A 71540-nucleotide genomic window follows, 5' to 3' on the forward strand; every position below is an offset into this window, starting at 1 on the left:
GGCTGTGCATTATTCAAAACAGAGGAGAGAAAGGCTTTTACCTCACAGTTTCTTGAATTTCACAAAATCTTCAACTGAAATTCATTCCCTGGACATTGGTCAAGTAGGTGGCAAAGGTGTGTATTCTTTCTGTAGGGCATATAATACAGCTTTGGGCTGTACATATAATTATCATGTTCAAGGAATTCGCCACTGCTCATATTAAAAATGAAGCAACTTCATGGTCTTCTGAAGACAGAAAACACCATGCATTTTGTTTGTTTGTTTTGAATATGCAGAATATTTGCAGTTGACACTTGCTTACCTGGCTTCTCTAACTTTGTTATTTGCTTTTTCTCCTAAGCCTTATGAAATGTTTAAGGTAACAGTCTGGTAGAGATATTTCTGTAATGCCTTAATGAGGGTGGGCAGCAAGTTACTATAATCAGTCATCAGGCTAGGGCTGCTGGCTCTCCCATCACCTGAGCAGGTAGCACGGAAATAGCAGAAGCAAATACAGAGCTACAAACTGCAGGCTGCAAGAACTCTCCAAGCTGTAATTGCAGAAAGCTAAAAAAAAAAAAAAAAAAAAAATGTTAGAGCTAATCCGGGGAGGTAACATTCTTCTTTTAATATTTCAAGTTCAGAATCCATCAAGACTATGTGACAACAAGCTGTGAAAGGAACCACAGTTGGTCTAGATTTGACAAAAAGAATCTTTTTAAGGAAAGGTATTTTGTATTGAGAAGGGTAGGAGAATGATAGTGTGGGAGACAAGGAGGGATTCTTACCATTCAGAGAGCTCACCTCCACAGAACAGAAGACCTCCTGAGCTTCCTTTTCCTGTTTAAAATAGCAAGGCAAGCTTGCTGCCCTGCCTTCCCTACATGTCTGTGTGTGACTGCTACTGGAGATGTACGAAGGAGACGTCCCCAGACCACCCCACTCGCCAGTGCAGCAGCTTGCTTTCTTTAAAGCCCAAAATAACCCGCCCTGCAAGCAAAGAGATGCTGAACTCAGCCACACACCGCATGTATTGCAACTGTCCTTTCTCCTCTGCAATAAGAGGTATGCTGCACACATCTCAACAGCATCCTAAGATTTCAGTAGGCAGATAGTGCCTTTAAGAAATTTTAAACCAGAAATGGACAACTATCTTGACTCTGCTGTCAACAGCTTGAAAATCCAATGATAGTAACATTAGAAGATGAGAATCATGGCTTTATTCTTTTATTTTCATGTACATAAAGGGCAAAATAAAATCATGTATTAAGAACTACTGTCATGATTCATCCAATTAAGCAGTCAGCAGCAAAATTACCAGGACATAAATAAATCCCATTATACACATTTATATATATGACCCTGTCCCTAATGATCACAGGCTTTTCTTGATGGGAATGTTTACTGAAACATGTACAGTCAAGAGGATCCAATATACTGTTGTGATTAAGGTTAGATAAGAAAACAAAACAAAAACACCCACCTTACAAACTGAAACAACACAATGTTCCAAGCAGATTTGGGTCTCTACTACAAAAAAAATACACTAAAGGAATATGGCATTTTAAATTTCTGTTTATCTGGGAGAGGGGGGAAAAAATGCTTGCTGCTGTTTGGCTACTAAGGCTCTGTTCTAAGAGGGAGAAAAAAAAAAGGAAAAAGAAAAAGAAGCTTCTTCAACTTTGCATCACTGCCAATGCAGCTAATATTGTCTTCTCTATGCGCGACCAAGCAGGAATAAAGACAAGGACTTCCCATTGCAATAGCACTGCATTTTCAGCAGGGAATAAAAAATGGTAGTGCCCATGTCAATGAGTAAACAACCTGCTTTTGTTAGAGAAAAAAAAAAAAAAGCAATTGATATAGAGACAAAAAACACAAAGAAATTAAAAAATACTCAAGCTACATAAGCTTCTGGAGGATGGCCTAATTAAATGGTGTAAATTTTGTACTTGAAACAGTCCATACTAGGCACTTGATGACAATTTCTCATTTAGTTCTAGAGCTCGAACATCTCCATTAGCTTTTGCATTTTCTACAAGTACCTGCAGAGAAAACAAACAGGAAATTGAGAACTTGATGTTTTTACTGCTAATATATTACCAGTTATTTCAAAAAAAAAAAAATCTGCTATGCACTTTCCCTAAAAATCTAAATAACCTGCAAGTCCCGACAGGAAAGATATTCAACACGACATGTAGCTCAAACATTAAGCTCCAAAGTCACAATCACTTGCAATGCAGCACGGCAGCATCATTTGCTGCTTGTGGCCGAGAAAACATTTGACAAGTTTCCTGCTGACACAGAAGCAAATACACAAATTGCTCTGCCAAAATGGAGCGAGTGTATCTGGTGCATCTACTTAAACAAAACTGTGTTTTTCTTCCTCCTCCCTCCATCCAATTTAAAAAGAAAATTAAGAAAGACTACATCTATCACTTGTATTTACAGCCTTTCTACTAGTTAAAATAGCTGCCATGTCAGTCTAACATTTACAGATGTGCCAGGGGCTTATGACATTTCTCATAATTTCAGTAGTATTATATATTTAAAAAAAAAAGTAAATCTTGACTCTGACCATTATTTTTATTGCACCTTGTACCTACTGGTAGAGAGTACGGATGGCTGCCCACAAGTAAACATAATGAGATTATACCAGGATCATCTGAACTCATTATTTCTAACTCTTTTACAGATCTTGATGATTGCACATGGATTTCTGTCAATGCTGAGTCTACTGGATATGTTTGAACTTGCAGAACTTAACTGAAACACAGTGGCTAATCAGGGCAAAAGAACTCAGGGTACCAGGGGCAGCAATCCAGAGAGCGGCAGAGTCTTCCTAGTAGAGAGTACTGAAGTTTAGGTGACAAAATGATTCCAATTACAAGACAAAAAGGAATAACCTTTGTTTGCAGTATGCAAAAGAGCTGTGTGGATTTGCAAGTTTGACCAAAATGTATTTGTCAAGTACTGTAAACCGAGAAATAAGGCACCATTATAGTATAGTAAATATGTAAAGTATAGAGGCATGGCAAGCTACTGTTCAGATCTTTCAGGTCAAGGAAACCACACTGTTCCCAGCCAATCTCAAAGGAATTAGCATCTTCATAAAGTATTAACATGTTCTGGCAAAATTCTGATAAATCTGTCCTCATATCTACTGGAAAGAAGCATGTAAAACTTTTTCCAATTTACGGTAGAGAAAGAAAAGTGTTGTTTTTCATCAGTATTGCATGGAGGAGGAGCAAACATCAAAGCAAACTCCATGCAGTTTTGAAAACTGAGGTGATTTTGCTTTTCCTCAAAATTTTGTGGAATCTTCAGACCTACAATCTGTAGAATAAGAGAGCTGCAATCTCCCAGGCCACCCTTCACTCCATTTTCAAGATAAAAGCACATTATTTCACAGAAGCAGATTTTCTGTATTAAAATGACTGTCTTACATCTATTAATTCATAATCATCTTTGGCATAGAGATGTTGTAGGAGGTACCAGCGTGCCACAGAAGCTATGTTTTCTGGAATTCCAGGCTGATATACCAATCTTTCCAACATTCGACGAGTCTCCCTAGAAGCACAGCAAAAGCATCATTCGATAAACTGCAAAACTTGGCTGACTAGATGGCATATAACTTTTAAGACCTTTAGATGCCTCTTTAGATTTTTAGAGCACATTATTATCCTGTTTAAGCAACACTAATCAAGAGCACCATAAAGGAATGTCCTTGTTTCCATACTACCCATGCAAGTGGGAAGTGAGCTGCTGGTTCCTTGATTTCCTATGTGACCACTGCTTTTCACCCAGAAGCCCCATTATGTTTAATATATGACATACAAAATTAGTGCTTTAGCTAGTAAATGCCCCAGAATTAGATGGAAATAGCTGATTTTGACTGCTATGACAACACGATAAACCTCATGCTGTCTCTGAACTCAGCCCAACATCCTATTTACATAGGTGATCTGCTTAACAATACAGCAGATATTCTGTCGTTTAGTAACTATAAAATAAATCCTTTAGGTAACGGATGTTTCCATAAGACAGAGCTATTAAAATAAGAGTCTTCTTAATCCCCAAGTATTTTAATATTACACACAAACATATTTAAATCCATGACTCATAAAACATACTGCATTTTAATATGCAATAGAAGAAAGATGTGAAATGGCAGAAGAGGAGGGAAATTTGAGAAGTATGAAGCAATTAAAATCCTATTTGGCTGAAACTTGCTGCCAACTCGTACCAAATCCGGACATATTCAAGCTCACTGCTGTGTTGATAGAAAGCTAGTAAAAACTGGCAGTTAAGTTTAAAGTTACGGTTTTCATTCACTGTTGCTCCATCAGCTTTGGCTGCTCTTTCAAGAATTCTGTCCTTTGTAACTAATGCAGTTTTCCATTGCAGGGTGATTTAATGGGCTGTTGAGAGATTACAGCTGTTTGAGTTCTTTTGTTTGTTTGTTTTTAGTTAAGACAAACTTGTTCCAGTATTTTGAAACATCTAGCAAGACCAAACAGATTTTGTGATATGTCTGTTTTTCAGGGAGCTGGACATGTTCAACTGTAATAAAACTGATTTAATTGATTTAGTTAATCAGCTCCCTCACTTTTTAAAAAAAAAAAAAAAAAAAAAAAATTAACAATGGCCACAATCACATTAGGATGCCTGTCACCTTTCTACAAGTCCACAGAAAAAGCAAGCAAGCTCAGACTCTTTAGAAGTTAGTTTCTAAGAAATATGTAACAAAAACAGTTAAAATATTGAAAAACAACAGAACACATGCTATATTCCATTTTTCCACGGCTAGATATGCAAAAGCTTCAGATGCAAATTAGGAGACTTAAAACCGAAGTAGAAAGACTCAAATCCTATTCAAAATAAGGTATCTTTCTCTCCTTCCTCGAAAAGCCCCAATGAGCACCTCCAGTTGAATAACCTTCTGTTATTCATGATTAGAAGTAATTGCAGCAAAGTCTAATTTGATACCAAGTTGGACCCAGCACTAGCTAGAATATTGATATTTGTTTCTACCATGCTAATTAGCACTGTCTTAGGCAAATGTATACTTACTGACTATAATTTTTTGCATTGCATGCCTTTGTTTACCAGAAAAGCTGTCTTTTCTCTTGGTATCTTGGTCATCTAAAAGCTTCTGGGAAGAGATGAAAATTCTGCTTCCTTATCCCTACACTGCCAGCCCCTAGCCCTTTTAAATGCCATGTCCCTTCAGTATTTCTTATTTTCAGTTTTCCTTCTCGAGTTAGATCCAGGCATACTGACCGCTCTTGCTTTTAAACATTGTGTTCCTTCCAAACATAATAGATTACACCTACCTGGCTCCAATTTTCTGATTATACTGTAGCAGGGCCTGCAGAAGAGCTGCCAGAGGGCAGGGAGAAAGCTTCAGGGCTTCAGTTGTTGCCTCCTGAACCAAGGCTGGCCAGTGCTCATCTGAGACCTTAGCCTATGTTTAAAACATACACAAGGATTAGGGCTTTATTGCTGCGAAAAATCAGAATTTGTTTACAGTTGCTTAGAGAGTAGGTTTAATCCAAGCTGTTCTGAATTGCATAAAATATTTGGCAGGTTAGAAAGATTTGTAAACAAACAAAACCAGAGAAACACACAGAAACTACATTGATTAGAGGAACCTGGAAAAAAATACACTAAGTATCCTTGAGAGCATTTATTTCCTCATTTGTGCAAGGAAGCATTTTATTTTTCCAAACATGTCTTAGAATTTTTTTGTTTTAATCACAATCTCGTCTGCTCTTCACTTTGCAAGTCTCATGCCAAATACCAGACTATTCCAGAAAGTGCAGCTATCCACAGAAGTGACTGAGGAATTCTAACGTCTTGCTTTGAAAAGTATATCCAGTTTCAAGATGGGCAATTTAATTACCTAATGGAACAATTATTCAGCAAATTTGTACATCTTCTGACTTACAGAAAACTTATCTTCCTTGTCAGAAGTAGTTGCCTGAATTAAAGGACAGAGACTTGAGGGGTGGGTCAGTTTGGATGATCAAACTGAACCTGAGCCATATGGAAATTGATCCATATGGATCAAACTAAGCCATATGGAAAGAATCAGCCTATATTAAAAAACCAAAACCAAACCAAACAAAACCACACACACATGCACATTGTGCAAAGGACTATCCCGGGAGCTATCCTTTTAAGTCTTATTTTGTTCTCAAGTTGTCATTCATAAAATGCGAAGTTGTTTAAATAATGGTTTCATTTGGAGATTACAGAAGCCCTGCCTTACACAAACTATTGTTAAACCACTAGTTACATAACTGTGATGATCTTACCATGCAGATTTCCAGTGCAAGCATGGCTAGCCTGAGCAGACTGGATAACTTCCCGCTCCAGTTGCCCTGCTGTGATGCCAGCTGCAGGCTCTTTCTGTAACACATCTCTGCTGCAACCATCATTCCTTGAGATTGATACACACTTGCCAGCCACTGAAAGTAAACAGCCAACACATCAGTTAGCAAGTCTTCAAAATGTGCATCGCATCAGGTAATACCATTTAGTTCAATTTAGGAGAGTGAGACAGCAAACTTAGCTAGAACACAGCCCCTCTCCTTCACTCCCCTATTCCCACAACATACTGAATACTTCCCTAGAGGAAGATGTAGCTTTCTGACTGCAGAGCTGCCAGTGCACCTCACTGCAGTAATTTATCCCACAGACACTTTTAACTATCCCTGTCAACTAATAGCTGTTCTCATCTGCAGACTGGCCATGGATGAACAAATAATGTGTTTGGCTTTGTCAAGCAAGGCACTGTGGGGTGCCTTGCTTGTCCTCAAAACTTCTGTAGAAATGAAAAGTTGGAGCTTCTCCCCTTGAAGGAAGGTTCCTCCAGGCTACGTGAGCAACGTTGAGAACATGAGGACATTAGAACTTGCCATCTGAGCACAGAAAACCAGGGTACCTCTTTGGTCTCACAGCTTTTGATGCAGCAGACTTGTGCTTGACTTGCTACATGGGGCAGAGGAAGCAACACATGCACAGATCTGTGGTTTCAGGCTTCTGCCAGCTTTCCTGGGATTGCTCCAAGAGGAGGAAAAGGGTTCTCACCCCTCCCTCATTAATCCTTTAGCCGTGCATGAAGATATTCCAAAATGCCTAAGACATTTAGAAATATTTTTTGCTGGGTCACCAGGCTAACAAAGAAGCTTAAAGATTCCCTCACTTTTAACAAAGATCCTTAGGCTTTCACTACCTAAAGACTGCTCAGTGTTGAGAGGCACAAGTCTAAGCTCTTTCTGATGCACGGCATTTATTAATCATTAAGCACTTTCTGGAGTTTCTCTTCTGTTAGTACTACTGTGTATTCCTGACTCCAAGCTGTAAGATGTCTTTGTGAAAGAAAGCATCCACTCGGGATGCTTTCGAGCCTTGGAAGGCTTCACTGGCCTCAGCATGCTGCAGCTGGAGATACCTACAACTCAAGACAGGAAGGAAAGCAGCAAGAGGATATTTAACAAATATGCAGTGGCAGCCCTAAAAGGTCAGCTTTTCACTATTGCCCTGTAAGTCACAGTGTAAAGGTGGAACAGCCATAAGAAAAGCAGTTTAGCAGCACTCCCAAATAACTACGAGAACTATTTTGACAAAAGCCAAAAATTTAGACAAAAAGCAAAGTTAATGACTCCTCTAACTTAATAGCACTGTAGGGGATATTTCCAAGTAAGGCAAAACATATATCAAACCATTAAGAAGCTTAGAGCTAGAAAATATGAAAGCATAGACTTATCCATTACAAACAGATGTAGCAGCCATGGAAGCTTTTTCAGGACACCATCCAAGCTCTGAGATTAAAGTATCTTCTTTAAGTAAATACCAGAAAGATCTTGCCCAAAGGTCTCTGTTTTTTAAAATCTGGGTCAAAAGTAAACCAACCTTCTTCCTCACAAAAACTCAACCTTCTCCCTCACAAAAACTCAAACTTTTTTTTCTTTTGCTGTTTGTGAGCAAGGTGGCACTTTACCATGCAAGGGATGCTTGAAGAATATGACCTAAACCCCTAACTCCATTTTCAAGATTGTTACTAAAATAACAGAGTATATCATGTCTCTCTCCCATGCCCCCATTTGTTACAAAGCCAGTTTAAGCAAGTACTGTAGCTAAGGTGCAATGACGTCTCACAAGCCATGGTCTGCAGTCTTATAACAAGGCAACTAATTTCTCCAGGATCTTCTCTCTGGTCTTTTGGCACTGAAATCACTTTAGTGAAACTAAATGCAAAAATGTTTTTACTTATTCAACAGGCAGGGGGAGTATCATCTATCCCAGAGCTATCCAGCTACACACAGCAGCGCAGCAGTTCACGGCATCTTTCTAACCCTGCTGCTAAGAGGAGCGGGTGAAGGGCGGCGGTTGGGAGAGCGTGGGCGCGCGCTCCGCGTGGCCGGGCCCCGCCGGTGCCTGCCGACGGCCCCTCGCAGCACCCGCAGGGGCGGCGGGAGCTGGATGACGAGAACTGATCACTTGGGATCCTGCGGAAGGCAGGCAGCAAATGCTGCTCCGAGTGTCTTTTCTCTTTCTTGCCCCCAGCCTCAACTGACTCAAGAGAAGCAGACACTCAACACAAGGAAATAAAGCAGAAAAATAAAAAGAGGTTTACCCCAAGTTTCCATACCTTGAAAAAGAAAGCACACATTAGCACACTAGGAAACCATTTACTTCTATCTGTTCTTACAGGTTATGAAATATTCTACTCATATCTGCTCAGCCTGCCATGTCACAGATTCCTAAAGGAAAAAGGGTCATATGTTTACTTGCAAGTTTTTCTTTCTCTTGTCTCTAAGTCAGCTTCTTATTAATCACAGTCCTTGTTATTTCAACCATTAAAGAAAATTCACCTCATGTTACAGTTATATGAAACATTGAATATGAGATGGCTTCCGTCTCGCTGGCTGTCAGTGGATGCCTAAAAGTAAAGAGAGAAACAAGCCCACTCTGCTCACAGAGCCCACTGAACAGGGTAGCGCTGAGGACTTACCTGCCATGCTGCAACTGTTGAGCTGCTCATGACCGTCTTGCGAAGCTCCTCCAGGACAGTGTCTGGAAGGTCTTTGTGAGACTGCAACAGCTGCTTACACTGAACTTGTCTCAACAGCAAGAACAGACCTGGGTGCTCTGGGCAGCTTTTCAATCCCTAAAACCAAACCAGAAGCATTTAAGACATCTGAAATAACATTTCCAAATATCAGAAAACGCTTAGCTTTTTCCATTTGGGTCTTCACAGAAAACAACACTGAAAATATTCTCAGAACATTTTCAAGAGAACATTCCCCCCTCATCCACTTCTCTGTACAAGGACTGGTCCAGAAAGTGATACTTGATTTTTTTTTTCCCCTCTCCTCCTGTTCCCAAAATACATATGAACTCTACGCTAAGTTTTATGCATGTCCCACTTTTAGAGGTTTCTGAAAGCTAGCTCTATCTTTCTAAGCAAGGAAAGGCAAACAAATCCTTTAATTATATTCTGCCTTCATGATCATTATGAGTTTCAGGGTAATAAAAGCAAAAACCAGTCATAAGGCCAGAAGTGATATTCAGTATTTTATAAGTAATTTTGGTTCTTTGAGAATAAAGTGTCTTATTCTCCCAGGATTAGAAACACCTTACTACACTCTGATCAGTAAAATCACATAGAGAGTTTATTTCTTAGAACAAACCCATCCAAAAGAACAAAGCAAGAAAAACAGCCACCTGCTGCTTTATTCTACTCAGGTGAAATATTTGATATTTCTGCAAATCATACAATATTTAGTTTACCTTTTCAAACCAGGAAACATCTGAGAATTTTAGAAAAAAAATTAAAATGGAGCTAAGACACAATGCCTACATTTTTCTTCTACTCTCTTGCCTCACCTTTAAGCAAAATATATTGCTTGGGGATTCTCAACAAGCTTCTTTTTTGCAGAACATGCGTATGTAAGATAATTTATGATGAAAAAATATTCCAGATGCTTAATTTTCCAGAGACAAGGCATGAAAGCCCATGTAGGAGGCAGGTGTTTGCTGCATTTTTCCTTCCTTTAGCATGTGTGAATTTTGCTTTGTGTGCCTCTGACTGAGGAAAGGGGATGCCCGACTCATCATCCCCAGTTACATTATTTTCTGCTAATGTCAAGGACAAAACTGTCTACAAGCGTTAACAGTGCCAGAGAGGCTGATTCCCTGTTTCTTCCTAAACTGCAGGCACTGACTGTCTTCACACCACACTAAGTATGTAAACAGATAGTAACTGTAACTAACCCACATCAACACCCTGAACTATCACTACATATATGTGGAGATTTGCAACTCTTGTAAATATAAAGCAGATCAGTAGACACGCTGGTCAGGCAAGTAAAACACCACCCATCAAAAAACGAGATAGCAAATTATTTCACTCTACAAAACCAGCATCTTTACTGAACTTCATCTTTAGGAATTAACTCATTTCCCAAGGAGTATTTTCCTTTGAGAAAATATGGGACCCGGGTGACTGAATTTTACTGTTACTTTGTTCATCTTTTGCAAAGTTTTTTTTTATTCACAGAAACATGAAACGGGATCACACGGATACTTCAAGCTTGCTAAGACAATAGTTGACAACTGGGCTGACTCAAGACTTCTCTTTTAATTATTAAACTTGGATATCTTTTTCTTTGGTGCTATCCTTAATGATGCAGGCAAGCCAATCTTTCTTCTCTTTGTAGTCAGGACTGAATTTAGTTTCTAAAGCAGAGAACCAATACAACTCAACAACAGTTTGCCTTTGTCAGTCTCATACACCTGGATAGGAAGCTTTGAAATTCTGTAATGTTTCACTTACTATTAGGTTACTGATAAAAGGAGATTAGGAAAGACCAAGTTTTGCTACAGCATGTCATATCTTACTTGCTTCAGCTATTTACACAGTTTTGGTACTGTAGGTATAATTATCATCTTGGGTGTGGAGCTGAGGGAGAGAGAAGCACCAGTAACCACTGCAGTTAGCAGCTCTTGTGGAACAGATGGACTAATTCAACGATCACATTTTGTAAAAGCACAGTCAGGCAAGGCATAATTTTAATGCAATTTACCACTTTCTGCCAGTATATTGGCATCATACCTTGGTACAAAGTGCTTCAGCTTCTGAGATCCTACCCGTCTCTTCTAGACTGGTAATAGCTTGACACAGAGACCAGTCTTCAAGAGTCTTGATGTAACTAGCTGGGAGGTTGTTTTCTCCAGCTGCAACTACAGATAAAAAGCCTTTACTGTACAAGCTGTAGTGCCATACCATGTCATACACTTTAGACATAGTAAGAGTGTACTAGTCTGATGAGGCTTCCTTCATTAGGAAGAATATCAACAGATGATGGAACTGAAAACCAAGATGGGACGGCGGAAACACCAATCATTATGAATTAATACTCTGAATAATCAAAAAAACATGGAATTTTAATTTATGTGAAAAATATTAAGGACCTCATGCAAGGGTGAGATTTATTAATATGGTTTCTCTACTAGAAAAGTTACACCACTTGCCCACTACTTGGGGCTTGTTTTGGTAAACTGTTCTTTTGGCCCAATACCTTCATCCATTCATTCAGGTATCAGTTCAGCAGTGTTTTCCAAAAAGTGTTTGAGGGGGCTGGAGGAGGTGGGGAGGGAAGGGTTCAGAGAAACTATAAGCATGTTAATTAAACCTAACTCTGACCCTGTCATTTAGTTGGCTTATGGGAAAAATACAGTTACAACTCAAATCACTACCAAGGGATTCTCAGATTATTTACAAACTTTTATAATTCAGAAGAATATTGCAAGCTTAGTTTATTTTCACTAAAAAAATGCCATAGATCTTACCTTGGGCTGAAATTGTAGATACAAGAGTCATCTCTAGATCTGTTCGCTTCGGCTCAGCGTTGTTTAGACAAGCAATAGTGTTTTCAGCATGACAGGCTGCCATTAGCACTGCCCAAGCAGCAGGACTATCTAGGAGAGAATCATTAAAAGAAACTTTTCTTAATACATTCCTGCCTTTTCTTAATACATTCGTATACCATGTAAAATTATCTTTACCACACAGAGAACATAGCTATTAATAGAGCCAGTATATATCATATGCAAGAGATAACAAAAACAAGGCAAATAAGTCAACCAGATGCTTACATCTGCTCAGCTCATGGCAGCAGGCACTGTAATTATTTTCCACTACTAGGCAAGATACTTCAAATCCTACCACAAGGATGGTGCTTCTAAAGCTATCTAATAGTTTTTACATGACCACTGCTATCCTTATCTGGAGCTGTTTTGTTTTTCTCCCTCGTCTGGTTTAATTCAACAAGCCAAAACTTAAAATGACAGCTAGAAGTTCAACTCCAAGTAATCTCCACAAAACACACGGGCGATCAATCCAAGAGAAGCACCTTCTTTGTTTGGGCAAGAGTTTTGTTTCTGGTAAGAGAGCAATCAAAAACCAAGGAAACAATCAAAAAACACTAGTAATGTTAGAGAACAAGAGTAACCTGGACAGAGATGGATTGCCTTTTGAATATTCTTCAGCGGGTTGTTTTTCTGGTCTTCTGATGAGTGACATCCTGCTGCCAACTGATTTACTGCAATGTTCAACAGATCTTTCTGCAGAGAACACAAAAGTGATTTTTAGCAGTCTAACGTAAGTGACCAGAAAAAAAATCTTTTTAGGATTTTTTATGGAATTCTAAGTCTGCATTTCAAGACCAAAGCTCAAACCTTTCCACGGTTTAAATCAAGCACTTGTGCAATGTTTCCTGCCACAGCTCCCCCCTGGAAGACAAAAAAAATATTGAACAGTTTAGATGACTGACAAATACAAAACTTTTACACAAAAATACACAGTCCAGAACTTTTGGCCTGTCTTAATCAAGAATACAAAGTAAGTTTAATATGAGATATATGTTTCCTTTTCCCACAGAACTATCTTGTTATAAAGAATTATGAAGAACTATTCAAGAATAAAGCTGTCTTGCTAGTTTCAGCCCCATACTTAAGAAGGGCTTCATTTTCAGGTGCTATTTCAGTTTGGGTAATTGCCATGATTAAAATAGTAAGTATCTATTTGCAAAAGAGTTAACAATGAGCATGAAAGCAAGAAAGAAACATATGTAATGTAACATGATCATTTCTGAGGATGATAGACAGATTTTGAGTTTACCATTTAACACGAAGGTATTAGCCAAAAATCAAAATTTTTTCAAAGTTTTTTGAAAAGAGAGAGAGAGTAAAAAGAAGCTAAGCTTCTGTATCTGCAGGCTTCTCTCAAGAGCTTTTGAGTCCACTGCAGCCCTCTATTATCATATACACAACAGGGCTACAAAGACAACAAATAATAGATCTGGTATAGCTTTCCTCTATTGGAATAATTAAGAGTCTTCTGTTTTTTTCTCCTATAAGTTTAAGTATATAAAGATCACTGCCTAATGAAAGACGAAAATAATTGTTTTTGTAACTTGTTCTGAATCTACTCTATATGTAAGGCTGAAATTTTTCCTATTCTGATGCACATGTACTCAGTACTGACACTTGTTTGTTGGTTTCTGGTTAAGAAACACACACTCAGCTTGTGCTCACCGCAGACGCATTAGAACAATGTACTTACTTCTGCATTCCGGGGTGTATATAGTGGAACTAGTTGAGACAGAAGAGACCAAAGGGCAGGATTATCAGGGTTACTGCAGATTAAAAAAGACAAGATAATTAGACTTTCCAAATTCCACATGAATCTTGGTCTTCTGTGACTCTGTAGACACCTGTTAAAGTGCCCAAATGGGCACTGCGGCAGCAAACAGACATAGACAGTAATTTAACACAGACAACCGAATACCCCCCAAATTATATCGCTACTTAAAGAAATGAAGTATACAATATGCATACCAATATTTACAGGAAGAAAACTGAGACAAAAGGTAGGATTAAAGATATTGTCTTCATCATCTAAAAAAAAAATAAGGATATTTAACTGTAGTTGGGGAAAAAACTGTCTAAAAATGGGACTGAAAACACACAGAGAATACAAAATGCTGCTTGCATAAAGGCCATAAATAAAATCCCCTGCTCCCTATAATGTTTTGGTTAATCAGAGCACATTTAAACAAAGACATTCAGCTAACAGAAAGAACAGCCTCCGAGGCCATTAAAAATAAAATAAAAGTTTTTTTAAAATTCTAGGTTGAAAGTTCTGCTAACTTTGGTAAGTATTAAGTAAGTTTGAGAAAAGCATTTTTTAAGAAGCATTGAAACTAGAAACAGAAAACCCTAAACAGGCCACAATACTTGAGAAACTTGACTCCATAAATCAATACAACTTCATTTTTCAAGCATGCTACAAATAAGCAGAGGTTTGCTTATTACTAACATTAAAAACACACACATTTATAAGAATTTTAAAAGACAGAATACAGACCTATGAATTGCTTTGGAGACTTGTCTCTGGACACCCACATTTCTACCTTGCAATGCATAAACAGCAGCAGTAAAAAGGCACTTCTCGTAAACGCTGTTTTCCCCTTTGACATGCTTCAGTAATTCCTTTAGTGCTGCTGTTGCAAGTGTAGCATCCTGCTGCACCAGTCCTAAAGTGCACAGAGCCTTCAGACTTTCTGCATTGGGTTCCTTTAATGAGCTGTGGAAACAGGGAAGAATGCAGATGGTCCATAGGGCAGCACAAATTAAACTCAATGTTACAGAATTTGCTACGTAGCCTGTATATTCTGCTTTATCAACAGCACCTTCCTGGATAGTAGTAGTTTCTCAAGGTTAGCATGGCCAAGAGGAGGAAATAGTTCCAGTAGACTTCAGGAGCCACTGGGATAAAAGTGAGCTGAGTCCTGCTGGCTGGGTGTCCACCCCGTGTTTCCAACCTGTGCCTGCAGCAGGCTCCCATCAGCAACCCCTCTACAAGGGTGCCAGGGTTCCCCATCAGGTAGATTATTATCCCCAAGATAATAAACTTATCCTGGATAGCCCTTTATAAAGTGTCTCTCTTCATTGGTGTCCCACCCTCTCTTGTCTGGCTTGCAGTCTGAGTGTGAAGTCCTAACTTACCAACAGTTAGGATATGCTGAATTAATGGTCTCTTAGCACAGGATGCTGGATCAAGCTAGGTTAGTATTCTTGAGGTCTTAAGTAAGAGAGCGAGCAACAGTTATGCAGCATTTCAGCACTCAAGCTTACAAACTACAAATATTTGAGAAGAATGACACACTAGCTGCCCTTAGGAAGTAATCATAGATAGAACAATCACAAAACATCTAATACCTTTCTTTCTTTTTTTTTTTTCTTAAAAAAAAAAAAAGAAGTCTGCAGTGCTAACTAAGGCCAAATTAGTTAGAATCATAGAATGCTTAAGGTTGGAAGGACCTCTAGAGGTCATCTAGTCCAACCCCCCTGCACACACAGGGTCACCTAGAGCACGTGGCACAGGACTGCGTCCAGGCGGGTTTTGAAGATCTCCAGAGAAGGAGACTCCACAACCTCTCTGGGCAGCCTGTTCCAGTGCTCTGGCACCCTCACTGGTAAGAAATTTTTCCTTAAGTTCCTGTGGAACTTTTGGTGCTTCGGTTTGTGGCCATTACCTCTAGTTCTGTTGGTGCTCACCAGTGAAAAGAGGCCAGCACCATCCTCCTCACTGCCTCCCTTGAGGTACTTATAGACACTGATCAGGTCCCCTCTCAGCCTTCTCTTCTCCAGGCTGAACAGGCCCAGCTCTCTCAGCCTCTCCTCATAGGGCAGATGTTCCAGGCCCCTGATCATCCTCATAGCCCTGCGCTGGACTCTCTCCAGCAGCTCCACATCCCTCTTGTACTGTGGAGCCCAGAACTGGACACAATACTCCAGATGTGGCCTCACCAGGGCTGAGTAGAGGGGCAGGATCACCTCCCTCGACCTGCTGGAGAGGCTCTTCTTAATGCACCCCAGGATCCCATTGGCCTTCTTGGCCACAAGTGCACACTGCTGCCTCAAGGTCAACTTGTCATCCACCATGACACCCAGGTCCCTCTCTGCAGAGCTGCTCTCCAGAAGGTCAGTCCCCAGCCTGTGCTGGTGTCTGGGGTTATTCCTCCCCAGCTGCAGGACCTTGCACTTGGCCTTGTTGAATTGCATGAGTTTTTTCACCACCCAGTTGTCCAGTCTGTCCAGATCCCTCTGGATGGCAGCGCAGCCCTCTGGGGTATCAGTTACTCCTCCCAGTTTGGTATCATCAGCAAACTTGCTGAGGGAGCACTCTGTGCCTTCATCCAGGTCATTGATGAATAAATTGAACAGGCCAGGACCAAGGACTGACCCCTGGGGGACACCGCTAGCTACAGGTCTCCAACTAGACTCTGCACCGCTGATCACCACCCTCTGAGCTCTGCCATCCAGCCAGTTCCTAATCCATCTCACTGTCCACTCATCTATCCCACACTTCCAGAGCTTGCCCAGGAGGATGTTGTGAGGGACAGTATCAAAAGCCTTGGTGAAGTCGAGATAGACGACATCCACCGCTCTCCCCTCATCTATCCAGCCGGTCACTCCATCATACAAGGCTATCAGGTTAGTCAAGCCTGATTTCCCCTTGGTGAATCCATGCTGACTACTCTTGAGCGCCTTCTTGTCCTCCATGTGCCTGGAGACAACGGCCAGTATGAGCCGTTCCATCACTTTTCCGGGGACGGAGGTGAGGCTGACCAGCCTGTAGTTGCCTGGGTCCTCCTTCTTGCCTTTTTTGAAGACTGGTGTGACATTGGCCTCCTTCCAGTCCTCCAGCACCTCCCCCGTTCTCCAGGATCTTTCAAAGATGATGGAGAGCGGCTTAGCTATGGCATCTGCCAGCTCCCGCAGCACTCTGGGGGTGCATCCCATCAGGCCCATGGATTTGTGGGTATTGAGTTTCCTTAGGGGCTCTCTGACCCAAGTCACAGTGTTCTTGTTTACAGCTTCACAACAGAAGTCCAGTCATAAAGGAGCCTCTTCTACAGAGCCACTCTTTCAATTAGGCTGTTCGTAGAAAATAAGCCTTGTTTGTAATCACAATTTGTTACAGCTCAGAGGTAGCTTGAGTACAGCTTCAATTAAAACGAATCAGTGTTCCCTTCACTATGAGAGGCCCTTTAGCTTATATCAATATTATTCAAAGCTCTATGGAAGAACCACGAGATAGGGTTTGGTAAATTATGCGGGTAGAGGTGGATTAGTCTAACTCAGGGTAATCCCTTGAACTTCAACTCTGGTGAAGGCAAAGACCAAGCTCAGCATGAAATAACCAGAAACAAGGATCCTAACTGATGTGCTAATTGAAGGTATTCTTACACTCAAGGTAATTCAATTGTCAATAGTAAATTGCAAAACCACTTTTAAGAAGGCAAATAATGAAACAGTGCTCAGCAACAGTTGTTACTTAAAGTTAAGTAGCCGCCATGTCCAATAAATAATTACAGACATCAGTGCTACCTAGCTTCTTTTATTGGATAAGTCATATGAGGTTCCTTTTCAAGCACCTAATTATTAACTTTTGGCTTCAAATAAAGGCAAAAATGCAAACGTCTTGTTCTACACTTGGTTTTCCAGTTCCTAGGATGAAAAAAACCCCAAGAGTTGTTAAACGCACGCTTGATTGGCCAGCACTGAGTCTCTTGTACGATGCAAAGGCACACACCTCCCATGATAAGTAGTTATTCTATTGTATTAGCTGTAAAGACAGTCATCACCAAAACCCTGCGCCAAGATGGCCAACAGAAAGTGCCAAAGGAAGCTCCTTGTACAATGTCTTCCTTAAGCCCCTTTAGACCACCTGGACCATAAATTCCATTATCTGCATGAACAGAGGGTACAGTTCATTTTTCTTACTCCTGAAACCCCACTGCATACTTTTGCAACACTGCACTTTGCATCCAAGTCTGGATAGATTTGCTTAGTGTTATTTTTCAGAGCATTTACCATGTTTTCCCCTTTAAACCTAAGTGACTAACATCATGTAGGAAGTTCTTATTGTTGAAGTTTATAATAAAAATAGAACTCTGCAGTGACTAATAGGATGGAGGAAATATCAGCTCGCTAGTTAATCATCAGTTACACAGGAGTTAGACCATACTAGGTCATGGACCTTCACTATTTCAGCAACTTTGGGAATCTGTTGGCAAGATAGAGACAGTACAGTCAGCACTGAAGTTCTGTATTGACAGATATTTGCCCTGAGAGGCTGAAATATTAGTTCTTAATTCACAGCTAGCAGAAAAAAAGAGACAAGACAGGAGTTTTTCAGTCTCCAGAGATCTGAAGACAAAGGCATTCATGATCCATATGAACAGCTAAAAAGGGTCTCCTTTCCTCCATGGCAAATCTATCAGCACTTGTCCATGACGCCTGGAGTACATTTGTTTTCTGGGAATTTCTGACTATTTAAACTTAATTTGTTTTTCCTAGCCATTTAGATTTCTTGCAATTAAAAAAAAAAAGAGTATTTCCTAATGAGTAGGACAAGTTAAGATCATCTTTACGGCAAGCCAATTAGAGCTACTACGCAGATAAATTAGACACCAAACTCCCTGCCCTACCAGTCCTTCCACTGCATGGTGCTTTCTTAACACAGAGGAACACAGAGGACCTCAGAAATGGGGCCGCTAGCATTAACAGCCTTTAGGGAACACTGTATCCACTCCTGTTCCTACCTGACAGTACAAAACATTCACCTGAGACTCCAATAAAAAAGCAGTTTCAAGGACTTAGCAGTACAATCAAGCATTATACGCTCATTATTATTCCCTCCACTCACCATTTAAATAGCAGTGTCTTTGCAGCATCCACTTTGTTCTGTTTATACTCTATTATTGCCAAGGCAGTCAGGATGTGGGCTTTATCTTGTTCAGATTCAGCAATAGACAGTGCTTTCTCATAGGCTGGTAAAACATCAAGATTCAGAATTCAAATAGAATGAAAAAAATATGTATATATACAATGCTTATAGAGCCTCTGGAAAGGCATGTTATTAAAGGAACGCATGCACAGAGCAGCACTGATTTCAGATTTTGTGAATTTTCACACCTCAAGGACATCTCAAATCATAGTCAGAAGAGAAAAAAACACTTGACTTAAAGCTCGGGGAGCCACCATGTTTTAGAAAATGCCAAGCTTAAAAGGTTGTTCAATGACTGGGAGACGTTTAAGATGTAGCAGATGGAAATGAATTTGAAAAATCAATATAGGGATGTCTAGAAGAATAAAAAGAACAACATTTAAGAATGCTCTTGTGATAGTTTACTTAGGAAACTGTATTTCAGTTACAAACTGGGGATTATTTAAAATGCTGAGCTCTGGCTGCTCCACAGGGCCTGCTTAAGCTTATGCATTGACAATTCAGTATGCCTTCTGTAAGCCTCAAATCTTAGCAACAATATAGCACAATACAGAACACAATATATCACTTGTTCAAAGCACTCAATCATGAGAGATATAACACATTATTCTCCTACCTAAAGCTGATTTTTCCAGGAAAGCCAGTTCATTTGAGACCAAAGGAAGCTTAGAATGCAACAGTTCAAGGGGCAGAAATTAAAAAATTAAACAAACTCTGCTTCCTTTAGTACGTTAGAATAGTTCTAGCACCCTACTTAGTCTAATGGTTCAAATAACCATGGAAGTTGCTTTAACTCTACTGTTGCATTAAGGACAGAGAGCGCAGTGAGCTGAGCTACAACATTGTTGATTAGACAAAAGAAATTTGGTAATACTAATCTTACAAAGTGCCCCATGGTGCCTCAAATTAGGTAGACACTTACCTTTAATACTTTCTTGCAAGAGTCCCTTCTTGAAGTAGGCTAGTGCTATTCCCACAATGGCATCAAACTCAGTTAGGGGTACTGATGTGTAAACTTCAATAGCCTTATCACACTCCCCAATGGCACTGCAAAAACAAAAAGGGTCACTGCAAGGAAGGATGTAGCAACAGCTGCTATGACCCAGACAAGTTGTCCATTTGGTCTGGTATTCTGCTTCCAACAGCAGCTGTATGCAGACACATGGAAAAAAGTAAGACCAGGACAAGGATGTGCAGTATTCCCCACCCTCCTCCTCCTCAGCCAACTACCCTTCCTATCTGTTGCATGAAGAGTGAAGAAATCCCTCCCATACGTAATGATGTCACTTGATCCACACACCAAAGTGAGGATGGAGTGGGAAAAAAGGAAGTAAAATAGAAAGCATAAAAAAGGCAAATCAAAGTAGGGATGCACACCTTCTTGTTCCAAGACAACCATTGTCGTCTTGTACAGGATTGTGTTTTTTAAAAACCATTAGTAACTGGAGCTTTACACTTAAGTAGCACACAGGAATCCTCATGCATACAGCCTGCATCTGAGACTACGGGAAACTGAAAAACTGCTTCTAAAATCCTCCTTAAAATTAAAAGTCTATTTCTGGATGATCTCATCCTAGAGGACACAGGTGTAGTGTACCAGAAGCTAACCATATATGGATATTCTTTAGACAACTGACAAAATCTAATTAGCAGAACTTGAGTCATATCAAAGAGCAGCCTGAAATCTTTATCTAATTAGATTTGTGACCCTGTGTTTCATCAGGACTAGAAGAACACTGTGAAAAAACCTTAGAACTTCAAGTAAACTGCACTCTTCAGAAGAAAGGTAACATAGCCCAACAATATAAGCTTCAGGATATACTGGTCAAAAAACACTCAAACAGCAAGTTAAAGAGACTGCAGATCAAGGTTGAAGAAACCACTTGACACACATTAAGACGAACTGCGTTCAGATCCATATCTAAAAGGTGGAGACCATAAAAACAAAAGTTCACTTTTCTGGAGACCATAAAACCACTACTTTGTACGGAGACTAAGTTAAGGCATTTAACGACCAAACTGGGGGTAAAGAGAATCTGTTATAAGCTGGAAAGAGATAAAGCAATCCCTTGAAATTTATTTTTATGATATATGCTACAAGTTTCTGGAGCACCTATAAAGTTAAAAATTGTCTATAGTTTAAAATAGTTGGTTATTATATTCCTTTCCGGGGATATCTTTCATCTTTCAGCTTCACCCATGTTTTACACCACTGCATGTTCTACATCCAAAGCAACAGGAAATCAGGAGTTGAAATAATAACACTTACCACAGGCATCTGCCATAGTTTTGCATTGCTATGTTATAGCTTTCTGTATCTTCAGAGTTTTTCAGCAATGCAGCTGCCCTTGAAATAAATGCAATTATGAATAACTACCATATGACTATAACACACATATTTTGACATTTGTTCTCAAAGCAGAACAGAAATGTGTTGTGCAGAAGTCTTACTGCACTAATTAGGCACAGGGTGCATTTTATAAAGTTTTAATGCATCAGCAAACATGTTCAACAAGCACTATTTCCCTCACCACCTCCTCCTATTATCTGAAAGGGAGAGAGGAGAAAATAAAAAACAAAATCCATCAATCTAAATGCAAATGAGGCAGAAGCAGAAACTAAAACAAACAAAACAAAACAGAGGGTCCATTAAAACATTTCCCATCAATTAATTCAAGATTATTTCAAGGATAGGTTTAGAAAACACACAAACAAAAACCTTAAACTCAGTATAGTGAATTGACCTAATATATTGGTAAGAAAGACACTCTGCCTTGGGACACCTTTACTCCTCCAATTCTCATATTCTGCATTCACACATAACTACATTCTCATAACCCCCTCATATTACAGTTAACTAGGAAGTAATAAACTTTATTTTCTAAATTCAGAAGTAAAGAAAAAGAAAAACTTTCAAGCTTTTCAGCTGGTACCCAGAAAAAGCAATGCAGAAGTTTCTATTAAGAAACATTTCAGAGTATACAGTTTACCTCTCATAAGCTTCCATTGCCTGCCTTTTTAGATGTAGATGCTCATTCAAAAAGCCAAGCATTGTGAAAGCAGATGCATCATCTGGATTTCTTTCTAGAAAAGTAGAATTGATGGTATAGGAGAACATGATCAGAAAGAGCTGTGAAAAAGCATTAGAAAAATAAAATGTTGCTACACCGATGCGACAGTGTATATGTAAACAAACACACAAAGCACTTATCAAAATGATTCCAGTGCAACTGAGAGGAGCATTTCGCACAGTTAAATGCGGAAAAAAAAAAAAAAAAAAAAAAAAAACACATTGTTAGGCCAGCTCAAAAGTGCTTCGGATACTATGACACAGATGTCCTTGACAGGTTCTGTACATTTTTGCTCAGCCTGCAGTAGCTTAGGTTTTTCTGAATGAAATTATAAACTCTCCAGCTTTTATTCATTCTAGTAAAAAAAAAAAAAAAAAAAAAAGAGTAGAACCTTCACAAGCTTTCCAAAATAAACTGTAAGCACATAAGATTTGTTAGCTGTAATCTCACTCCAGGCTTCCAAGAGCTCTCCCCACACTAGAAAGGGTCAGACAGACCCGTTTTGCAATCTGTTCAAGAACAAGCCAGCACAGCCTCTTAAGAAAAGCTCCAGTAAGAGCAGAACATGAACACAACAGGGTGTGTCAGTTAATTAAGTTATTCAGCAACAAGGAACAGACTTATGGCCAAATAGCATGGCATAAGGATAGAGGAGTTGTCATGTATCTATGCCTATCCATACAGGTACAACCAAAGAAAATCTGTTAACAAATATTTGGTGACAAACACAACAAGATTTTGGTCCTTGTTTTGCTCAGCCTTGAAACAAGATCTAGGGAAAGAATGGGAGCAGGAAGACTGGACTCATATCGCTATATCATCTCAGGATGATGATAAGAATGAGTGGTCTATTAACCCTAACTTGGTTGATGATTTTACACTTCAAAAGCCTCTCCCCAACCCTCAGATCACTCTCTGCCAGAAATAGTCCAGATGCATTCATTCATTCTGAAGGAAGCTCAGTCAGGTTTTCAATAGTACAGTGAAGCATTGAAGCTACCTACCTGTATATTTGCCCAAGGCTACCTGGGCAGTTGGAATAGCATTCATTTGAACGATGTTGTACAAGTACAGCTCAGTGTTTCTGTTGCTTTTATCCTGCAGGGTTGAGCACACCCAGTGGGCATAGCCTTTTGCTCCCTCAGCCTCAAGAAACAGACAAACAAAAACAGGAGTCATTAAAACAGTGAAATACCTGAAAAGAACAGAATTGTTATTGCAATTTTTAAGATAGAGCCTCAGTTAAAAATCAGTCAGTGCTTTCTTTTACAGAATCACAGAACGGTTGAGGTTGGAAGGGACCTCTAGAGATCATCTAGTCCAACCCCTCTGCTCCAGCAGGGACACCTAGAGCACGGGGCACAGGGTGGCATCCAGGCAGGTTTGGAAGATCTCCAGAGAAGGAGACTCCACAACCTCTCTGGGCAGCCTGTTCCAGGGCTGCCACCCTCACAGTAAAGAAGTTCCTCCTCATATGGAGATTAAACTTCCTATGCTTCAACTTACACCTGTTACCCCTCGTTCCTGTCACTGGCCACCACAGAGAAGAGCCTGGCCCCATCCTTCCCACAATCACCCCTCAGGTACTTGAACATGTTGATCAAATCTCCTCTCAGTCTTGTCTTCACCAGACTGAACAGGCCCTGCTCGCTCAGTCTTTCCTCATATGATAGATGCTCCCATCCCTTAATCCTTTTCATGGCTCTATGCTGGACCCTCCCTAGAAGCTCCATGTCCCTCTTGTACTGGGGAGCCCAGAACTGCACACAATACTGCTGGTGGGGCCTCTCCAGAGCTGAGTAGAGGGGCAGGATCCCCTCCCTCGACCTGCTGGCACTGCTCCTCCTGATGCAGCCAGGAGCCCATTGGCCTTCTTGGCCACGAGGGCAGCGCCAACTCATGGGTAACTTGTTGTCAACCAGGACTCCCAAATCCCTCTCTGTAGGGCCACTTTCCATGAGCTCAACCCCTAATCTGCACTGGTGCCTGGGGTTACTCCTCCCCACATGCAGGACCCTGCACTTGTCCTTGTTGAACCTCATGAGGTTCATCTCTGTCCACCTCTCCATCCTGTCCAGGTCTCTCTGAAAGGCAGTGCAGCCCTCAGGAGTGTCGGCCACTCCTCCCAGTTTGGTGTCATCTGCAAACTTGCTGAGGGTGCCCTCTGTGCCCTCGTCCAAGTCACTGATGAACAAGTAGAAGAGCACCGGGCCCAGTACTGACCACTGTGGGACACCACTGGCCAGCGGTCTCCAACCAGACTCGGCCCCATTTATTGCCACCCTCTGGGCTCTGTCATCCAGCCAGTCCTCAATCCACATCGCTGTCCGCTGACAGTGGACAATCCACTGTCCACTGTCCATTTAGTGTTATTTATGTAAGAACACTAAATGGAACTACTAGCAGCACAGTTGCTACAACTTGCTATTTGGGCAAGAGGATTCCCACTGCACTACTGGAAGGATGACAGAAGAATTATAAAATAAAGTAAGATTTATCCACTTTTTCTTCGCACTCATGGTACTGACAGTATCTTAGCTCTCTCTTGGGGCGGTTGTAATTTATGCATTTGATTTCAGTCTAGTTCTGTGGAACATCAACAATGAGTTCTTATCACTTGTGAAGCAGATTTCTCATAGTATTGAAATCAAAGCATTCATTAAAATAACTGCTTGCTTTGCGGTGACAAAGTAGGCCAGAGACAACATTATGAAATTCAGACAAGGTCCTAACTGTTCTGTCATTCAGTATATGCCTATTAAAAAAAAGTCACCTGAGTAGAGAGATTAGTGAGGTATGTATAATCTTAATGACAAGACAACTATTGTACTTACATGCATATTAAGTTCAGTTGTGTGCCTGAAGAGATCCATCGTATCATAGCTGCCTACTTTCTCTGCAATAAGAGCCTACAGAGAATTAAGAGTTGGTGTGATCAAATACTTCAAAAATATGACATTGAAAAGAAATTCAGAATACATCACTTTAAATACAGCTTAAGTACACACAGAGGCATTTTCTTTTCTCGTGCCCTCCAAATAACATATTGTTTTAAAGAATAAAATGAACAACATCAAAGTGAGCACAAGCAGTCTGCACTGCATCAATACTTGAAATTTAAGCTCTTCTGCTACTGCTTAACATTCTTTAAAACAAAGGTTTTCTTTCTTACGTTAATAAAAGTCTTTAACAATATCTGTTAGGAGTTGAGTTTTGGCATGTGACTGTGCTAGTTCCTCCCTAGAATACAGTTTCAAGCAGATATTAGCAGATCAGCAATACGGGATTACAAAGGGCATGTGTGGCGATGACAAAACACAAATCACAGGGTATTTCTACTAATCATTGTCAGATTACAGATGGCCTAGATATCCATAAGATATTTTCCAATCTACAGTGGTGGGGGAAAAAAGGACCTATAAGAACTGATTTTGCACCAGGTACATTGCAGACTTACTGTTTTACTTCTTACTGAGCAGGGTAAAGCAGGGCCAAATAGTGAGTTTATGATACAGCGGATGTTTCTGAAGTAACTATTAAGATAGTGCTTCGTTGAGAAAGCTCAAAACAAAGCTTCAGAGCACAGAACAGTGTTTTTATACTAGCTAGTTTCTTACACAGCTTCACAACATCATCAGCCACACAAAATCACTATACAAAGCCATCTGAGCTTTCAGTTGCTTTCTCTACACGGCACTATAGAAACCCAGGGTCTAATCCACCACCTGAAGAAAGAACTCCTCTGCAAAAATTTCCATTTAATTTTTAGTGTCAATAAAGAATAATTAAGATGCAGTTTAAATCCTCTCTACCTTATCTAACAACTATTTTTGGTGCACAGTTTCATGATTTCCTCATGTCTTACCTGCCCTATCCAGCACTGTAAGTAAGAAGGCTCCAGAGACTGGGCTATCTTGAAGGCTTCATGAGCTTGCTGTAGAATCAAAGATAATTCTGTTGAACTGTCTGGCATGGTAAGAGGGCATGGTTGAGTATACACAGTTATGGATATGTAGTAATGGTTTTTACGGACAAAATTAGGTAATTGCTAAAAATATCTACTGTGCCATACCAAATAACGCACAAACCAGGAAAATTAAAGAAGCTTAGTCTAACTGAAAAGGTCTTTATAAGACTAGAATTCCTTCCAAATCCACTTCTTCTCATAACAATAAAATCACTTAATACGCCAAATTAATTCTTAGAACAGCTAGCATTTTAAAGCCAGGCTTCAATTTTGGAAAACTCTTCCATGAAAACAGATAAACAGACATCTTTTCAAAGTTGTTAAGCTGATTTACCACCTGCAAGTGATGTGTTTTGCTCTGGCTTGCATATGGTCAGAGTTCTTCCCTCAAAGCAGCACAAGGTCAGCAAAGTCTTAGCATAAATGGCCTTAGAGGTAAGTAATCTGTAGGATCAAATTATTTTTCTTAAAAATAATTCTCAGTCTGATCACCACACTTCTCACATCAAACAATCTCAAAAGGAGTTCTCTAATTCTGAGCAGGTCTAGACTTCATTTAACTATGCTGTAATTTTTCTCCAGAGAAATTCTGAAGTTTAAATAAACTGTAGCAAATATTAAGATATGTTGATAAGCAGAAACTAGCTACCTGTGGGAAACCTAGATAATTAAGTTCAGTTTACTTGTGATTGACAACAAAAGAATTCACAAACTTGGTGTATATTGCCTTGACTAGCTACTTATCCATTCATTGAAACAGTTCTTATATTTCATAAATTGATTTAAAAAATCAACTTCAATAATTTATGAGAAGATTACTCAATCTCATCTACTCCAAAACAAACATTTAACTCATCTATACAACTCAGGCATGGTACAGCTGCACACTTTATTTAGTACAAAGGAGGCATGTTTCTTGAAACTGAGAAGCATATTGTCACTGTGTGCCCATACTTCTGCTTCTACATACTCCCTTAAAAAAAAAAAAAAGTGGGGGGAAGATGAGAAAAGGGAGAAAGGGAGTTACCTCAATGTTTTCAGTTACTAGATACAAAACTCCCAAGTTGGTCCAGGCAACAACATTCTAGACAGAAGAAATAAAGTTTAAATCAACGTATTATTGCTATATTCAAAAATAACTCTGTAGCAGAGGAAAAGCAGTTTTAAATGCCCACTTGAAACAGATGGTAACTGCCTACAGCACTTACGTTTTGCTCAGCCTGAACAGATTTGATAAACGAATGTTGAGCAAGAGCATAATTTTCAATAGCTGGAAAAGACAGAAGAGCTAGATATAACTGAGTTTCACGAACAGCATTAATCAACTTGCCTTCTAAATTAGGACGCTGAAGACTTACCACTACAGGAAGCAACTACACCAAGTGCATTCCAGTAAAGATGATTTTTGCTGTCAAGCCTCACAGATTTTTTAATACACTAGAAGAGAATCAAGTGTGAATTACATCAGTGGGAGAGCAAAAATTACGACTTCAAGCACTTGCTTATGCAGAGACTTAGCTTCTACTAAGGACAAAGACTAGGCAAAAAGGCATCAGAACCAGTTTAAATTTTATAGACATATATACTTACATAAACACACATAAGGGAATACCTGTAAGGATTTCTCTAACAGTTCATTGGTCTCGTTCACATCAGCGCCCACTGCTGTTAGGTGCTCTGCTTGTCTATAATAATTTATTCCTAGATCACACCATATGCTAGGCAAAGGCGTCAGTTTTAAAGCTCTGCCGTAACACCTACAGAAACGTGAATCAGAGAAGCATTATTCATAGCCTCTTCATGAGCAGAAAACTGAAAAAAACACATAAATCAAGTAAACATATATAAATACAAACAAAAAATAGACAAGAACAGAAAGTCAGTGACAACTGGACAATTACAAACGGTGCAGGACTGAAAGTTATCAAACACATTTTTTGTTGTTGTTGGTGGTGGTTTAATTCAAACAGTTTCCTTTACAGAATCTACTCTGACCTCAAGACAGTCTGCACTGCCCACCAGTTGTAAAGCCACAGACATATAATATATCCAAACTATATTAGGTGTAGTATGTATGCTTCCAATTAAAACAATCACTACATATGCCTTTTCAGTCATTCAGGAGTTAATCAGATTTCACCTAGGAAGTTTGTTATTTGATGCAGTCCTCTGGAAAGCAACCTCAGCAATTGATCAAGAGGTTATCATGTCATGGTAGAGGTTTACAAAGCTGTTTTTCTTCTCTATCTCAGTTTACACAACCAACTGCACAAAGCTCAGAGGGACCCACAGAAGGGGCTACAAGAATCCTATAAATATATTCTATTGACATGAGCTTCCAGGGCCAGGAACAAAGAACTTCTGATGTAATCTAGATCCAGGATGTAGGGCTAGAATTGATGACATTTTTATAAGAAAGCTTAAGAGTATCACCTTGCATGTGATAGCTCTGAGAGAATTAGTTAGCATCTACTGCAACTTCTCCATTTAAAAGGGTACAATTCACTGAATGCCAGACAGAATGCAGGCATACTCTGCAGACAGGGGCAAGGAGCAGAGCTGGTGCTAAAAACACAGTGGCAACCCTAGAAACACACCCTGAAACTAGTGATGTGATTTGGAAGAAGTGTGAGGCCCTATCCATCCACTCCAAATCTTCACTCAAATCTGCAGGTGGGGAGAGCATGTTTCCTTCTGCTTCTTCTAGTCTAGGATACTTAAGACCCCAGTAGTGGGCGCAACTGGTTAGAAGTGCTTGAGAACAAACATTCCTACCTTCCTCCCAGGATGAGCAGCTCGCTTTTCTGCAGGACCTGTTTGTCTGCATTTTCACCAAGAAGGGATCCTAGAACTTGAATTTTCACTTTGGTTGGTGAAAAAACGTGCACACTAGTACATATATCTCCAAGCAGTTTCCAGAGGGAAGACATATCAGGATGGCACTTTGTTGCCCTGTAAATTAGTAATTTTAAGCAAATGCATACAAAATATTGCAATGTTCAGACATTGCAATACTCTTTTCTGAAATAAAGTTCATACCTTTAAAGAATGGCTCAATTTCAAATTTAATTAATCAATAAGCTATTTGATATCTGAATTTAGTATTCTTCCTATTTATGTTGCAATTTTAAGAAGTCAAAAATACCTTAAAACATAGGGAAAGAAAGAGACAGAGACCAAGAGAGATAGAGAGACTACAACATGCCAATGTCTCTCAACTTCGAGACCAAAAGTCAGCTCTGAAAATTAGCCATTATTTAGCAGTATATCAAAGAACTACACCCACAATTGCATTTCAAAGCATCATCATATTTATTACAGACATAAGCAATTTTCAGAGGCTTGAAGGAGGCCTCTCCTAAAGGAACAGCTATGCCACAGTTTAGCTTAAGGTACTACAGCAATCCTGTCTGAAAAAGAAAGAATAAGATTGTAACAGAGATGAAACAACCTCCTCTCTTCCATCAGTTCTGGTAGGACACCCTCCCCACCAGTCCGATCTCAAACATAAAGCATGAGAGCAGCAGAGAAATGTGTGTGTGATTACACACTTATGCTATAATCAAAAGACTCAGTATTTTCAAATGGAAGACAAAAAAAAAAAAAAAAAACATGCACAATTCTGCAACCACCATTCATTCAAGCAATCTAAGTCCACAATGCAGCATTCATGCCATTTTCAGCAAACACATGCTTATTTCTTGATTAAAGGCTTAGACTATTTGATTTAAAGTTTAAGTGAAAGTTCCCTAACATTAGACTCTTCTGCCTTCCAGCCCACAAACCCACTGGGAATTAAATATTTTAATATGTAATACTAACCTGGTAGAAAACTCAAGAGCCAGCTCTAGGTAATCCATGGCCTTCCCATCAAAATACTCATCAAGGGCTGATTTTGCCAACATGAAATAGCACTCACCAAGTCCTGCAAACAAACAAACACCTCTATGAAATATAACAGAAGAAATTCACAGGGACCTGGGTGGGGAGGGGGATAGTATAGGCAACACACTTGATGGAATGTGTTTACGTCCTCTCTAAGCACTTCACTAGAGAAATAGCAACATCCACCAACACCTACAGACTAGAAATATATGTATGCACTCTGCTAGACAACTCCTTTGTAAACTGCTACTGCCCTCAACTGATGCCTTCCTGGCTGAAAAAAATCAGTAAATCTACCTACCTGCAATTCTCTCCAGCTCTATCATGGATTTTTGCCACACCACTTTAGTCTGGCATATTCCAAGAGGAGAAAGTAGGGGAAAAACTATCAGTAGCTTTTGTAGATGAGAAGCTTTTACTTGGGCAACACTAACCCAACACTTCTGTTTCAGTTTTGCAATAACTATCTGACATTTATCCAAAAGACAAAGGTCTTTTGCACAATAAAAGAACACTTCATAACTTAAAAATCCACACCTATAAAAAGGATACAGCTTCTGTACAAGAAGCAACTACAATACAGAATTAGTGAGATGCACATACACAGTGAGAATGACAGAAGATTAAGTGGCATAAAGAACGTGAACAGAACAGTTGTTCATCGGCTATCAAAATGTTATATGCTCCCACTATTACATATTGAGAGGATCATGGATCAACATAAACAAGAAGGCCGTATCCCCTATTCCACCTTGTTCCAACTACATATGACACCCCTACATCGGTGACACTCCTATCCAGGATAGGTTACTGCTGTTTTTAGTGACTCGAAGAAGCTAACAGGAAGGTCTGAATCCGCAGGGTTAGAGAAACAAGGGGAAGACTGCACAGTCAAGAGCAAGCAGAACACGAGCACAGACCATCTTTTAGAAACTGCAGCCTTGCTCATTGCGTATCGAATCGTATACTTAAGTGGAACTACAGCATCTTTAGCTAGTTCCACTTTGTATCTTAAAAACCTCTACCATTTGCATAGGAATAATTACTTTCTGTACTTATTTGAAAGAAAAAATCACTCCCACGTATCAGGATTTTAAAAGCTCTTCATATCTTGCAGGTTACTACACTTTTTTTTTTTTTTTTTTTTTACTTTTTACTTTTTTTTTTTTTTTTTTTTTTGCTCAAGTAACACATAGTACTCTACATATCCCAAACCACGCAGGCAAACCTCAATACATCTCAACCTCTTAACAAGACTGAAGCACTACACTGCGAGGAGGGAGAAAGGAGTTAACACTTTCAAATACAGATGTGTTACCTTTCAGTGCAGGCATGTAATCTTTTGTCTTTTTTAAGATTTGTTGATAGGTAGATATAGCCTCTTTGTATTTGCCCTGGATCTGTTTGATTGCTGCAGTTTTGTAAACGCTGTACACGAGCTCTGGGTCCAGCTCACCGGCCTTTGTGAAGGATTTCAGAGCTGTCATATAGCTACCTCTGCTCAGGTAGGCCTCCCCTAGAGATTCCCAGCAGTTAGCATCCTTTGGATCAGCTCTGACAGCTGCCTGCAAACTGAAGACGTCAAGATATAAAATCATTTAAATATAATGCACTACTATTTACAATAATTAAAAGAATAATTGTTCTTCGCATCAGGTATTCTCAGGCCACAGAAATAGACACGTACAACTATAGAGAGCTTTTAAAAAAGATCCAGTACCATTTTCATCTTCATAGCGCACACTATGAAAGTCTAGACTCTGTACCTAATTTTGGTTCATTCTTCAGTGCTATACTGTGCTTGTCTATGCTAAAGCTGTCACCAGGCTTGTTAGCACTGAACACTGTCATCATGAAGAAACTACATTGTGCTAATTCTGGAACTAGAGACAAACCCAGCTTGCTCATTTCCTATTGTTTGGTAAGACCAGATTATAATTAGTTAATTTATTTTCAAAACCTGCTAAGATCAAAAACTATTTTACTAGCATTTATAGGAAATTCTTTAAACTACTACTTCTCTTACTCAACCACGGCTTGTGATGGCTGACCAGTTCTCAGGTAGTAGAGTCCACGACGAAGCCAGGCCCATTTTGCTGTCCCAGTACTTGCTTTTTCTGTTACCTCATTCAAGATTGACAAAGCAGTGTCCTAACAAAGCACCCAAAAAACACCAGGTTATATTTCTAATCCACTAAATCATTACCCTGTCTAATCCGTTAGTTACTATAATGAAAAAATGTTAGAGGCTTTTTTTAAAGCTGGCAGGCTGAGTGGCAGAGTAAAGGAGGAAATGATCACATCTAAAAATGTCTTTAACAAGTAGACAGTAGCTTCTTGCAAAGTTTGTAGAGAGAATTTTTAACTAGAGAAGGGTACAAGCCCTTGCAGCAAGTCAGATAATCTGACTCTCTAGATGCTCCAGCAGTCTGTCAAAGTATAGGTCTTTTTTTTTTTTCCCCCCTTTGTATCATCATAAAGCCAACAATCCTTTTTATACAGGGTATATAAAATATTAAGAAATTTTGAAAAGTTCTCATGACTTTTTAGGTTCTTCCTCCTCAAAGGAGGAATGGAAGGAGAAAAGAAGTGGCACAAGACACACATGAAAAGAAAAGGTACTGTCTCTACAAGTTCTCTGCTGAAAAGTCCTTCCATCTAAGTAGCACTTTAAATTGCTACAGTGTTATACTTTACTGCTCCACCCTTCTCCCCACAGAGCTATAACTCAAAATTGAGGCATAAAATTGAAGTAGTCCAGCTACAAAAACAATGGGAAACACCAGGTTTCTGATTCTGTTCTGAAATACAGGAGAAGCCTGAATTGATTCTTCTGAAAAACAGACTAACAGAAACCCAAAACATCAGTAATCCAAAACTATGTACAATACCATGTCTTCGAGTTCCACACTCAAGTCTACAGCTGCAGATCCCGATTCTTCATCGGTTCCATCTAGTTCAAAAGCCTTTTTATAGCAGCCACGAGCTCTACTTTTGTCTCCAGCAACATCTCTGTAGTAGTTACCTAAACAGCAAAAGACACTTCCCAAGTAGCTGTCCAATTTTGCAGCCTATAAGGAATAATAGGAACATAATTCAACAGTGCATTTTGAAGGACTACAAATAGAAATCCAGTGATAATTACATGTACAGTCCCTGCTTATCAAGTTATTAAAGCAAAGTTTAAATATTCTATGTGTTACAGGAGAAGTTCAAATATTTCTAAGAAGGAGATTTAAATGACTGCAGAAAATGCCACACTTCACAACACCAAGCATTATTAACAAAGTACATGAAGTACTGTGTGTCGGTAACAAGCAGTTCCTTACTATATAACACTACACAGTATCTTTTAAGATCTTTTTCCCCCTCCCCACCCCAAAAGGGTGATCAACTTGGCAGATCAGCTTATACCACAGAAACCCTCAACTGTCAAGCAGTAGAACAACTTCGACAAAAATGAAAAGGCTCACATAAAACGGTTTGGAATTAAAGTGCTTTTCACTTCAAATACACTGTTCAGAGCTGTTTTTACAGAAATGGAAACAGTAGGTGATGGGATGTCAAAAAAGCTATGACCAAGTTGTGAAGGAAATTTGCAGTCTCTACATTTACGCTTTGTGTACTTGTCAGTTGCCAATAATGATGTCAAACTACATTTTTTCTGTTGATATTCTTATCTACGTGCAGAGAAAAAGTCACACTGAAATACCCAAAAGATAAACATATGAATCAATATATTTTTTCAGACTTATTTCCTTGGATAAACTTTGAAACTTTTAACACCATTCCCTTTCCCTTCTCCTTTCCCTTTCTCACTTGGTATTTTGGATTCCCCTTTTTAAGATGCTTTCAAAGTTCTAGGCTGGACACCTACAGGCCTTGACTCTACACTCCTAGAGAAAACAGATCAAGAGAACGGCCACTACATTTGAGTACCTCAAAAGCTAAGTCAATGAGGCGAAAGGAAGAAAGAAGCAGGAAGACTCTTTGCATAGCTGAACTTCCCAGTTTACAGAATCCAGAGGACTGATTAAGCAGACCGAGCAAGTGGCCTCTCACTCCAGGCAGTGAATTTTCTACATCAGCTTCTGATACAGGAAAATGTTAATTCTGCATGAATAGCTGAAGAAGCTTTTACCTTCAAGAAGTGTGTCAGGGTTTTTCCCTTGTCTTTTTTTGTCTCATCATTCATGAACCAGTACGTGAGACCCAGGTACTGATGATACTCTGCAATTTCATCCTTTCTTTCAATAGCATTTTGAAAACTGAATAGAAGAAACAAATGCCAGATCAGATAAACTAACATAAACTGAACCACACCATATTCTATTTTCCACCACATATCCCCATTACAGAATCAAATACAGTACCTTCTTTCTGCCTCTTTATAGTTCTTTTGGGAATAGTGGATGAAACCCTCAAGAGCATGGGCCTCAGCCAGATCAGGGTGGGACAACAGCAGCTCGTGTGAAATCTGCAAAAGGATATTATTCTTCCCTGGTTATTTCCATATGAAATTTGAACGTTCTACGATGCTTATATTCTACAACACTATACAAACCTTTGAAGCTTCTTCCATTAAGCCTTTGTTTAGATAAGCCTGGCCTCTGAAAGCTAAGAGCACTGGATCACTGCCCACATCCACAATCTAGAAAACCAAAACGGACACAATCAAATTATTCTCTTTCCAGATTAAGGACTCAAAGGTATTCAAAGCATACATATTGCATGACAGTAACGACAGGAGGAAAAAAAAAAAAAGAAAAAAGAAAAAAGAAAATCACCATTTAAATTTAAAGAGCAGACTGCCGAGAAGGTTTTTTGCTGGAAAATAAGTAGCAGAGCACAGAGAGCAAGGACAAAGCTGCAGAAGTCTAAACAGTAAGTGCATACACTAACTCATGCAGCGTAACAGAGGGGAACACGGAGCAAGAGAAGCAGCCTCTGCTAAACCTTTCCCAGCAAATCTTCAAGCAGTTCGCTCTTCCTTTTCAAAAAGTACACAGAGGACAGGAATAGCATTATAACGATATTTCAAAAATAAACACAAGCCACACAGCTAGCAAGTACCCAGGAACATTTGAGCAAGACAGGACAAAATCAAAAATGACAGCTTCAAAAAAAAAATTATAGCACCGCCTGAAAGAGGGGAAAAAAATAAAAAAAGACTGCTTTCTCTGCAGTAAGGAGTAAGGAAGGCAAGGTAAGTAATGGTAAGGAGCAGTCCAAGTATTACAGAAAGCAGAAAGGAGGGGTAAGAAATGCAGTTTGGGTTTTTAGTGCACAAAGCCAAGAGTATGTTTTTGTAAAACAATGTTTACATCAATGAAAATACCTGTTCAAGTGCATTAATGGCCTCTTCTGCAGCATCAGCATTAGCTATTTTAATCAGAGCCTCTGCTTTCAACTGAAGAATAAGGTTTTTCTGCTCAAGACCAGAACTCCCAAGAGGTCCAAGAGTTTTGAGAGCTGTTGGCAAGACAAAGTTTCATCAAGTAAAAATGAAAAAGGAACAATAAAGAGGATCACTGTTCCCAATACTTTAAAATTTTTGATTTAAAAAATTGTAAGTCTAAGGGAGCACCAGTTAGAGTTGATTCTTTATTTGGTCTTTCCACCTTATTTTTAAAAAAACTGCTTTGTAAGTTTTCTACACATGTAATTTCAAAACTTCCATCAAATTTATAAAGGTGTTCTCATACATATAAGAGAAGCTGGATGTTTTCTAGGCACTGCAGTACTATAAGTGGAACGCTACATTTCTCAGATCTAAACTCTGAAGAAAAAGCAGAATAAATAAAAAGGATTTGTTTCAGAAATAAATCCTTCTACATTTCAAGCTTAATTGAAAAAACTTAGTATTAACATCAAGGATTTAACTTTGTACTTGCAACTAAATCATGGGTTACTTCTACAAAGTGTCATCTTGCTCATTTTGGAGAACAATGACATTTCAGTTGAGCTTCAGCATTCTCCAAAGGCAAGTACTTGCTGAAAAACCCCAGTTAACACTATTTTCACAAAAAAAAAAAAAAAAAAAAAAAAAAAAAACCTTTTGTCTAACCTGGTACACTCAATCTATCCTATTAATCCACCTCTAAATATATATGTCTAGAAACAGTGCGAGACCCAGGCAAGCATATAGAAATACTTCCTCCAAATTCTCTTACATTCCACCAACTTGCAAATTAGTGAGTGCCTAAAGCAGTATTATTATTTACCCACTTAAAAATTCTTGTCTGATTTTTCTGTTGTGAATTTCTCCCCTCACTCTTTGGAACTCAAACTTACAGCATTCACCGCATCTTTTAGCAAGGTACCCCCTAGCTTAACTACACTTTGCTTTAAGAGACAAATTTAATTGTGTTTGTTCTGAGCCTGTCAGCTTCCAGAGCTGCTTGATACTATTCCTTGCATAGGAAAAGAAAACCTTTGACCTCTACTTATTCTATTCTACTTATTTCTTACACCATTTGTAATTCCACAGATTTAAACTTCTTCTCTAGGTGGGGTGGGGGCAGGAAAAAAGCACTTGCTGGGCTACTTAGTTCCTCTGATATTAAGCACTTCCCATATCTTTGATCTTTGATCATCCTGTTACCCTTCTGTCGACCTTTGCTATTACTTCTGGCATTACTCCTCAGTCTGTGAGATAGTGTGGGTTGGTATCAAGACTGCACACACAATACACCAAATAGGAAAATTTCTCAATGCTTTGTTCTTTCATGTTCTGTTTCACTAACCACCCCTTCCCTTATAATTCCTAACACTTGACTTGCTTTAAAAGCTCCTGCTAAGTGTGCAGGGGGAAAAAAAAAAAAGTCGTATTATTTCCAAACAAAATGACCTCTCTGTCTATTGCAGATGCTAGTAGAGCTTTATGAGAGCATTCCTTCCAAAACCCACATGACTTTGCATTTATGGCTCTGGAATTTCATCAGCTATTTTAAAAGCTAGTCATCTACTCCAATAACCTTCTTTTACAATTTTGTTAGTCAGCTCCAATTGCATCACCAGCAGACCTGGTGACCTTATTATCCCAGGTTCATAACTGACTGGAAAAGATAAACACCACAGGTTCCAGTGAAGATGGTATGGAGATCTTTCTGGATCTTTCTTTTAACTTATTAAAAGAGAAAAAACAAATGAACACCCCCCCCACCCCCATAACAGTGCTAGAACTCCACTTTTTCTTGTAAAACTTACCAACTACATCTCAGAAATCAGAAGCAGACTGTATCACATGCCCCTTATCCACCTGCTAAAAACTCCCTCAAGGAGTTCTAAAAAGCGACTTCAGTTTATAAAAGCTACTCCTCAAAAACATTTTTACATTAATTTCCAAATTTTACCCTTTTAGTTTTTACTAATTTATCCATTAAATACATTAGATTCTAGTTTATAGTTTCCCAGACCTCTCCTAGAACCTGTTAAAAAGGTAAGGCTGCATTAAGTAGCTTCCATTTCTTTGGGTACCAAGACAATTTAAGCAAAAAAAAAAAAAAAAAACCATAAAATAGTTAGCACTCCAGCATCTTTATGTTCCTTTATGATTCCTATGTGAATATTTCACACTCATCCAACTCTTGTTCTTCCTCCCATTTCTTTTATAGCAACTTCCACCAATGCTTCAATAGCGGACAAGATAATCCTCTCTAGTAAGCAATTCACTTTTTGAATGCATCCCCCTTGTTTTAAATGGTTTTCCATGACTGTTAAGCCAGGCCTGCCTACCTTACTTCTTCAAGCTTTTCTTGAGAAGCTTTTCACTCTATTTGTCCTTATCAGCAAAGAGTACACTTTGGCCAACCTTTTGTTTATAACCATCAAGTAATCACAGTTCTTTTCCAATTAGATGAGCATCACTAGCTCGGAACGACTGCCTTCATTGCCAACTAGCATGGGGGAAAAGTTACTATCAAGGTAAAGTTTGTTAAGATGTTGCACTGTGCAACATCCTCTCACCTTTTTTTAAAAAAAGATTAATTTGACTAGAATCTTATTTGGTAAGACTAACTATGAAGTCTCTTAGTCTAACTATGATGTCTAAGTCTTTGACCAAAAATTTCTGATACCTATACCTGTGGTCCCAGGCAGCTATCAGCTGTTTGGCCCAGTTTTTTAGTTTTGATTATGTCAAGTGGTGTACCGCTGTATTTGCTCTTTCAATTACCTTGATTGCAGGACAGGACAGCTTCTTTGTGCCTGTGCATTTTTATCTGTGCCTGTGCCAGATAATACCATCCTGAGGGACACTGGTTAGTCTTCTGTAAACCTAAGAGAAGACAAAGCTGTTCAGGGCTGCAAAGATGCTGTGGATGTTGTATTACGATCAAAAACATTATCAGTAGATAAACAGAATAAGACCCACAGTTAATAATTTTTGAGTCTTAGTTTAAAACTGCTCTCAACTTACACACCCTCCAAAATAAGGTAAAAGGAAGAAAAGTATAAGCTTTTGCTACGCTTAGTTTCGAGGAACCTAAGGAAGTTCAACAGAAAGAGTCCTTCACCTAAGGAGAAATAATCTCATGCACCAGCACAGGCTAGCCTTGACCTGATGGAAGCAGCTCTGCAGTGAAGGCCCTGTGGCTTCCCAAGAACAACACGTTGACTGGATGAATTCTCCTTTCCTTGATGCAATTGTTATTGCCATTTTTACTGCTTCATCTATATAGTTTCCAGTAACAGTCTAATTAAGCAACTTTAAGGATGAAAATACCACAGAGCTCACTGTAATAGCAGATAGCAACAACGGACTTTGGAGAAGTTATACCTAAAGCTACATTTAACAATCATCTAAATCGTAAACCAGTCAAGGAGCTGAGTATTCCTTTACAAACTAGAGGGTCTTTTTGCAACTCCCAGCAGAACCGACAAGGTATTTTAAGTATAAAAATCCCTCAAATTATCCCTCCCAAAAATCCCTCCCTTGACCCATTGCTGGTCAAGCAGGAGAATCTATATTTCATATTATATACTTACCTTCAGTAAGGCTCTTAACAGCCTCTTCATATTTCCTTTCCTGGAGGCATTTTATACCTGAACCAATAATGCCTGGACCACTACTTGAGTCCATCTCCAAAAGTCTAGAAAAATAGTGCAGGGCCTCTTCAGTGAAAGTACCTAGTTTCAGGAAGAGAAACATTTTGGAGAGCTGAAGATTTAAAACAAAAGTCTCCAACAAATACTTCATCTACAAGAATAGATGCCCTTAAAAATAACATCTCTCTTTTCAGCTCAAGGTAACAAGCTTTTAAAATCTATTGCTTTTGTTTCCAAAAGCACTACATGCATAGCAGGGAAAAAAAAAAGTGGTAGTAACCTAAATACTCCTTGACTCCAAAAGCTAATGGACAGTCCAAAATCTAAGTTTTATCCATCACGTTAAATTACTACACACATACTTCCTTAATACACGATCCTTAAGCTTTTTACCTTAGTCAAATGCCCTAAGCCACTCTGCCGCAAACAAACCAAAATAATTTCATTCCAGAATAGGTGTTACCTATCTACCAAATCACTGTGATGAGCTTGTTGAACAGTTTTACTGTCAAACCACTAGTTCAACATTTTGGCTTAACTGTAACTGATTCCAGTATTTTACGCTAGCATTCAACTTTGGTTCTATTAGTCCTTGTTCAGAGCAACTGCAATGATTTGCAGCAACAGTTTAACTGCTGTTAAAACAAACTCATTTGATGGTCCTTTTTGACTTCACACATTACCAGCATTGCATTTAACTAAATATATACATTTAGTTAGAGTCACCATCATGTTAGAGCCAGTTTCATTAGAAATCTAAAGAAATAGCAAAACACTTATCAGACAGAATACAGCACAAAAAATAAACAACATGCTGGCATGGGGCCCTGACAGACAAAAATTTGACACTTTCTGAAAGTGGTCATAACGGTAACTATAAAAAAGTGCTATTTTAAGCACCAAAATATCTAAAACCATCCTACTTACCTGACTGAATAAAGTGCAAGCAAAGTACTTCTAAAGCATAACTCACAGTAGGATATAAAGCCATCATATCATCACAGGTCTTCTTCAATCTAATTATTTCATGAGGAAACTTGAAAGGGGAAAAAAATGTATGTAAATTATCAGATGTGGAATGTTATGCCTACATACTGAAGAAAACAGCATAAAAAAACCTTACTTTTGATAAACACTGAATAAAGTCTTTGTAGAGATTTTGGTGCTCTTCACTGGGAACACTGTCAGAAGAGTTCACTGCATGTTCAAATGCAGTCAAAAGCTGAAATAAGAAAAAATTAGGAATGCAGCAAGCAATAAATCTAAGCATGTATCCTTCACAGTGAAGTGCATATTTCAACTTGTTACCTAGATTTAGTCATGAAGTTTATACACAGTGTAAACAGAGAAATCTACAAAAGAATCAAGTTTTATGCTGAAGTAGTACTCAAACCCACACCCCAAGTACATTAGTCTGCCAGTACTGAATGAAATCATGTATTACAGTATAGCAGGAAATAGCACAAGGAAAGCAGAAATCTGTAGGAAGCTAGATTCTTCCTTGTCCCTAACTCTACATCCAAAAGAGGATTCGGTACCAAAATACCTAAGTATTGCCTAGGCTTTGCTGTCAGCCTTCTACCCATCGCCACGAAGAAATCTAGTCTTATTTCTTGACCTCCCTACATACATGGAAAACTATAAGCTCCATAGAATGGGAGCAATAAAGCTAGTACACTGAGAAGCTGCCCATGCTTTGTTAGAAGTGAGATGCTGAATAGATAGTTGTCTTCAATCAGGTTCATGTGTTAGAAAAGTCAATTAGTAGATGAAACCCATTCCTGAACATTTATATATATTTTTTTCTAAAAACCCTTTTCTTTTTTTCCTTTTTAAAACCAAAGAAAAAGAGCAGTGCTGCAAGCAGCACCTCTTTTCTGTAACAACCCTTAACTTAGAGCACTTGCCACCTCTGATGGTACAAGATCCAGATCAAATTTCTTCTGCCTAAAATTAATTTGATTTATATCTTCTACATGTCTAAGGCATGGCTACAAAATAAGCTGGGGAAGAGAAACCTCCACCTTTTTTGCTGAAGCAAGTTTGTTTTGGGGGGAAAGCGGGAGGAATTATTAGTTAGTTCTGACATTCTCTTAAAGTGGGATCTCACAATCCAGAGAAGATTATTTAAACCCAAAGGCTGCCTGTCTAGGCTAAGTACTTTTAACTGTTCAATCCTTTTGAGGCTCTTGCAGAAAGTTTCCCATAGGGCTGGAAGAAATAGAAAAAACACTGCAAAACTACCTTCTCAGTGTATGTGTGCAATAGAGGTTATTGCTTTGAAGAACACCGACATTCTAGACTGACAGAGTTTATGAGATAGGAGTTGGCTCAGCCATGATGTTTCTGGTAACATGCAGAAGCAGAGTAATGTGTCACTGTGTTACAGTGTTAACCTGGGTTTCTACACAATTTTAGCTGGCAGTTAATGAAGGAGCCCTGGAACAATCATTTTCATTTAGGTGCTTTATTTCACACAAGATTTTTTTTCAGGGATCTTAGCCCTTAATACTTCTGTTTCCAAACATCTCAGATGCAAGAAGACAAAAAAAAAAGTCTACATTTTCTTGAATAGTTCAATATGACTGAATGTTAATAACAGACACAGTCACACAGTCATAGGGAGCAGGGGTGTTGGACTAGAGGTCCCTTCCAACCGCAACCATTCTGTGTGGGATAAGACCTGCATGATTTTTAAGGCTTCATATAAAGTACAGTCACATTCTGTATGTACATATCTAGACATGTAGGAGTGATAAATATTACCAACTGCTCAGTCTCATTATCCTGATTTTGCGTACTGTCTGCTAGTAACTGGATCATCTTCTTCCAAAGTTGATGAAGCTCTGCATTATCTGCACCTCCCTCCTTCTTTACTTGTATAAATTTGTGCCATGTTCGAGCCACCTGTCAAAAGGATACAAATGAATCACCCTGCAACTTGTTCAAAAAGATCAGAGGTCTGATACGAGCTTTTCAATTAACTGTCAGCTCTAAGCAACGAGCATAAGCTTTACAGATTAAGAGATCAAGCAGTAAACAGTACGTAGCAAAGAGGACTAACACTACCTAGGTTCATTATTTTGAATAGTCAACAGATAACATAAATTAAATACTACTATATAACTAATATATTTCAACTTCTGCACTTACATTTGCATAATATACAATTGCAAAGACACTCTTGCATCATTTCTTGAAATATTTAAATGCAAATAGAGCAATCATAGTTCATACACGGAAAACGAAAATAATCTAGATAATGTGACCTGCTTCTTGAAGAACCAGAAAGCTTAGCACCAGAGTAAGGTCAATAAAAGGGTGTTTTCTATAAAAAGCTGAGAAATAGTTACAGAGATTGTAGAACGGGAAGCTAACACTGGGTGGTAATGCAAGACAAGTACATGAATATTTTAAATTTGCCTAGATAGAGTATCCTTCAGTAATAACATCTTGAAAGATGCTGTGGGTGCTGGTGAAGTCCTTCCTATGGTATCTATCATATACACAGGTGGAAAATATGTTGTAAACAGCAATAGATGAATGAACTAGTAGACCCTTACCACAATAAAGGGGAAGGAGCTTACTGCCATCCTAGAATAGGCATCAGGGTGACATTTTGAGTAACCATCAGATTTACTCTCTTTCTGATTAGAACATTATAGGTTTGGAAACACTGCAAGTGGTCTTCAAGCAACAATAAAAAAATACAGAAAGCAAAAAGCATCCCCACCCTCACCAAAAATAAATAAATAAAAGATAGTCCTGTAAACGCTGGAGAGGATAAAAGGAAAAAAGAAAGAAAAAAGCCTTGTCAGCTCCACTGCACTAAAAACAGAGACAGAGAAACAGCAGCAACATGTGCTGAAATTTCAGTGTGGAAACACCCACAGGACTCAGAAATAAAAAGCAGAACTCTGAAGCCTAACTTGCAGATTAGTGTATACAAATGGAGCCTGGCTTCGCATGATGAATTACTGATACAGACTAGTGTTTTTGCAAGTGGTGGTCAAAATATGCCCCTGGAGCCAAAATGTAGATTTTGCTGTTAATACAACACTCGGATAAAAATTTTCCTTTTCCACTGCTGGAGGAAAGGTGGGAGCGGGAAGATGCAAGAGCATACACTGCCTTGTAAGAAACCAAACTTGTGTGAGGAAAGAAAGGGAAAGGGCATAACCGCAAGAATAGGTTTCCCATATTACTCCAGGCCTACCAGGCCAAGCTAGTGGTGAGCCTGAAGAGCCACTTACCAGGTCCACACAGAGACAAGCTCACAAGCTTACTTCTAGCACTAGCCACACTAACATGGACTTTGGGAGTGCTAGTTTGGGCTGAGGCTCTGCGGCCAGCTTGGCAGCTCCTTCTCAACTGTGTATAGATTGCCTGTAGCTAAGCCAGAGAGATTCCTGGGTGAAGGGCAATTTTTACCACAAATATCCTTCTGATCAGTAAAGAGAAAGTAAATGAGTTACCTACCTCTAAATATTTCTTTTCTTGGTGATACAGCTCCACAAGCTTGTTACATACATCACACCATTTCTGCTTGTCACCACTGGAAAGGAGGAAGAAGATCCCACACAAATAAGCTGTTTAGGTTTTCCGGTAAATAGTGAAATATGTTTCAAATTTTATTAAATAAGTTCCTAATAAGGAATCCAAGCAATTCTTTATAATAAATACCAGAGATTACCGTAAAATAATTGCTTGTTGCTACTTTAACTGAATAGAAATGACTTTAAGGTACTGCATTGCTGTGAGCAATTGTCAATCTACAGGAAAACAACAACCAACAAACTCCAGCCAGCTATGGGCTCCAGTGACAGCTGATGAGTTAGCTGTATTTATCCATATGAACTAGGTGATTTATGTTCGATATTTCTAAAGCTAGAGAAAAATAAGCCTACTTAATGATAATAACAGAGACTATATACTATCTAACTACAGTGAGTGCTTCAAAGAAGTGATTTTAGACAGTGGATATCAGCTAACATAAGAATTTTCTGAGTTCCTAACATAAAATACATTTTTTACAAAGGCTCTATTAAGGGGGACGGGAGTAACTGCTTTTTCTCCAACTTTACACTACAGAAAATTGAGTAGCCAACTCTTACCCTTTGAAAGGACAGTTAAAAACAAAGCAAAAATAACAACACTACCTGACAGATTAGCATATGCATCAGCTATGGCATTTGCTAGACTTTTTTTAAAAAAAATCTAGAAATTTTAGTTTTAATTGCTTATTTAATATTTTTTACCTTTCATAGAGATCCAAGAGCTTTTGGTAAACATCTGCTAAGTCTCCCTTGACATCCGTTTGGTTGGATTTCTCATATAGGTTTGCTAACCCCTTTAAAATGAAAGACATTAGATTTTTCAAAAATAAGTAACATTTGATGCTTGCAATTCTAAGTGAAATTTATGCTGTAAGTTCTGCCTCTGAGCAGAATTTGTGGCTGCTTTCTGTACTAACTTCTGAACTAATTTATTTTAAATGAAAAGCTTGCCTCGCTTTCTTAACTGATACTGACAACCATGTGAAACTTGTAATTATTATGTAACCTTCTTAGCATGCCACACAAAACATAGCAACAAAGCACACTAAGTCATAGGATAGACGCTTTTTACCTAAGTATTATACAGCCTCGCAGAGTAACAAAGAAAGAGAATCTGGTTGCTAAACAGCTCAAGAATTTGAAATAGAAGTCAGCCACTAAGTGTTGACCTTAAAAATGTTTATACTGAAAATACAAGAAACCTTACTACAATATTGGACTTTGGTGTCTGATCAAGAGATACTCAAGCTTCACAAGTCTCCAAATAACTATGTAATGTTCAGGACATCACACACACCCCACCTAATGTATGGTTATTCCAGATGTATATTATTGCTCTCTATCACAGTGACAGTCAATAACACAATTCATTCCATAGTCGGGCCTGGAAAAAATAAGCTATTAGACAAAACATTTTCTTCCCTATGGAAGAAGTATTTCTCAAGTCAAAGGCATGGCAGTTCAAATTGCCTCTAAGCATTGACAAACTTATCGTATGTGTTTCAATTATTGTGCACACTCTTCCACATGGGAAGCACACCTTACATCTACCGGGGCTGGACTGCCATATTGCACACACAGGCAGCCTTTGGATTAATTGTGGGCACACAGTTAATCAGAATTTTATCTACTGTGAAGCTTCACTACAATTGGAAAAACTTGAAAATCTTCACTCTATTCTGTTCCCACATTAAGCTCCACAGTAAAACACTTCATAGAAAAAATAAAGTGGATCAGAGCATAAACCTACCTGCCATGCCAGTAACTGGTTTGGTTCCAGTTCAGCAGCCTTCTTATAGGCTCCTTTGGCCTGATCAGGTTGCTCCAACTCAGCAGCTGCCAGGCCAATAAATACCCAAGCATTGTAGTTATTTTTCTCTTGCTTCAAGACAGCCTATAAATATGCAATGTTAAATAAAATTAATGAATAAAATGCACCTTACAGATTCACATATTGACTCTTCTTACTAAAGTTTAATGAGCTCTTCTACTTGGAAAGATCAGAAGTTAATACATTTTTAGCAAAAGACAAAAATTAATAACTTTAGCTTTCTTATGCCAGGAAAAGGTCATATTTCGATTGCTCTAGTAGTAATTGTATCTGTAACTCAGTAACTAAAGCATTCCTGTTGAACTGTTGATTAGAAATAGATTTTTATTGACATTTGCATTTACTTGCATGTGAAACAGGGGATATTAAGTATAAAGAAAAGACAAGAGGAACGGAGCTTACTTGCAGCCAAGTAACATGTGCAACTAGTTGAGATAAAACTATGTCAACGAGATGTAATTATGTCAATGTAATTATGCCAACCAGATGTCCCACACCTTCTGTATTACCATACAATTGTAGAGGCAAAGGAATAGCAAACACAATTAATAACCAAGTAATTAATTACCTTGCAGTGTTTTAAGGCTTCCTTATATTCTTTATTCCTTATTGCTTCTCTAGCACTCTTTAATGCTGCTTTTACTTCCTTATTTGACATTGTGGCTACTAAGTAGAAAGAACACATAAACAGTTCTTACTAGAAGAAACACTGCACTTGACACATCGTTTATATCCTATTGTAATTATATTCAAATAAAAGTACTCTAAGGCTTTGTGTTACAGCTATGGGTTGCACATCTGCACAAACACAGAAACAGAGCACAACAGACCAAAACATGACAAAACTATATGACCACTTCACTAGACATTGATGACAAGTAATAGGTCTCATATGCATTTTTTATGCTTAGATCCAGCATGGGGCTATTTCACTATTTCAAATAATTAAACAATTAATTAATTAAGGGGCACAGGGGGTGCTCTTCGTGCTGTGTGACCATGGTCTGCTACCACTTAACATTACAGGTTGGCCATGGCCATCCTGGCCTCACATGTTTGGGTCCTGCTTCCGACCACGGATGCACAGGAAGGGAGCGTTTAAGAATGCCCTAAGACATAGCTATAGCCACACTGTATTTTGATGCACGTGTACATATTTGTGTACATACCTGCTACATAGTCCAAAGAAAAGTTTAGAAATTATCTAAACACCACAGTCACAACCATTTAAACAGGACGAGGCTGAGACTGGCTGGTGCAGGGGCTGCTGAGACTGAACAAGTGACATGCTAGAGAACAAAGTCTTTTAAAGGCTGAAGAAAAACTACCAAGACTGGATCAAGCACCTAGCATAAAGTTAAATGGGCAGTGCCGATGCAAAACAATTCATTTTAAAGATTCCGTTACAAACTAAGGGAAACCAAAGGCCCGCGAAACTCACGCTGCTCGGCGGCTCCCCGCTCCGAGGGAGGCGGCTCCTCAAGCGCCGCGGGCGGCGCAGACCGCGGCCGCTCCCGGCTCCATTGGCACCTGCAGAGCACAGCGGGACCGAGCGCCTGTCACGCGCCGCCGCGGCCTGCGGCGGCTCCACGACGAGCCTGGTCCGCCGCGCCGGCAGCCGGCGGGACACGCGGCGGCCGCGCAGGCTCTCCCTCTGCTCTACCCGGCCCCGGCCCCGGCCCCGGCCCCGGCCCCTTCCCCTTCCCCTTCCCGCCGTGGCGGGGCGGACTCGCCGCCCACCCGGCCCGGCTCCCACCCCGCGCCTCACCTGCCGCCGCGCGCCGCAGGCCCCACTGCGCATGCGCACGTAACCCCTCCCCCTCGAACGTCCGGCTTCCCCTCGCTTTGCCACCGCGACCGCTCTTCGGGCATCGTGGGAGTTGTGGTTCGTTCCGGTCCCTGTCCGCCCGTGGCCGAGGCATGCTGGGAGTTGTAGTCCTCCAGCCCTCTACGCGGCGCCGCTACCCGAGGCATGCCGGGAGCGGTAGGCTGCAGAGGGCGAGGCCTTGGCCGCCCGCGGGCCCTGCTCCCTCCCGCCGCCGGCAGCGGCGCCGAAGCGATGCGCGGCGCCGGGGCGGGCGGCCTCGAGCGGCTGCTGCTGCTGCCGCTGCTAGCGGCAGCGGCGGCCGCGGCCACGGGGCAGCCCCGGCCCAGCGTGGTGCTGGTGGCCTCCGACTCCTTCGTGAGTACCCCGGGCGCAAGGCCCGGGCCGTTGGGCGGCGGTTGAGCGGCCGTTGACAGGACGGCCCCGTCCCACCTGGCGGGCTCGCGAGCGCCGTGTGGGCATCGTAGTCAGGTTTTAACGGGTATAACTTTTGTTGCTTTAAATCTGTCAGGTGGGTTTCTGCAACTGGAGTTGTGTAGGAGCCACTAGGAACGTTTTTATGAGCTCTCTCTCTTTCTTTTTTATAACACTCATAAATATGTTTTAGTCCCACAGAGAGGTAAAAAGAGGAACATCCTTTTCATATTTCTAAGGTTAAAGGCAGCCTGTTTTGTTCTAAGTTGGTAACATGATAACATCTTGTGTTGTCCTTTGGGGTTTCACCGTGACTCACTTGCTAGAGAGGAATTTGTGACTGTTTTAAGCATCTCATTATTTTAAAGGCAAAATGCCACAGATGGTAAGGCATTAAGGTCTTGCATCTCTTGAGACTGTGGATGGTCAAAGGTCTCCGGTTGTTTCTAGGTAGTGGCTTCAGTGAAGCAGTTGGGGTATTTTTTGTTTTATTTTGTTTCCCTGCTCAGTATGTGACCTGCAGAACATTTTTGGTATGCTGGTGATGCTTGTCACCCATGCGTGGGCATAAGCAAGTTAGCACAGAGCAGCCATCATTTGTCAGCTACTGTACTATGGGTTGCAGTACGTGAACTCCTCTCCCTTAATAAAAATAAGATAATTAGTAGGGCTGACTGTATGTGCTAGAGGTAAGGTTTTACATGCTGGCATTTATGTTGCAGAGGCTCATAAGGTGATTCATACACATTTGGGCATAGGCTTTGCTGCCAATGAGCCAGTAGGTGGTGAATTTGTAGCGTAAGTTGGATGCACTCTGCTGTCCACCTACTGCTATTGCAAAGGAGTGCTGTGCAAAACTCAACCGTTAAGCTGCCCCTGTTTTAAGCTATTCATGCCACTGTCACAATGTTAGGGGAGGGTTACTCAGACACTTAGAGCTGCATGGGAGATCTGTTAACATCTTTGCAGGTTCACTCTCAACAGCCCTCTCACCAAAGAGCAGTATAGTTTAAGGCTGGCTGAGTCAAGATATCTTATTGAACCAAAAGAAGAGAAACAAGTGATGGGAAATGACAGTGACAGGGTAAAAAGGAGAAATGAATAAAATGAGAAGTAAGCCACAAGGAAGCCTTTGTGGTCTGTTCTTCATGGAAGAATAGCCTCCCTACAGCTTACTAATCATTTTTCCCAGCCGTAGTTTGAAAGAAGTTCACAGAGGTGTTGTGTGGAATAGGAGGAGGGATATGGAGCACAGCTCTGGTGACACACACGAAGAGGTGCATGTACCATATATGCACCCCTACAGTTGTATTGCTGAAATAACGTAGGCAATAATGCGGAGTACCACTGTTTACGTAGTCCCTTTTCTCCTGCCCCCCCCCCAATTTGATCTGTTTGATTCAGGATGGACGCTTAACATTTCATCCAGGGAATCAGACTGTGGCCTTGCCTTTCATAAATTTCATGAAGCGATATGGCACCGTCTTTCTCAAGGCCTATACCAATTCGCCAATTTGTTGTCCTTCCCGTGCAGGTAGGACCAAACATAATGTCATATGAGAGAAAATGGTAAATTTGGAGGCTTGTCAACTTATGTGCTAATGATGGGCGTACATCAGTTTGGGGTCTTTTTGCTTTCTTCCTTAGTAAGACTCAAATTTTTCAGTGTGCTTCTGATATTTGGGCCCTCTCTATTTTCTGCTTTTCATGCTTCTTCTTTTAATGTTCCAGTTTGCTTTTCACAATACTTCTGAGCTCCTAAATTGCTTTGCAAACTTCTCTGAAGTGTAGGTATTTTTTAAAAAACCTTTAAGATTTTTATTTAAATTGTCAGTTTGCCAGCTGCACTGCTGAAGCTGCCCTCAGAACTACTCTTCCTTCCTAGTCCAAAGGTATATCTTCACTGCCGTCAAGAAGAATAACAACAGCTGAATAAATGAGTAGCTTTTGGTAGTAAATAAAACTTTTCTTTTTTTCCAGCTATGTGGAGTGGTCTTTTCACTCACTTAACCGAATCTTGGAATAACTTCAAAGGCCTAGATCCAGGTTATGTAACGTGGATGGATCTTCTGCAGAAACATGGCTACCACACAAAGAAGTTTGGGAAAATAGACTATACTTCTGGACATCATTCAGTGAGGTAAGGAGATAGACTGTCCTCCTGTGGTATGGACAGGAGCAAATAAATCATGTAATAGTTTGGGAAGTGGCTTTTGTCCCTGGGTGAAATGGTAGTAGCGTTTATTTAAGAGAAATTGTATAATGAACGTAGCGGGTCTTGCAAAGTTATGAAGCAAGCATAGCTGATGCAGATGCACTTTGTCCTTTATCATTGTTTGGAAGATGAAGATCAAAATTGTAGTTTTGTTCAACATGAAAGAACAGAACAGAACATACTGCTTTTCATTGACAAAGTACTTTTAAAATATTACCTGCTTGAGAAGAAAGTTAGTTACCTAATTTAATAAAACTTCTCCAGTTTTAGATGATGAAAAAATGCTTTTCCTTCCTTTTTTTTTCCCCTCTCTTTTTTTTTTTTTTCTCCCAAGTGGCAAGTTTTTACTGGAAACAAGGGATTAATTAATTGCAGACTTGCAGCAAAAGCTTATGATGTTCCTGTGTATTTCCTCTACTAAAGAGTGTATATATTTAAGTACTGCTAATGCTTCTCTGTTGCCTCTGCTTATTCCTCCACTTAATAACTTACTATCTAAGCTAAGAACAGATGGATGTTCTTCCTCAGGTCTTTTGCTTTAGAATCTTATTTTAAGACTGCCTTATCCCTAACACTTCTCTTTTTCAGTAAGAAACAATTAAATATACAACATGCTAAAAGCCAACTGCTTATAATATTATTTTGATTCTTCGTGCTTGTTATGCATAATACCGTTATTATCAGCAGGGAACATAAGAGAACAGTAAGATGAATGCTTGCAGTTGTTTGTGTTGTTGTAGGTTAAAGATAGCTTGTTGTGACTATCCCAGGCATTTGTGTTGTTTAGAAGAGTGTAGTTGATCTTAACAATGTACTGTGAGGTGCCAGTTATAGAACTTTTTTTTTGAGAAAGCAAAGGATTGAATTTTTGTATTTAATAATAGAAGTGATGCTAGCAATTTACAGAGATGTTCATATCTATAGTGGAAGTTCTTAAAAAATTTTGTGCAGACTTAGGTGACTATTATGACATCTTTCAAATTCCAGCCCACGATAAAACTGATGGACTTTTATTACTCTCAACAGTCAACTTTTATATGAAATGAAACCTGCAGTTATGACATAGCCATATAATCACATAATATGACCACATAGTTTATATTCTCATGAGGCTGAATGATGCTTCAAAGGTAACTGAAAGAAACTGAAGTATAGGTAGGTCCTCATCCTGTAGCAGCCTCTAATGCAAATCTCTGATTTTTTTTTAAACTTGCCTTTTAGTGAGAGATTGAGACCTTTATTTAAAAAGATCAGGCCCTTATAGTTACTTGAATAAATGTAAATGGAGATTGAGAATGAACTAATATCTGTGCAGACATTAAAATCTTAAGTAGATAATTAACTAATCTGTAAGTAGTGGGGAAGAGTTGTTATGAAGGTTTCTGATCGTTGTTGAAATAATTAGAAGCGCCCTGTTTTTTTAATTTCTTGTTAAAAAAGAGAATAGCAAAGGGATATAAAAAGGTCAGTTAGCATGGGAAGGATGCTAGGTTCAGTGGAAACCACCTTGTTCCAAAAAATGGATTTAATATAACACAGTGGGCAGTATTACTTCTTTAGAAACTTACCTCATATGATTTTTGCTTAAACAACAACATCAAAACTGCTCCCACACCCCACACAGATAGCTTAAAAAAAAAAAAAACTTTCCTGCTTTTCCTGCTGCAATATTAAGTTATTTATTTGTATGGTATAAACAGATTTTGCCTTTTCCTAATTCTTGCAAACAATGCATTGCAAAGACAAATAAATCCTCTCTTTACATAGAATCACAGAATCACAGGATGGTTGAGGTTGGAGGGGACCTCTAGTGATCATCTAGTCCAACCCCCTGCTCAAGCAGGAACACCTAAACAATATCTGCATGCTACAGAAGACTGTATTGAATGTGTCCTAAAACTGTTCCTGAAAACATACCTTAAAACAGAGAGGAAACAGCCAGACCTGATCCTAGATATGGAAGTTTACATATCTCTAAAACAGAAATCCGTAATGAAATATACTCAGTACCCATTTGATTGTGACTTATTTGTAAGATGATTAATCATAGCTGCATGATCTGAGGAAAAAGGCTACTAGGAAATACTTACAATGAAATATGTATGAATGTGCATACTTATATATATAGAAAGAAAGGTCTAGATCTTCAGCCTCCTGACGTTGAATATGTAAACCTCTGCTAACTACCTGTCAAAAAGACTCCAGTTGTCCCTTTGAATGTTAGTGACTGTCTTCATGTAAGAATTAAAATAGAGATAGGGATTGGCTATCAAAAATCGGCTATTTTAACTTATAATAGTAACTCATTAAGCTTTATCTTCATTGTTTAAACGTTGTTATTTTCCCATCCTTTATTTCTTACTCGCTTTATCCATTCTATGCTTGTTATATTCAGAATACTGTCTCCTAGCAAAGGAGGTGTGATCCTCCTTCATCAGAGTAAGGATTCAGTTCTGAAGATTTTGAGTAATTACTTGTTGAGTCCTTGCTCTTTAAGTTTAAATTCAGAGGTTGAATTTAATATATATTGCTCTCTCCTCTTTTTTTTTTTCTCGTTCATCCACCTAACGTTTTGAAGATATATATTACTGTCTGTCTTTTTCTCTTCCTCTGCCGCAGGATAAGTGCTCCTCTTGCATGTGTCAGGACAATGTCTATGTTACTCCAGAATGAAGGAATGGCCTGAAGTTTTGGGGGGTTTTGTTTGTCTGTTTGTTTAGCTTTGTCCTAACCTCACTCTGAGTGGATAATCAGACTGATCTGTGGCCTAGCTAATGTATTTCTCAGTATAGATGGAACTGCCTGGGTTTTAATTTATGCCCATTACCCCCTGTCCTGTCACTGGCCACCACCAAGAAGAGTTTGGCCCCAACATTATGACATTGTATGTAGTCTGAGATATGTACACACAGAACAACGCCATCAGTTAATTTTTATATTTACCAAATACATATTTATTGAGAATATTTCTCTCTAGGTGGTCAAGCTAATTACGTTTGTTGTGAATAATTCAGTTAACCCTGTTTATCTCAAAAGCATGCATAAATCTAAATAAGACTATCAACAATAAAATATTTTTCATTGTTACAAATAATCTTAGTAGTTCTTCTGGAAGTTAAAAATATACTATTAAAATTCCTGAGTGAAAGCTGTTTGATGTTTTTTAATATTCATAATGACATGTTTTAAGGAAAGTACATGATCAGATGTAGAGCAATTTCCTTTTTTTAATCATTTCTATGGTGATATTAAAATTTCCACAAACAAAGTGAAGATTAGTAGATATTTTAAATGGAATGTTTCTTTCCAACCTTTGTTTATGACAGTTTTGGAGTCATTCACTCTGGCAAAGAAATAGGACATCTGCGGCTTAAATTTCTGAGTATTTGCAGAGAGGCAACAGTTGTAATGATATTAAAAAATCTGTTCCAAAAATATTTTATCATTGAAGTGGTGTCTTTTCCACCCCCCTGCTCCTTCCTCCCTAAAACTTTACTACTTGATAGTATTTATTGACCATATCAAAAGGAATTGTACAGGATAAATCACTCTTATGGATTTTTGTCCTAAGTGATAGTCTTTAAAAAAAGCTAAAGAAATACAACCCAAAAAACCAAATATTGCTTCTAACAGCAGCTACCCCAGGAAGTTACTTCTGAAGGACTTTTTCTAATAAAAATCCAAGGTCTTTTTTTTTGCCAGAAGAATGGCATATGAATCAGTGGCAAAATGTGAAGCAAGGTCAACAAGATACAGGTGGTATTTACGAATGTTATCTTGTAGAGGCAGGAAGACTTTTATCCTAAGCTATAATATAAAAAAAGATCAGAAGTAGAAAGATATGACTAAAGCTGTAAGTATACAGTAACTATTGGTTAACATGGTACAACTTCCTTTATATAGAAGTTACAAATAGAATGATCTAGAACAATTCTCCTTGAATTCTTAGCTTTTTATGTGGGGGAAAAGAGAAGAAAACACTTTCCACTGAATATGTATCTTGCGTATTTGTTTTTAGCAACCGTGTGGAAGCCTGGACCAGGGATGTTGACTTCCTGCTCCGACAAGAAGGGAGACCCATGGTCAAACTTACTGGGAATAAGACACACATAAGAGTGATGGAAAGAGATTGGCAGAACACTGATAAAGCAGTAAATTGGATAAAGGAAGAAGCTATTAACTTTACTCAGCCATTTGTTCTTTACTTAGGATTAAATTTACCACATCCATATCCATCACCGTCTACAGGAGAAAATTTTGGATCCTCTACATTTTTAACATCTCCCTATTGGCTTAAAAAGGTATGTGAAGATGAAATTAAAGTATAAATTCATTTTTAACTGGATTATAAAAGGCATTTTATTCTTCCCAGGATTTTCAGGCCAGACTCAATTTTCGTATTCCAGTTCACTGTAAGAAATGTTTGAATGAGATATTAAATTTCCAATTTAAGACTGAACAAATAGAAGTGAAGAATTTCTGTTGTTTATGGGAAATGAGAAGGTTTGTTGGAGGTAGTTGCTAATTCGGTAAAGAAATTTCTGATTCAATGGCTAGAAACATATTAAACTATATCTTAAACTATGAAATAGTTGCTATACTAAGTACTAGTCTCAAGTTCATTGTTTAAGGGGTGCTCCATACGATGCTTGGTACAAATGATGTCATATGAAATTAGTCTGTCTGATTTTTATAGTCAGAGTTTGAGTTTGCACGGACCACTAAACTAGAACCTGAAGCAGTAAGGTATTGTTTAAATCTGCCTTTTCTGCTAACTGCTTTCCTTCCTAGCCAAACTCTTTCATTTTTTTCCAGAATGAAGATAAGTCCCATTATTTCCGTATGTGCAAAGTCAACAGATATTATAGGGTCCTGGGTGTCATAATCTGTCACAAAACTATATGTAGATTGCCACAGCTTTCACTGCCTAAAAGGCATTGAGATTTTCTATAGCTGGATAACTGAGAATTTGGTTTGAAAAGACTTTACACTTACTTCAGAAAACATATGCAGTTTATGTAACTTTTTTTTGGCCTATTCTACTTGGGGAACTGCAAAACCTATATATCTAAGTGTCACAAAAATACAGAGATTTGGCAAAAAAGGATATACAGGTTATGGTTAAAAGATGTAGATTCTTCTATTCTAGTAATAGTCCGAATTTTGTGGGGAGAAAAAAAGCAGGAAAGAATCCTCTTTTTTTGCAAAAAGCAAGACCAGGTTGAATATTAAGGAAAACTTCCCAGGTGCTAATTGCAAGGACAGAGAAGGCTTTTTCAGGAAGTTGTAATACCCACTTTCCGTGGGTTTTAGAACAAATTAGTTATAACCTCTCTGACAAGTGTTAAACTTGATCCAAGTCATGGACTTGGGCTTCCTCATTTCTTGACGTCCTCAAGAAATGTCTTGCTGTATCTCAAGAACCTCCAGTAATGGGAAGATGTCTGAAGCAGCTATCTGCTCTCCTTTAATCTTGCCTGGTTTCTTGTAGCCAATTTCCCATAGGCCTTGAGGAAACTCTGGGTTTGGTATGTCTGTTTCGAGTGGTACAAAGCTGGGGTTTATGGCTTTTGTTGTTATGAGCTTGTTGACTCTGCTATCTTGCCATCTGTTGAGACACCTGGGCTGCTGCATGTGAAATAAGCCTTGGGGCAGGAGGACCGGTGCTGAGCCACACCTGTAACTCCCTGCAGGAGGTCCCTACAGGACCAAACTGATGGTGTTAAGGAGGAAACTTTATCTGAGCTCTAAATATGTTATTGTGTATCTTCTACTGCATGAGATTTGCTAGTATCACATTTCTCAAGATAAAGGCAAATCAGGTATATACCTCTGACTAGGAAGTAGTGCTGTCTTTACCATGCCTGGGTTAAAACCCACCCTGTGTGGATTTGGAACTGGAACTGTATGATAGGGAGGAAAGTCAGGCTTTGGTCACAAGCTACAGGACCAGCTGGAGCCTGGAGAGCTCTTTCTGCTTCTGAATTCTCACTTCTGAAATCACAGCTTTCCTACTGGCCCAAAGCAAATAAAGCGTGGGGTGCTCCATGCAGTCCCTTTCTGTTTTGTATTAGATTTACCCATCCATTCAAGATCATCTCTTGCTGCTATATGGGTAATTTTAGCAACTGATAGCATAGAGCCTGTGAAATATCTTATGAAATGTCTTATTTGAATTAAAACACATGGGGAAAAAAAACGCTAGTATAGTTTTTTGGTTTGTGTTGCACACTGCTGCAAATACCTCTTTGTACATGTCTTGACAATTTGAGTTTCTCAGCACTTTAAAGGGCAAATATCTAGTGTCTTTGATTTGCTTATTTAACAGAACTTGCTTCTGCATGGTCATAATCTTGGTTTCAGCTCTGATTGCTAAAGAAGATTTTTTTTTTTAGAGCAAAATGAGAGCAACGGGTGTGCTTTTAATAGTCAATAAAGCCATTTTTTTCCATATGAATATTACATTCTTTTCTTTAACTCTGTAATTCAGAAACAATTAGCGTTCTCTCATAGCATTCTCTTAAGTATATAAAGTGCTACAAGTGTGACTGTCTAGGCAAAATACATGCATTACAATTTGAAACTCTAAAGCTGGCACTTACATACCCAATCTGTATAAATGCTAATTTGAATATACACATTACATTACATGTAATGATTGGATCATATTTTTTAGACTCAAAATGATTTTACATGTTTCCTTTATAACTAAAGAGCTTGACATCTTTAGAAAAAGATAGAATTGTATTGGAAAATTGGATTACTCTAGTGAATTTTTTTTATCAGGATACCAAGACTTGTCACCCACTCTTCTGGAGATCTTCTCAGTAAATTTCCATGTTGCTCCTTAGGCTCATATAACACATGGTCTTTTTTTGATACATGTGTCTCATAGTCATCCTTTTATGAGGCATTATGCCAGTACTTCTGTAATTACTCTCCAATTTGGTTCTAGAATTTTTTTTCTACAGTATATCTCTTTTTTAAAAAAATATAAGCAAAGCACTTATTTCTGGCTCCTATCCTTAGTTTCTAGATGATTTTTGTAGCCCTCTTTTCTAATTAAATGACTTGATACCTGAGAAAACAGAGGGAAAATACGAAAGAGGTAGCAATACCATGTAACAGAGAAGCAGCTGGTCTTCCCTGGACCAGAACTTTAATACCATTAATTTATACTTTAAAGTTTTTAATTAAATGTATTTGTAAAAAGAAAATAATAATTCACTGCCTGAAGTAATTTAATTTTCACTTATTTTTAGGTATCATATGAAGCTATTAAAATTCCCAAGTGGTCTTCTCTTTCAGAGATGCATCCAGTAGACTATTACTCATCTTACACCAAGAATTGCACAGGAGAGTTTACAAATGAAGAAGTGAGGAATATCAGAGCATTTTATTATGCCATGTGTGCAGAGACAGATGCCATGCTTGGTAGGTAATGTTTCATAATACTGTGGAGGGGAGTTGTTTTGTTTTAAGAAAATGCTGGTATGGCAGGTCTTTTGAAAGTAACAATTCAGATTTGGGAGTAAGTCACTCTCTATATAGCTTAATATTTATGATAAACAACTGCACAACTCTTAAGGCTATGTGAATTCAGGGCAAGTTGAAAAATACTAACAAGAGAAAGGAAAAAAAAAAAAAAAAAGGAGAGAAACATAAATGTGGGGACTCAAGCAGTTTCCCTGGAGATAGATGTTATGAGCAAAGATTGATCATGGAATGGATGAAAACTACTACTCGTGGATTAAACCATAAAGTTGAGCTTCCATATTAGCTTCCGTATTACCAGCATATTAGTGAAAATTTAAAAAGAAAAAAAAAAGCATTCAGAATTCTTCAGAGTTTGTTGTCAGACCTATATAGGTAAAAGTTATAATGCAAATTAGTCTTAATTAGTAGTGTTTTATTTCTTAGTTTGACAGGTGACAGTAAAAGAACAAGAATTTATTTGTATTCTAATATGAATAAGTTAATATTTTAGCAATGATAAAATGATAAACTATTTTTTAAAGATGCATAGGATTGATCTTTTGCATTTATAATTGAAGAGATCAACAAGGTCCTGACAGGTTTGAGGAAATTAAAATGTTGCAGAGTAACCCTGTACTAGTATTTAATTCAGAGATGTATTTTAAGCTGGTAACTAGTTTCTTTAAGCAAGAATCATCCCAAGGAATTAACATTAAAGATGTGCAAGTGTTTTGCTTAATTACTAATTTCATTGATCCTGATTCTGTCTTCCTTGCATAAGCCTAAGGGCTCCTGTGGGGAATCAGGCACAGGAAAGGGAGACATTTGCTGATTAGGTACAAGAACCATTGGGAATCTGTCACACTAAATCTAGTATGCTGACTTCTGCTGCCCTGTTTTACTTCAGGTGTAGGAACTGTCTATTACCAGTTATGATGGAAACTATCCAAAGGCTCCTGTAACAAAAATGCATCCCATCTTCTGGTACATCCTCACCCTTTGAAAGTTTTACAGCTGTTGTCCCAGCTCCCTCCACAGCTCACTGGGAGGGAGACACCTGCAGCCACATCTACTACTAGGTGTTGTTCAGGACTGGAGTCTTTGGGCTCTGCCTTCTATGGCAGAGAAAAGATTTTCAAGACCTTTGAACAGGATGCTCCAGAATTTGCAGGCTGCCCTGGAGATACACAGAATTTTTAAGGAATTTTCTGAACATATTTTCCAATATCTTGTTGCAGGTAAGATTATTTCAGCTCTGAGAGATACCAGGCTTCTAAAGCAAACAATCATCATATTCACTGCAGACCATGGAGAACTTGCTATGGACCACCGGCAGTTCTATAAAATGAGCATGTATGAAGGGAGTTCCCATGTTCCTCTTTTAGTTATGGGGCCAGGCATCAGACAGCAACTGCAAATATCAAATGTGGTATCTCTTGTGGATATTTATCCTACTATGCTTGGTGAGTTGCATCATTTCAAATGGAATTAAAGTTTTTCTCAGTTGCTAATTATTATTGTGCATCTCTATTACAGCTGGAATTAGATCTGCACTTTCTGAAGCAAGTTAGAAGTACCAACATAATCAGAAGTAACATTTTACTTGAGGAATGTGCATTCAGATTGATAGAAAATGCAAAAGGAGATAAAAGAATTAAATAAGGGAGCTAAAGATATTCGTTATCACTGTTACCATCATTGACACAATTACAGAGACAGTTTCCTATCTTACAAATGCAAGTAATATTTTTAACAGATAATTCTGTATGTAGTCAGTCAGACATGCTTTAGAAATCAATAATCCTTACTAGTCTTAATATCTAGCAATTTACTACAGAAAATATTTTGTAAGTACATCCAGAGATGGGTTTAAAGCTCCAGGGACGTTAACTTATTACCTTATCAGAGGAATTTCTAAGGGCCATGTGTAAAAAAATATAAAGACCAGGAAAAAAGAAGAAGCCAAACAAACAACTTTCTAAAGCAATCTCCAAAGTTCTTTATTTAAAAAGTGTCAGGTGTGCATTGCAATTGCCTGAGGGAATCTGGTACAGTAGGTAAAAATGTACTTCTGTAAGTAGGAACCAGTGTAGAATCCTTCTGTATATTTTTTGTTGGTCTTTATGATACGTTTGGAGCTCCAGTGGAAAAGCTGGAGCTATTGAAGGCCTCAGCCTGGAAAATTCTTTTCATTTGAAAAGTCTTCACAGTGGCTCCACTTGATACCTTTAGCAGTGTAGGAATCCAGAAGTCATATCTTCTTTGTATTTTTGCATTTTTTCAGACTTAGTATGCATTTGTTCAAGTTTTTAGACAATACACTGTAGGCTATGGAATTTATATGTTACATATCTTCCTACTGCTAACTCAAACACAGCCTCAAAGTGTATTTATTTACTGGAGCAAGAGCTACAGATTAATGACAGTTTTATGTACTGCAGAAACAAAACAGGAGAAAAGCGGAGATATGTGCTGCTAAAGGGAAAAAGTCACATATAGGCAATCTATATGTACTGGATGTCACTGTAAGAACTTCATAAAGCAGGAGATAAAATACTCCTCCAGTCCTTTGCAAAACGGAAAATGTTGATGACTAAATGCTATGTTCAAATGCCAAGAAGGGTGGTGAAAAGTAGTAGTACTTTCAATACTCCGTTTTTGGGAAGCCCCAAAGTTTATGTAACATAGGTGGGATTCTCAACCATGTTTTCCAGGATATGCCAGAAGATCTTTGTAGACTTCTGATATTGACTTTATCTACAGCTAGAGTCACTTGCCCTGTAAGTTGATGAAGTGGGGCTATCCATGTTGGAGCATCTTCCCAGGACCATCTGGTAGGCTGTAGTGTTTTCTGCATGCACACTACATATCTTCAGCCCTACCAGAGCAGCACAGTTCCTCAGCTGCCCTACCTGAAAGACGGTGATAACTATAATGACCACTTCTTGTGAAGTGTTTTGTTATTCATTGATGAAGAATGCTCGACAAGAACTTAGCATCCTTACTATCAAAGTAAAGGTTATGCCAGGTAGATTCCACATCTGTGTTGCATGTAGAGCTTTTAGGGTTCTTTACATTGATCTATATATCCTACCTGAGGAAGTCAGGGCGGAAGGAAGGGTATCAACTCATGAATAAGAAGATGAAGAAGCAGCAGCTATCACTGGTGGTTTTAACATCAGTTTTAACAAACATCTGTAGGGATTGACACAGTCGAAACTGCATTTGGTCAAGATGATGGGCAGATGATCTCTTAAAGTTCCTTTAAGAGTATTTATTATTTTTTACAGATCTTTCCTGCAGCAGAATTGCTGTTCAAACACCCATAATCTTACATTAGTCTTTTTAAATCAAGATAACGGTATTAGCGTGCTGTGTTTCTCTTTGCTTAGATATAGCAAGAATTCCTGTTCAGCAGAACCTCAGTGGATATTCTCTTATGCCCCTGTTACTTGAAGAGGCAGAAAATGAAGTGTCAACTAGAAAGCCTCGGCCTCCATGGGTACTGAGTGAGTTTCATGGCTGCAATGTGAATTCTTCCACATACATGCTCCGAACGGACACATGGAAGTATATCACATACTCTGATGGCAATTCAGTACTTCCACAACTCTTCGGTGTGTTATAATTTCTTATATCCTAGTTGACTGATTGATTTATCTAAATGTAACTTGGCTCTTAAATGACTTTTTGTTTGTTCTAGACCTATCTGCTGATCCAGATGAATTAGAAAACATTGCCATGAAGTTCCCAGTAGTTGTGCATTCCTTGGACAAAATACTTCGCTCCATAGTAAACTATCCAAAGGTTTCTTCTTCTGTTCAGGAGTATAATAAGAGACAATTTATCAGCTGGAGACAAAGTTTGGGTCAGAATTACTCAAATGTTATTGCCAACCTCAGGTGGCATCAGGACTGGTTAAAGGAACCAAAAAAATATGAGGATGCAATTGACAAGTGGCTCAATCAGAGGCAACACCAATAAATAAATACGCTGTTGACTCTGTGCAAAACAACCCAGTTTTGATACAATGGAGAATATGAAGACATTATGCATTTGCTCTAATAATGCTGTAGTTCAAGTATTAAAATTACAGAGTTATATAAACTATTTAAGGAAAAATGCCCCCCAAATTACAGTTTTGAATTAGAAAGCCAAAGGCATTTCATATTACTAGCCAGCTCACCAAATCTAGATTGTACCAGATGTTGTTACTCTGTAATATCTAAGTATGTAGAAGAAAGATAGTGGATAATTAGTAATTAAATGTATGGAATATTATAGTTTTTTGCAAAAATGAGCAAAGTGTAATCCAATAAAAGCCAACAGGATTTTGCATTTCTACAGACAGATTAAAGGAAGGACTACAAAGTATAGTGTTGTGGGATACTGATTATAATGATATATGCTGGAGCTAACTTTGGATCATGACAGATTTTAAATCTGCAATGAGCATACATACCTCTGCCTTAAAGATTCTGCAGAGGTTAAAACTTAATCAAAAAGGTAACAGCTAGTATTGGTCTGCACATAAATGCAGTTTAGTCAAGCATTTATCGTGTCTGTATTCCTTTTGTACCCCTTGGTGATTTTTCTGCCCTTTAAAGATGTGCCTTCCAATCTCTGGCACTTGGATCTGGTAATTGTAACTTCTTCCTGTTCAAAATTTCCTAATAGACATTATTTGCTGTTCAGTGAACATGTTTAAAAGTGGAGAGAAAAATACTACTGTTTTGGGGTTTGTTTGTTTGTTTGTTTGTTTTTTTAAGGAAAAAAAATAAAAGTGACTAGAACTGTTCTCTGAATAGTTCCCAGTGTGATTTGGGTAGCGTAAGACAAAAATGTATTGAATAAATGCCCATTCTGCCATTTACATCCTGCAAATACATGTCATGAATGAATGCAAAAGTAGAACCTGAAATACATACAGAGGGAATACAATTGTATCTTGAAAAAAAAAAGGATAAAAAGGACTTTTTTGCATTTTTCCAGGTATGCGACAAAAACAAGGCAGTTTTGGAAATGAGAAAGTTTAGCTAATAACTCCTGTTTAATTAAATGCATACTTGTAGCAGCACTTGCATTTGCTCATTCTTGAATGCAGTTGTTGCTGCTATAGTAACAACTCAGAATGACATTATACTTTATACCTAAATGTTATCTGGAATCCATAATGAAATACACAGGAGCAACAGCAAGCTAGTAGAAGTAAACATGAAAAATGCATGTACTTTTTGATGGCTGAGCACTGTATATTCATTTTGTAAACTGCTTGCTAAGGTATAATTAGGTATATATTTATGTATATTTTAGCTATATTTTTGCAGTCACAGAATAGGAAGACTAATCTTGCACTACTAACAGCTATGTTAGCTTTTTCTCCTCCTTTTCTTTTTTGAGCAAAGAACAAATTAAACGTGCCAATATACCTTTAAGATCTGCAATTGAAAATGATTAAATTAAGTGATCACATTACTCTCCAGAGTCCTGGACAGAATGCAGTATTTGCTGTTCAAAATACAGCAAAATAAACTTGTCATAAGCCTTTACTGTGTGTGTGCACCTTTTAAATGACTGAATGGTTAAAGAAATTACGAGGAAAAAGTGTGCTGGGTTTTGTGGTCATAATGTTATCTTTCTCTAAGACTTGAGCCTTTGAAGTGCACTTTTCGATAAACATTAGGCCCACAAAAGGGCAGTTTGCAATACTCTGAAGTGGCTGCAGAAATTAAAAAAATACTTCCTACCTCAATTCCTTGCAACAACTTCCTCTGTCACAGGCTGCCCTGTAAAGTCCGGTTAATAGCAGCAGTTTTCCAGATAATTAAGGGAAGGCCAGTGATATGCTGGCTAGGGCAGCAAAACTAGAATTTCAGGAGGTCAGTGCCTTCCATGAGGCGGTTTGGTGGAACGTGAGCCCACTCACACAAGACTGCGTCAGTTTGCAACACTGAGCAACCTACCGGGTTTGGTTCAGAGATTAACTGGTTTGAGCTGCAAACAGATATAGTTAATAATGTGGAAATATTCCACATTGCTACTCCCTCTTCCACCTGGTAATGCATCTGCTCTATAATAACACAAGTTAATTGAGGTTTGCAGCACTTAAGTATTGGTGAGCCAAGAAAGGAAAAAAAAAAAAACTGTTCTTTGATCACGCTGAAATTGTGCAATATTAATACTGAAGAGAAACTATGTTCAAGTGTATTTAATGTGTGTAAACTAGATATAGCTGGGTTATCAGAGCTTAATGAAGTTTACCTTAAGACTCCTGAAGATACAGGTCTGATGAGCTTTTGAACCCTGTGATTCCCTTCAAGAACTCTGCAAGGGCAGGAGAGGTACCAGTGGACTGAAGGATAGGAATAGGAATTATTTTTGTAAATACAAGGTCTTAGAGAATACTGGAGTACTAAGAAACCGCCAGTGTGAATATGCAAGCAAATCACATCAAAAGTATCAGCAGCTGCTTTTGTCAGGATAACTAGACTACTCGGTGGGAAAGAAGCAGTAGATATATCTAGACTTTGAATGCAGCTTTAGACAAAGGTCTAGCTTTTAAACAAGCTGCAGAAATACTGTCTAGATAAAAGTACTGCAAGTTAGGTGCACAAGTTAGTAGATACTCAAAAAGTGGGAAGGTGGCTCAAATAGTCCTTGATGAAATTTGATGTAGTCCTGTTGGGTGTTTTTTATAAGCAATTTGAATGCAGGGGTATACATCATGCTCATTAAATACATGAAAATGCAACCTGGAAGAGTCATAAGCGGTCCTGAAAAGCAAAATAGTTCAGCTGGAAGAAAAAAAAAAAAAGTGATCTGAAATCAAGCATTTGTAATTTGTAAACTGTACAAATTGTGATTCATAACATTTGTAAAATTCAAAATGATTTTTCAAATTTGTCTGCTTGACTTCAGATCATTCAACAGATCACAGTAAAAAGGAAAAAATAGAATTGTGAAAAACTGCCTAAGCTGCTGTGTTGTGCAAAAAAAAATTAAAAAAGCCCAGAGATTTTAGTGAGCCAGAAGCTGAATATGAATCAATAGTATGATGTGATGATGAGAGTCAAGTGTCATTCTAGGATGACTTACAGGAGTTTTATATGTAAGATACAAGAGGTAATTATTTCATTCTACTTAACACTAGTGAATCCTTACAGTATTAACTCTAGTTTTTGGCTGTGCATTTAAGACAATCAAGCAGTAAGACAAGTAAACAGACGAGAAGGAAATAATTCAAATAAGGACATGCAAATCATATTAGAGTTGTTTCTACCATCAGAGGGAAACCTTGACAAGTCCTCAAATATGAATAAGGCTTATGTAAGAAGATGACAAATCCTTGTTAACAAGCGTGGAAAAAGAAAACTGTTCTTTTTTTTTCCAGAGAGGGCTGTTTTGCTGACCTATCTGGATTTTTTTTTTCACTACAAGGATAGTTTAACATTAAAACAAACTATCTAGAGTAGCTATGGAAACTCTATCCCTGGGATTCATTAAAAAATAGTTGGAAAAAAAATACTTGCAGAGTTGTGAATGCTCAAGGCCAGCAGGATGCGAATCAGACGTGAACCCCTGACAGCGGCAGGAGCCAGGAAGCCGGGTGTCCCACACTGCGAGGTGAGGGGCTCAGGGAGAGCTTCCAATCTCTGACTGTGGGCTCTATCCAGGCTTCCATCTCTTGCTGTTATCTGCTCAGAAATTTAGTAATTTGCATATGTATGAACTGTCTTCAATGTATCAATAGTACTGATGTGCATATGCTACTAGCTATAAACATTAAGCCTGTTTATATTTGTTGCGCTCTACAGAAATTGAACCCTTCTACCTCGAAGAAAAATCTAAGTTTAGCTTTTAAATTCATTTGCAGTGACAGTGTGTGAAAACATACTGAGCTGAAGAGGGTACAGCTGAAATCTCGAACAGGTGGATCTAAATAAGAAGGAAATAGTCTCAGTATACTACTTGCCCCTCCTTACAAGAAGGCAGGAGTAGATCCAAAAATACTTTAAAGCCTTGTGCTCTGCAAGGCTCTGTGTATGGTCTGTGCAAGGACACGCACGTACACGCCACTGCAATATGCCCTTTCAGTCTGTCAAGATGCTTAAAAAACGCAAGGATTGTGACCAGCCTGCCTGAAACAAACTGATGGCGACTGTACTCATAGTGAGTAAAAACAAAACAAGCAGCAAATCCTTGGGATCCTGACTGGTTTTATTTTAAAATGAGGTATCATAAAAATTCACAAAGTACGACCAAAATACCCAGAGCGCCGTGTAAATACGACAAATAGCAGGGCTTTGAAAGGGAAACGTTGGGATAGTTTGTGTAGCAACAGCCATCCTGCCGCCTCTTCCCTGTTCTCCTCTGAAAGCATTTGACAGGAGTATGCATCAAACAAGTTAAAAAAAACGGCAACAACCACCCTCTCAAGACAGTCCACGCCAGAGGAACACAGGCTCCGACACACCGCAGATAAAACGCGTGGTACCGCACGACGCCAGCCTGGTGCAGACAGCTCCGTGCCGCGGTCCCACACTGACGCGGCGCCCGGCACCGGCCCGGCCTGCGGCCGCCCCGCCGAGCCCCGCTGCTGCCCACGATGCGCAGCGCGGCCGGCACCTCCCGCGGGCCGCGGGCGCGGTGGGCGCCGCGGCGAGGCCGAGCTCGAGCCACGAGCGCGACGGCAGCCGCGTGAGCTGCAGCGCTCGCGTGGCCTGCAGCCCGCCCAGCCCCGCCGCCTGGTGCCCGCGGGCTGCCCACGAGAGGTTGCGGGTGCCGCCCGGCTCGCGGAGGGGCTGCCCAGGGCCAAGGGCTCCTCCATGGCCCCGGGAGAGGCGGCGGCGCCGCCGGGAGCCTCCCGCCGGGCGCAAAGTTTGGCGGCAGCGGCCCCCGCGCCTTTATAGGCCGCGCTCCTGCGGTGGATCTGCGGCTGCGCGCCGCAGCGGCTCGTGCTTTGCTGTTTTTTACTTCTCTGTTTCTCCCGCCCCAAGCAGATTTTGTAGATGAGAGAAGGCGCTGGTGGAGGCCCGCTCCGGGGAGGAGCGGTGCTTGGCTGCTGGGGATGAGCGTGTCCTCATCCCTCTGCTCATCGCCGCCGCTTCCACCGGAGGGCACTTGGCGTGCAGCAGCGCGGGGAAGTGGCTCAGGGTGCGCGGGAGACGGAGAACTCCTCAGAAATTATCAGGAAAAAAACCCCTAACTAATTAGGAAATCCTCCTAGGGATTCGACGAGGGGGAGGGAAGAATGTAAGGATAGGTTTCCTATTTTTAATCAAAATGTTTTAAATTCAGCTGGTAGACACAGTTCTAACTTTGGTTCATTCCAGGAATTAAAACCGTGCTTTCCCCATACTTTGATAACTAAGTAGCTTGCAAAAATTCTGTCGTTTTTTCCACGTTTGTTTCAAGCGGTTAACCTTTTTATCAGGTCTCCTAAATTCAGGAATTAAGTTGTGCTTGGTAAGTCACATTTTGCTAACTAGGTAACCTAGGGCAAAAAATCATTTAAATGTATATATTCCGTGTTCTAAAGCCACGTGCTTTTGAGGATGGACAGCCACACACCTGGGGCAGGATGGAGGGGGCGGGGAAAAGCCACCCTGCCTCACCACATGTCCCGAGTCACGGAATCGCCGTGCTGGCCGCCACGCTGAACCTGCGCTACCCGGCGGCTGAACGCGCCTCGCACGGCGCCCCCGCGCGGCGGGCACGGAGCGGGAAGGCCCCGCACCCGCCCGCCCGTGCGGCGGACCGCGCCGCTACGCCGCCAGGCGGCCGTTACGCCACCGAGCGGCCGTTACGCCACCGAGCGGCCGTTACGCCCCCGGCGCGGCCGTTACGCGCGCGCGGCGCCCGCCGGGAGCTGTAGTCTCGCCCCTGCCGGCCGCGGTAGGTGGGGAGAACCGCGGGGGCGGGCCGTTCGCTGCGGCAGGCCCTGGCCGTCTGCTGCCGTCCGGTGCGGTCGGGTCTGGTCGGGTCCGGGTGTTCGTTCTACCTCTGTGTCGTTGTTTAGCTCGGCGCGGCCCGGCCCGGCCCAGCTCGGCTCGGCCCAGCTCGGCTCGGCTCGGATTGCGCGGTGGTTCCGTGCGGCTCTGGGCAGCGGGAACCCCCCGATGCCGACAGGGCCTGGCGCTGGATCTGGCGCTGCCGCCCCGCTCTGCCGGGATGCGGTGAGGCCTGCACGAGCGGCCCTGCTCCCTGTGCCCTGTTTGCACAGTTTAGCCTGGTTACTCGCCTGGAAACAGCACGGTCAAGCAGAATGGATTTCAACTTGGTTCACTTTGCGTAGCACACGATGGGAACTCCTGTTCCCAAGGAGCCCTGGGAGAGCAAGCAAATAAAATGCCAGTTCCGTGTGATTTTACTAGGTGACCTTTTACCAGCTGAGCGCTAGGCCTCCGCCAGCATCGCGCGGTTGCAGGCACGGAGGGCAGCAGGTCCCTGCAGTAGGCTGCTGCCGGGAGAGGCAGTGCAGCCCGAACGACGTCGTGCCCGGGAGCTGCCTCACGGAGATGCATGTGAAAAGCAGCTCGGAGGGCACGAGGGCTCCTCATGAGGCCCTCCTGCCACCCCCAGGCTGGGAAGGGAGCTGTAGGCAAGGAGCTGCTGTCCGCTCTCTCCTGAGCGTTCAGTTTCTATTTGAACCCCCCCTCCTTTTTTTTTAGTGGTTTCCAAATATACTTCCACCCCAAGGATGAGAAGCTTGCAATAGGCAGTCTAGTTGCAGGCTTTTCTTGCTACTGACTTTTAATTTCTCCTCTTTCCCAAGTGAAAGCAGTCTCCTGCCACAGTGTTTCAACTTGGTACTGCACTGACAAGTAGGTGCTGTCTTGCGGGTGTTGTTTTGGTTTGGTTGGGGCTGTGCTTATTTTCCAGTAGATAAGTGTTTAACCTTTCACATCTCAGCGTACCTGCAAAATGAAGCAGTTTGCTGTTGATACCTATTCCTGTTAATAGATGTGGAGTGCACAGCACACCAACAGCCTCAGCCAGGCTTCAGTCTTGGGTGGCTGCATAGTAAGTATGTGTATAGAAATGCAGGCTGCCTGTAGAAAAATCTCTACTACGTGAACAGGGAATTTGGTGCTAAGTGTTATTTCAGTACTGCTCAGGACATATTTACATATCTATATGTGTAGCTTTTTTATTGGTGTCTTCACAAAAATGTTTCTAGGTACAGGCACCGGTGTTTTAAGATCTTGGCCAAGCTGGGAAGTTTCAACAGAGTTATTCAAAAGTAGTAAAACTATAGATGGTTAAATATAAAGATATAGATAGTATAAAGTGATAATAAAAAAATCTCTTGATTAGATTGCTCCATACTGTGCTTGTGTTCTAAATAATATTTAAAAAGGTGAATGTTTTAGTGGATAGTTTTTTGAGTTTGAAAACCAGTATTTTGCTTTCTAGGTAAGATTTGGCAGAGAGCCTTTATCTATAATATAAGGAATCTGAACTTACTTATTTATTTGATTTATGCATAATCAACTCTAGCTGGCCTTGAAAATACCATGCTGTTGTTTATATGACCTCTTATTCAGAAACATGCAGTCTTTGGGCAGGCATACTCATGGGGACTTAATAAATGGCTTCAAAACATGGTTTTCAATGCCTGTGCCTCACGCAGTGGGAGGCAGTGCTGAAGTGTTGCTTGCAAAGAGCAAAGCAGTACATCCAACTCGGAGCTGGGCCTCCCCCTTATCAGGGCAGCTCCAGGTCCTGTCCTGGCTTTATCAGCCCTGGCACAGTTCACCCCGGCAGTGCTGAGCCTTGCGTAAAGGCTGCCTTTCCCTACACTCTTGGGGCTAGCCCCACTATCTGGCAAGGTAAAAAAAAAGCTTTTTACGTAAAGAAGCGCTTTGATAAAAGCTGCTACGCGCCTGAACAAAGCAGGCCTTGGTGTTGTGGCAATGCTGAAGAGAGCCGATGCTGGAGCTCATTATGCTCGACCTGGTTATTCTGAGCCTTCATTTCTTCATGTGTTTCCTCATCTCTCTTGTGATCTGGTATGGATCCAAGGTATGGTGTGTGGCTTGCTGCGTGACCGAAAAGCTCCACTATTCTTTGTAGCTCTTTGCAACTTGCGTGTATCTATCTGCAGATCCTCTTATATCTCAGGGTGTGCAAAGATATTTTTTTCTAGCCTGATTTCCTGGGGAGGTGATGATAATGGGGTTGTGCTACGAGTGTGGCGTGCATCTACGGGGAGTTCTATGGTAACCGGAACATAGCACCTAACTATGCTGTAGTGGAACTGTAAGCACATTTGGGAGGCAGATTAAAAGTCTCAAAGACAAGACGTTTGTTCCGACTCTGTGACAAAAGAGGGAGACTTGTTTATGCTCCCCCTTATTGAAAGGCAGAGTCCATTAGACATTTGAAATAAATCAGGGGAGGAAGGGAAAGCTAGAATACATTTGCTAAAAAGCCCCAATTAGAGACAGCTTCTTGCGGAACGATTTTTTTTCCCTTTTTGCAGCCATTATGTTTTTAATTTTTATCAAGTTATATCCATTTGTATTTTTAGCCATAATATTAGTTAAACAATACTGGATTTAGATGTAAATATTATTTACATTTACAGCAAATGCTGTATTTTGCATTTAGCATCCTTCCATTTGTTTACATATAGGTTTTGAGAGGAGATGGTAATTAAAGTGTAAATAAACAAATACTTAGAAACTGCCTTTCTCTGGCTCAGATATCTGTCTGCAACAGTTAGTATTTCCAGTTGCCGTTCTGTTAATGAAATCTAGAGGAAACGGCCACAAACCGAAACACTAAAAGTTCCGCAGGAACTTAAGGAAAATATTTTTTACCAGTGAGGGTGACAGAGCACTGGAACAGGCTGCCCAGAGAGGCTGTGGAGTCTCCTTCTCTGGAGATCTTCAAAACCCGCTTGGACGCAGTCCTGTGCCACGTGCTCTAGGTGTCCCTGCGTGTGCAGGGCGGTTGGACTAGATGACCTCTAGAGGTCCCATCCAACCTTAAGGATTCTATGTGGCTCTTTGGCTAAACCTTGTTATCAAATTCCTGTGCTTTGTTTCAGGTGCATATTGGTAATTTTATGAAGACTTATTTTCCTTTCATGTTGCATGTTAGATGGATAGTGGCTTTTCTGTGATAAAGGCACACATTCTATATGTAGTTATCCAAACATGAATTCATAAACATAAAGTGTCTTATTTGTGTGTTTTAAGGACAAGGACTTGCACAACGTGAGCAAAGGAACAGTTGAAATGGAGCGTGATGCTCTTGTGTATATTGGTAAAGAAGATGACATAAAAAAGTCCCAAAGAATAACCACCAAGGTCAATGGCAGAGAAGTTGTTGTTTTCCACCATGAAGGGAAATTTTATGCTATGGATGCTCGCTGCTACCGTAAGATATTTGCACATCTGATCTTGATGTTGTAACAAGTGTGAAATTTGTTACATAAATTAATATCATTCTCTACTGTGTTTTAGATGCAGGAGGTCCTTTACATCTTGGAGATATAGAGGTATGTAAGCATAATAAAAATAATGCATGTAAATATATTCATTTGATATCTAATGCATTTTTGAATAATTTAATCTGAAAATAACATTGAAAGAAATGGGCATTTATGTAAGAATATTTCCTATCAGTCTGTTTAAGCTGATACTTTTTACATGTTTATATCTCAAGAAGCTAAAATGGAGTGGCTCACTTTTTCACTCTGCTTTATTTTTTCCCTTTTTCAGGATATCAATGGTCAATCATGTATTATTTGTCCTTGGCATCAGTATAAAATTACTTTGGAAACAGGAGAAGGATTATATCAAGCCATAAACCCTTTGGAACCATCACCAACACCACGATGGCTATCAAAAGGAGTGAAACAAAGGATTCATAAAGTTACTGTAGACAACGGAAATATTTATGTGAGTCGTCCAGATTTGTCTGTAAGCTTTGACTCGGACTATTATGCTGACAAGTACAAAAGTAATGGTGATTTCACTGCGGAAAAATAAAGCAAATCGCAAGTAGCAGAACAAGCAGTGGACATAAAGTGGAATCCTGGTGAATGAAGAATCATTGCATCAAATGAAATTATAAAGTGGCTGTAAAGATTGTTTCTGGATAAAATTCTAATGGTAATGTTATGTTAAAGCATTAAATAATGTAGAAATGATAAATATAGAGGCTCCTAACTTCTCAGAATCCCCTGATCTTGTGCTGGTGAAGTGTTTTTCTCTTGCCTTTCAAAAAGACTTATGACTGCTTCATAATATTTGACATTTCAAAAATCTTATTTTGCTAGTATTCTTCTATTTTTTAGAAGGCAGGGTAGTATAGAGTTCCTACTGCTTATAAAACACATTGAAAAGTTTAAGTTAAATAGTCTGGTATAAAGGTTATATTTATATATT

The 71540-nt window shown here is 39.6% G+C and overlaps 3 protein-coding genes across 3 annotated transcripts in view; 2 read left to right on the top strand and 1 right to left on the bottom strand.

Moving 5' to 3' along the window:
* Positions 1–1926: 1926 nt before the first annotated feature.
* SKIC3 (SKI3 subunit of superkiller complex) lies at positions 1927–45871 on the bottom strand. The gene is made up of 40 exons (XM_010213871.2): positions 45780–45871; positions 45131–45274; positions 44083–44174; positions 43304–43379; positions 41591–41731; positions 39948–40046; positions 39752–39860; positions 38765–38905; positions 37953–38054; positions 35115–35248; positions 34341–34427; positions 34150–34253; positions 33918–34044; positions 32668–32847; positions 31803–31927; positions 31095–31348; positions 29714–29816; positions 28667–28843; positions 27504–27648; positions 27250–27328; positions 27100–27161; positions 26919–26975; positions 25790–25858; positions 24759–24833; positions 22929–23070; positions 21844–21937; positions 21123–21200; positions 19776–19900; positions 18773–18896; positions 14423–14641; positions 13619–13691; positions 12733–12786; positions 12507–12618; positions 11845–11973; positions 11108–11229; positions 9005–9160; positions 6303–6455; positions 5319–5449; positions 3429–3552; positions 1927–2027 (listed from the first exon to the last, which is right to left on the bottom strand). Exons 1-40 carry the CDS (start codon positions 45867–45869, stop codon positions 1950–1952), a joined length of 4686 nt encoding a protein of 1561 aa, XP_010212173.2. The 5' UTR covers positions 45870–45871; the 3' UTR covers positions 1927–1949.
* Positions 45872–47183: 1312 nt separating this feature from the next.
* Positions 47184–61699, top strand: ARSK (arylsulfatase family member K). Its single transcript, XM_010213870.2, has 8 exons — positions 47184–47393; positions 48855–48984; positions 49431–49590; positions 53684–53966; positions 56928–57099; positions 58380–58604; positions 60534–60758; positions 60845–61699. The coding sequence occupies exons 1-8, from the start codon at positions 47184–47186 to the stop codon at positions 61123–61125; spliced, it is 1686 nt and encodes a 561-aa protein (XP_010212172.2). The 3' UTR covers positions 61126–61699.
* Positions 61700–68515: 6816 nt separating this feature from the next.
* Positions 68516–71540, top strand: part of RFESD (Rieske Fe-S domain containing) — a 3408-nt gene continuing 383 nt past the window's right edge. Inside the window, exons 1-4 of the mRNA XM_088533747.1 lie at positions 68516–69165; positions 70347–70527; positions 70614–70648; positions 70872–71540. The exon at positions 70872–71540 is cut by the window's right edge and continues 383 nt beyond it. Of these exons, the coding sequence (XP_088389873.1) occupies positions 69073–69165; positions 70347–70527; positions 70614–70648; positions 70872–71141 (579 nt within the window). The 5' untranslated portion in view covers positions 68516–69072 and the 3' untranslated portion in view covers positions 71142–71540. The remainder of the gene's footprint in view (positions 69166–70346; positions 70528–70613; positions 70649–70871) is intronic.

The sequence above is a fragment of the Tinamus guttatus genome, unplaced genomic scaffold (genome assembly GCF_059628265.1).
Source record: "Tinamus guttatus ecotype Peru unplaced genomic scaffold, ASM5962826v1 Tinamus_guttatus_pri_ptg000517l, whole genome shotgun sequence".
In the NCBI taxonomy this organism is placed as follows: domain Eukaryota; kingdom Metazoa; phylum Chordata; class Aves; order Tinamiformes; family Tinamidae; genus Tinamus; species Tinamus guttatus.

Coding starts and splice junctions, on each gene's coding strand:
- ARSK (XM_010213870.2), top strand. CDS start 47,184: ATGCCGGGAGCGGTAGGCTGCAGAGGGCGAGGCCTTGGCCGCCCGCGG. Junction 48,985..49,430: donor TTGTTGTCCTTCCCGTGCAG/GTAGGACCAAAC, acceptor CTTTTTTTCCAG/CTATGTGGAGTGGTCTTTTC. Junction 60,759..60,844: donor AGTACTTCCACAACTCTTCG/GTGTGTTATAAT, acceptor TGTTTGTTCTAG/ACCTATCTGCTGATCCAGAT.
- SKIC3 (XM_010213871.2), bottom strand. CDS start 45,869: ATGTCAAATAAGGAAGTAAAAGCAGCATTAAAGAGTGCTAGAGAAGCA. Junction 34,045..34,149: donor TATAAAGAGGCAGAAAGAAG/GTACTGTATTTG, acceptor TCTTCTATTCAG/TTTTCAAAATGCTATTGAAA. Junction 19,901..21,122: donor AACTATGGCAGATGCCTGTG/GTAAGTGTTATT, acceptor TTGTTTTTGCAG/TGCCATTGGGGAGTGTGATA.